Source organism: Diospyros lotus, chromosome 7, assembly GCF_014633365.1.
Source record: "Diospyros lotus cultivar Yz01 chromosome 7, ASM1463336v1, whole genome shotgun sequence".
In the NCBI taxonomy this organism is placed as follows: domain Eukaryota; kingdom Viridiplantae; phylum Streptophyta; class Magnoliopsida; order Ericales; family Ebenaceae; genus Diospyros; species Diospyros lotus.
The window spans coordinates 8,404,871-8,476,959 of record NC_068344.1 but is presented as its reverse complement, the minus strand read 5'-3'; the positions used below and the strand labels follow the sequence as shown (position 1 = coordinate 8,476,959).

Genomic DNA, 72,089 nt, shown 5'->3' with positions numbered 1-72,089 from the left:
AAAAAAATTGAAAAATGAATTCAAAAATTAAAATTAAAAAATAAAGAGAACGCAACCTTGATAATTAACCCAAACCATTCCATTTAGAGTATTTATATAAAAATTTCCTTTTTTTGCCTGGAATATAAAAGTTACTTAAGAATATCAGTTTTTGGTAATAAATATATTGATGAAGTGGGTAATAAAAGCATAAATATTTTAATTTATATTGGAAAATTTTCACTTATTTTTCTTATAAATCTGGTCATGTGTGCAATTGTTTTTTGGTTTATTGTTAAAAACAGAGCACACTTTTCTTTATTTTTTAATTATAGTTCAAATATTATTTAATTTTAATTATGGATTTTCATCTACCTTCGGGCTCCACTTTTTGCCGAAGTCCCCTTCAAGCCACATACCATCCGAAGACTCTCTAGCCCATCTCCTTTCGGTGACCTCCTTGGGGAACCTTCCAAGGCACCACTCTTGCTTTTTCGGACAACAAATTGATTCTCACTCCATACTTATCACCATTTTCTCGAACACTAGATCGAGTCATGCCCAAAACAATTTCAAATGCTCATCGGCATTGTTTATCGTGTTATTTTGATGATGAAAAATAATATTATTTTTTCAATAAAAATTTTATCAAAATATTTATATACTTGGTGCACTTAAATCATTTTATGAGTTCTTTAAGCACCAAAATGAAAATCAATTTCACATCATGAAAATCAATCTCAACCAATGTCAACAATTTCATTCTCAAATCTCTTGACAGCATTTGAAGAACAAGTTTTTATGTCAAAAGAATCATTTAAATTTGATTCATCAAAATTGATTTTGAAACACTCGAAAAATGAAGCAAAATTTTTAAAATATAAAGGCCAAATTATTGACCGTTCATGAGGAATGGTCAACCACTTGAGACCTTGTTATTGATCGACTGCCCAAGCCTATCAACTAGTTAAATGATAGCTCCCGGCTAAGTACGATCGACAACTACTACATAAAAATTAATCGATTGTTTTTATCCTTGTTGTTGACCTATGAATTGACAATCTCATGCCCATCTCACCAACAATTGGTGCCAAATGTATATAGCTTTTGTGTTCTTGAAGAGAAGTATTATGAGTTGTCAATGGCCATTACTTAATTAGGATGAGGATGAAGATGAAAGGATAATGATACGGAAATATAATGGATTTTATTTATTTATTTGATAGTTTAATATCACATTTTGAATTAATTTAATAAATATTAAATATTAACACCTAAGTTGTCTTAACCTTTTTTCCATTTCCTTTTCTTTTTTTTCCTTCAAATTATAACACAATATCTTTGACTAAATAAATTAGGTAAACAATTAAATCAAACTGTAGATTTTATCCATCTGTCACTCAGTTTCATTCCCTATTAAAAGTCCACAAACTAAATATTCTAGAGCAATCCACACCTACCTAATTCAAGCCAGTCTTACTCTCTCTGTAATCATAATAGGAAAAGGAAGGAAAAAGTTGGGAGCGAAAATCTTGAAATAAATAATATATCATATATATACATATAAATAATAAAAATAATCAAAGTGATAGTCCAATGATTCAAAGTACATTTGGTAAAGGGGAAGTCTCATGTTTGATCCTTTTAATCCAATAAATCCGTAATATTGTCTCTTGTTAGAGGTTGCCTAAATTTTTTATTTATTATTTATTAAAATTTAAGAATTACAAGAGCCAGAGCAAGAGCAAATCACAAATGTTTAAGAAGGATATAACTTAAATTTTCAAATGTCATATAATTATGTGGATTACATAAATTTCAAAAATAATTTACAAACCACAATATCTAATTAAAAAAAATAAGATGCAAGTTGAAGTAAAGTTACCCTAAAATTAAAAAAAAAAAAAAAAAAAAAAAAACTGATCTATGCATGCTTTAGCAGTTAAAGGTTTCCAGTGGATGCAAACTCTTAAATTAGGTTTTACTCCAGAAAGACTGATCGGTGCATCCTTTAGCAGCACTCAGGCAGAATATGTAATTTTCTGGGTAAAAAATTAAGTTAATTAAACATCTTCAATTGATATTTTTTTTAGAATTTAATTCTAGACAATTCAATTGGCTAGAAAATATTTTCTTTCCACTCAAATTCCATGCTTGCAATCAAACGCACTTTTATATAAATACTACTTTTGGCATGTAAATATTAATGGATAATGATACTTTTTATTTTGGTAGAACATATATTACTTTGAAGTTAGTTGAATGATAGGTTTAATTTTATGAATTTTATTCTAATTTAATATAGATAATGATATATAGGTTTGGTGGTTTACATCAAAACAGGATGTCGTCGTCGTCGTTGCTGACTAATTGTCATTTTTACACTATTAACGACAAGAAATAATGTCGTTATTGATTTATATTTTGGTAGCTAAATAACATTTTTTTAACAACAAGAATCATACAGTCGCTAATTGTTCACACTATTAACGATAGAAAATATTGTCGTTATTATTAAATGGTTTGATAGTTAAAAATTATTTTTAACAACGAGAATCATATGGTCGTTAATTATTCACACTATTAATGACGAAAAATATTATCGTTATTGGGTTATAATTCGGTTGTTGATAATTATTTTTAATGATGAGAACATATGGTTGTTAATTATTCACACTATTAACAACGAGAAATATTATCGTTATTGGATTATAATTTGATCGTTGATAATTATTTTTAACGACAAGAATTATACAGTCGTTAATACAATTAACGACGGGTTTATCATTCCCATCGTTAAATGCTTTTATCCGCGGAGGCAATAACGAAGAGTGACGACAGGAAAATTCCTGTCATTAAAATGTTTTAACGACGGGAAATCAACTTTCAACGATAGATTTTCCCATTTTTCTTGTTGTGCAATACAAGAATCACCAAAAACAAGACAAAGAAATAGACAAAAGAAGAAAACAAAAGAAATCACACCTTTTTAAGTTGAATTGACGACAACACCAAGCAATCAGAGTTGTGAATCGACTCCTATTGCACGAAAATGGTGACACCGAGCGCTGAGAAAACTGGAGGCAAAGGGGAATGATGATAAAAGGATGGTTAGAGAGATAGAGATTAACTACAAGCTATGACGAAGACCAAGCAATTGGAGTTGGGAATCAATGGCGACACCGAGCACCGAGTACCTGGGTGTCAAAGGGGAACTTCTGTGATAAAGGTAAACCTAAGAGAGATAAGGGTTTGCATAGGCCAACCCTCAAATTAGAAGAAATATCATGCTTGTCAACGACGAAATATTTTTCTTCTCTATTCAAATTAGAGACGGAAAATTATGTCTCTGATTTTTGTCTTTCTAATGGAAATTGACATTAGAGATAGAAATCTTTTCATTTTTGAATCTTAGAGACATATTTTTCTATCTCTGATTTCGTCTCTGGCAAAAAAAAAAAAAAAGAAGAAAGTTTTAGAGACGAAAATGTTTCACCTCTGAAATTAGAGATATAAAATTTTTCGTCTCTGATTCCGTCTCTAATTTACATATAGAAAAATTATGTCTCTAAAGGCTTTTTTGGTGATTTTGGTTTTTCGTCTCAAAATCCATCTCTATTAGAGATGAAAATAAATTATGTCTCAAAATCCCATCTCTAAAAACTATTTTTTTCTAGTGAGGTCTAATCTGCTCTCTTTTTGGGCACTATGCCACCTATAAAGTTAGAACATGAGCGGTTATTATGGCTTTTCCATTAGCTAGTCCCCCTCTCTTCTCATAGTTAGGGACCAATTTCTTTCCCTAAAGTAGCTTCGTCCTCTTCAAGGGCAATCACATTCCCTAGCAATGAAATCCACAAGGAAGCCCTGGTTGATCAGCTCTTAAATCTCTTCCTTGAGCCATTGACAATTCTTTAGGTCATGTCCATGGTCCAGATGGAAGCAGCAATACTCATCCGAGTTTCTTTTATGGTTTGACGATGTCCTTATGGGAGGGGAGTTCTCACGTACTCCTTGTCTTCAATAGCTATCAATATCTCAACTCAGCTACTATTTAAAGAAGTTAAATGAATTGGACTTGTCTAAGAATTGGTTGGACCTAAATGGTCTTGAGATCTTACCATGGGATCACCATCTAACACAGAATGTTACTTATTCTTCTCGTTTTTGTTTGGTAGTTTGACCCACTTTGCCTTCAACTCCTATAACATGACTTGATGTACTTATTCACTTGGTTGAGGATTTTAGTGAGCATCTTCAATGGTGTCTTTGCAAAGGATTGGGCAAAGGGGCTTTCCCTAAAACCATTTTGGAATGCTACGATGGCAATCCTTTAATCAAATGGCTTAGCTCAGGGTTAGCGGCTTAGCTCAGGGTTAGCTTGGTCTCATGGCTTGGTGTTCCCCTTCTATATTCTTCATCTCAGCGATCTCTTTTTCTAAGAGTTGGAACTGCTTCTCTTACGAAGTCTCGCCTTCTCAAGAAGGGAAAGAACTAAGGCTTCCCTTTTTGAGTGGTGTTTCTCTTGCTAGAAATGATGAGAGCTCAAATTCATCTGTATTTTCTTATCTTATTGGCATTACTCATTTTGTTAGCACTGCTTGTCTTGCAAGCATTGTTGCTCATTCTAGCAAAAATACCCTACGTACAAGAAACCAACCAACTATTGGACTTGGCCTCCATCCAAGCTAAACAAGCAAGTGGTGGAGGTAGGTTCTTTAATGATGACTGGTTCTCCAAGTTGTTTCCATCTATCTTGCTATGAGAAGATTAGGCCATGACAGTTAACCAATTAAAGGCTGGAAGGCTCAGTAGTGTTGAGAGGCAAAGATAATTTGACTCGACCCCACAATGAGCACCAAATGATGATGGTATTTGGGATTAATTACTTCAGCTCTACCTCAATGTGAGCACCTACAAGAACGGGCAAGACTTGTTCTCTCATTATAGTCTTCGATGCTTAAGTTAATATAATAAATTAGTAATAGAACATATTGAATGCTCAGAATTACTTGGTTTACCTATAGTGATTTTTATACCTTAGGACCAAAGTAGTTGGAATTATCATATCTGAAATTCTTGAACTATACTACGCTAAGCTTGAAGAAAATTACTCGTATCAAATAAAGATAGATATAAAATGGTTATCCTAGATTTCCCAGTATGAGATGAGCTAATAGAGATCATGCTTATCCTTAATCATTCGAATAAGAGATAATAAGTTAGATAAAATTATGGCCTCTGAATTACTTAAAGATGTGATGAACCAATGATCGCCTATTAGTAATTATCTTTCAAACTGAACTAGGAGTAACTACAGCATCTTTTTATTATTTAACCATAAAAATATGTGACAAAATTAGATTTGTTGTTCTTTCATGGACAATTTAATAATTTTTGCATTTTAAATACTCCAACGTCATTAGTCCTAAGAGCGTGTTAACCCCACGGGAGTGGGAGAAACTTGCCTATAGATAAGTTAGCCCGGGCATTTATATTGAGAAGAAATGATATATTTGCACAAAAATACCCTTGTATTATATGAATTGAGATTTTTTACGTATTTCCACTGTATTAAGCTAATGTGTCAGTTGACCCGATCCATGGGTTTTGAGGGCATAAGTCAGTTTTTTAAATTTGGACGTAGGTGATGACATTTTTGTAAAACGAAAAATTAAGCTAAGGTATTTTAATATCAAATCCCTTTTTTAAAACAAATAAGGAATAGTTTTACCTTCAGAAATATTTCTCTACAAACTATTAAGCAATATTATTTAATCATATTATTATTTTATTTTATTATTAATTTTATCTCATCACAATTTAATATTTATACCAAATGACCATAACTATCATTCTTCTTTAAAACTTTACAAATTCTCGGGATTTTCCCACCATGGTATCTAAAATTCTAGGATGGCCCCACTTTACAAATTTCAGTATATATGTAACATTTAATTTCAACTTTGACTATTTCAATATTTAAAGACAATACAATACAATAAAATCCCACCAACTTTTCTTAGTTTTCACTTTTAACATATTCTTATTAGTTTTGCACACATATTCAATTATCAAATGGCAATGCTTAATCTGAAATTAATTATCAATACAATGTGAACGGTGTTTAATATTAACCAACTTTTGTATTTTACAGAGCACCACCAATACTCTTCAAGTATGGTAGCATTTTCAATGAAATTGACACCGCTTTGGAAGATTGTGAGAAAGCTTGCCGTCTAGTGTGGGATGGGATGGGAAAGAGAAGTAAGAGATGATGACTAATGAGCGAGTCTGAGCCCCCTACCCCGTGGACGAAGAAGAGTCAGAAGTCTTCGCAAGTTGGAGGGGCGGGCCGATGAGGAAGCAGCTAGGCAATGGGATGCTTTATGGTGATTGGGACGAAGTCTTCGGGGTCAATTCACTGCCGTGCTTGAGCTGCAAATTCCTTCATTATTTCATCATCTCAAACATGCATATTTAGCGATTCTTGTATTGTAATTCTCATCCCCTTTTGCCCAATTAAATAGCAGTGAACAGTTGGCGTTTAAATAACCTGAAATTATATCTCTTAACATAGTATTAGAGTTTAGCCTTTAAATAACCTGAAATTAGAAAGGCAACAAATAATTTCCTCTTTACTTTGTTTGAATTTTCTATTAATTATTTCTCTTTTCTCCTCTGCCTCCAATAATAAGGGAAGTGAAATAAAATTGAAACAAAAAAACATGTTTTTCTTGTTTTTATTTTTTCCAAAAAATTTAATTTATTATAAATTAAAACAAACAATTAAACCCATTCTGGTTACGTTTTGAGATCAATGAGTATAAAAAATAAAAACCAGCAAGCTACAAAACGTATAAAAACTAGAAATAATGTATTTAGATGTCAAATATTCTTATACTCATTTAAATTTATTATAACCATTTGGCTATGTTGCAAGAAGTAGAAGGATATTTTTTTATATGAAACATAATTATAAATGTCTACAGAAAAGGGGTTTGGAAAGATGAATTTAAACCTACAACCTCGTTTATACTTGTCATGAAGTTTTGGTCACAGCCATATATAGCCACTCTTGGGTTGCTTAACTAACTTGATGAAAGTAATTTTTATGAAACTAATTAACCCACAAAACTGATCTTTTCAAGTCAATTTAAATATTATTTGTATATGTTGACGTAAGTGGATATATGTTTTACTTTTAAGTAGCATATATAACCTATATAAATTTGAAATTTTATATGTCTAATACTTTGTGCATGCTATTTCATATTGAATGCTTGATTACAGGTATTGGAACTGTTGTATTAGTGGCCTTGATAATAATGTTCTACTATTTTGCATGGAAAGACATGTCAAAAAAATTTCTTTGTTTTGTAAATCTCAAGAAAATGGATGATCAAAATGTTAAGGCTTTTCTAAGGAGGTTTGGTTCTCTTACCCCTAAAAGATATAGCTATTTGAATATTAAGAAAATTACCAACTCTTTCAAAAATAAACTCGGCGAAGGAGGGTTTGGTACTGTTTATAAAGAAAAGTTACATGATTGGCTCTTCGTGGTAGTGAAACTTTTGAAGGAATCAAAAGGCGATGAGAACGATTTGTAAATGAAGTTGCGAGTATAAGTCGGACATCTCATGTTAATATTGTAAATCTATTGGGTTTTTGTTATGAGAATGGAAAAAGAGCTCTAATTTATGAGTTCATGGCTAATGTATCTCTCGAAAAATTTATACATGATAGAAATATGCCAAAAGAACATGAATTGGGATTGGAAGAATTATATAAGATTGTTGTTGGTGTTGCTAAAGGATTAGAGTATCTCCATTTGGGTTGCAAAACAAGGATTTTGCACTTTGATATAAAGCCTCATAACATTCTTCTAGATGAAAATTTTTGTCCCAAAATATCAGATTTTGGACTTGCAAAACAATGTCTTCACAAGCAAAGTATCATATCATTGTTTGGAACAAGAGGGACGATTGGATATATTGCCTCTGAGCTATTTTCAAGAAACTATGGAGGGGTCTCTTATAAAGTAGATGTTTATAGCTATGGGATGATGATTTTGGACATGATTGTGGGGAGAGAAAATTGGAATGATTCAGCTGTTGATTGTAGTAGTGATATGTATTTTCCAAACTGGATTTACAAACATCTTGAAAAGGAACAAGAAATTGGGCCTCATTGTATTACAAGCGAAGAAGAAAATGAAAAAGCAAGAAAGATGATAATAGTTAGCTTGTGGTGCATACAAACCGATCCCTCAAACCGTCCGTCAATGACTAAAGTGTTGGAAATGTTGGAAGGAAGCCTACATTCATTACATGTCCCACCCAAACCTGTCTTGTTTTCTATAAATGGCCCAATAATTACGCATTGTCTAGGCACAGATGGCATCACATTATGTTCATCCAATGTGAGTTGAGGATGCAGAATTCCTTGGAAAGCAAGGTACGAAAATATTTACCCATGTAAATTGTATAAGTTTTTATTAATTACTAGGTTAGCTACAAAACCTCAATTATGATAATGATTTGTAACTCGAAAAAAAGAACTTAGCAACTGCTTATTCTTATAAAGATGAGACATTGTGGTAGTTGTTTTCTTATAAATATTTTTAATAGATATTGTGGTAGATCACATATTATGCTAGCTTTTTAATGCAGTGCAATATTAAGTCCAAAACTAAATGGTGTGGTCCATGTATATAAAACTCTACTTAAATGATTTATTTTATAATTCTCTTAGGGAAGGAGTTGGGTTTTACTCCCCAACTTTAATACCCCAACACCCACCTTGTACCCGCTTCGTGCTCAAATTTGAGTTATACTTCCACTGTCTTCGAATTTTTTTAAAAATTACACTTAAGACCCTTTATCTATATTTCTTCTTTCATCTAGGTCCTTGTTGGTCAGTTGTTGAGGTTCAAAAAGTGTCACTAAGCCCCTTTTCAAGTTTAGTTCTCAATTTCATCCCAGAGTTCTGAGTACACTCGCACCTCAAGGATCTTTAAAATATCACACTACAACCTTATTTTCTTAAAATTCTTACATTTATACCCTTAAATTTTTTTCCAAAATGTCCTTATTTAGGTTTCAATTTTAGGGAAATTGTCAAAATTCCCTTAAAAGGTTATAGTCTTTGACAAGATTATTAATAAACCCTTTGACTTTATTTCTTTGACTTTTGTATTTCTTTAGAATATTTTTAAAAAATTTCTAGATATTACAATTTTGTTATGGAGACCTTGAAATGATTATAGGGTGACAAATTACACATTTTTCACAAAATTCATTGAATTTTTTTTAATTTGCATTCGTCTTATCTATCAAACCTCAAAGATTTAACTACATGGGCCCTTTTCCTTTTCACTAAGAGCCTCGGAATTCTTAAAGACTATAAATGCATTGGACTCTCTTTCTTTGAAAAATAAATCCAAGTCTTTAACTATAATAATCTTCTTCTATTTTCCTCAAACTCACAATCACATTATGTGTGATTGTGTTGAGTCCGAATGTTGATAGTTGAAATAAAACAATAATATTATCATCAAGACTACTACTAAAGACTTATGAGGACAACACTGGGAGAATATATATTTCATTGCAAACTTTGTTTTACTAAACATGACAACTTAGCTAGGTACTTATGGACTCTCACATACACAAACTTTGGTATGAAGCAAACACAATTAGATATAATGAAACACTATTCACAAATATCTAAGAACTTTCCAAGATCACATATGACTCCTTACTTTACATTCAATGTATTTAAAGTCACACGTGTCTAACCTTTTCAATTTATAGTTAAATTTAATTTTCCAACATTTTCCCTTAAACTTAACCCTAATTATGACCCTAAAGAAATCAATGATCACCTATGCTCCCTTTATTCCTTTGTCTTGAAATGGTGACATTGTAAGAGCTCGATCCTTCAATATTGTTAATCTTTACCATTTCCTTTAACACATTTAGCTCTTGAGATAATTGATCACTTTCATACTCATGTGTTTGGTGTAATTTGCATCTCTTCCCACTCATACTTTTGTTTAACAAACACTTGTTAGTTGATAACTTCAATCTCCATTTTATAATATTGTCTTAGCTTTTGAATGACACAGAGTTGTACTCTGTTTTGCACTTGTCTTTGTATGTGCTTTGAAGCTACCCTGCACTGCCTTTTTGAATCCATTATGACAATGGATATATGCAACAAATTTAGTTTCATGATCCAGACCAAGCTTTTCACAGGTATAGACAATAATGAGTAGCAAAAACTTTTCAAGCAAGCCCTTGAATATCAACTTGAATCAGATTGTAATGTGTTTCACTTTCCATTTTCACCAGCATAAATACTTGGCTGTTTTGATTAATTTTTGAGATTAAAAACACTTGAAAAAATGACCAAGTCAATAATGTACTTAAGATTCTAATCAACTTTCATTGACTAAAGTGGTGACTTTGATCGATTAAACTTAGTTTGAAAATAGACATGGTGCATTATAGAAGGTTTCGCGTTGACTAGGAGATGAACTTCAGTCGGCCAAACTTAAAAATTGAAAATGACGAGAGCATTTTGACTCACTTTGGTTAACCTCAAGGCAAACTTTGGTTAACTAAACTTCGTAGTTAATTTTGGTTAAACATTTTAGGATACTATCTATGGTGAACCAAACTTCACATAAGATATACATGATAACACCATATTTGTGATGTTATTTATGCTTTATTTCCTTTATTTTATGCTACATTTTTTTATGAAATTGGTTGTTTGATGCGTTTGGTGAGTGTATTTTGCAGGAAAAATGATTTTAGGATAAATTTTATAGTTTATGGTGTAAAGTACAGTAACCCTGCAGTATTTTGAGCATAACTTTCTGTATATATGTCGGATTAACGCTATTCTTGATGCTACAGAAAGCCAAGAGACATGGCTACAATTTTCAAGTTTATGACGTTAGCAAGTTCTGTTATTTTGAGGGTGAAAATTGCATCTCAAGTGAAGCCCGCTGCTGTAATGCGAAAATTAATAAATCAAGTGTTCTTTTAGACATTTCAGCAGCTAATTTTCAAAATAAACTTCAGACATCAAAAGGTATTAAAAAGGAAGAGGGACGCAAGCCGTGGCTGAGCAGTGAAGGAGGGCACGCAAGGCTGTGGCAGCATTTGAAGGAGGCAGTGGAGTGCTGAAGCAGGCAGCTGTTGGCCGCACGCAAGGCACGCTTGGTCACGCATAAGGCGAGCCGCATTTGGATGAAGCTTTCCATTCCATTAGATTTGGTTGGCAAACCAGATCTGATACAGATCTGGACAGGGAAGCTTTAATTTTTATTTATTTTATGGATTATATTAATTAAGCTATGAACTAATTTAATTTACATGAATATTTTACATCGTTTGGAACTATTGTTGAATCAATTCTTAATTTTTAGTTTCATTCATTGTGATTAATTTAATCTTTTTATTTATATTATTTTTTGGTCATCTTTAATATAAATAAATTGATTGCATGAGATATATTAGTGGTGAACACCATATGATGAGCTATAAATAGCTCTCTCGAATGAATGAATAGATATTTGATGCAGATACCAAGGTAAATATTTATTTGATTCTTGATGTATGTTTTTTTGATTTTAATGGTCACAGATTATACTAAATATCACGGTTAATTTGATGATTAAAAATATTTGATTACACCTGGACACCTAACGAAATAATCATAAATTAGGAAGAACGAGCCCTAGAATTGAATTGTGATTTATAGGTGATGCAAGTCACATAGCTAAAACCCCACAAGACCCGTTAAGCATCCATGGAGGTCCAATGACAAGGGCACGAACCAAGAAAATTACAGGAGCATTAAATTGGCTAATTGAACACATCTCAAATTCAAGCATTGTTCAAAATTCTAATATGCTCGAATTAAGTATTCAAGATAGTCAATGCTTTGTCAATGTTATCCAAGTCTCTGAAAGTAATCTGGATTGATTGACAAGATTGCAAGATTTGGGAATGATTGATTGATTGAGAAGATTTGCAAGATTGCAAGATTTGGGGTTGATTGATTGACAAGATTGCAAGATTTGGGATTGATTGATTGATTGGTTGATTGATTGACAAGATTTGAGGATGAAGTTTTGATTGATTGATTGATTGATTGATAAGATCCAAGCTTCGCTTATTTCCTCCTTTGTTTTAAATCTTTTCTATTTTAGATAATTCTTGTTTCTTTATCAAATTATGCTATTTTCTTCTTGTAATCAATTCCTACTATGCCTAGGATTTGGTTTATTTCCTTCTGATTTAGAATTTGAGTTCGGCTATATAAGCCAATGTAACCCAAGAGGAATGTAGTTTTTGACAATATTATTAGTGAGAGTTTTCTCTTTGGTTCTTCAACGAACTACTTTGAACTTATCAAGATTTCATCTTGTGGCGTTCATTCTTGACTTATCACTCACAACCCTTCTCATCTATCTTGAGTGTGGCGCCAACCCTACCTTCTTATACCTTTGGTTCTTATCTCTTTATAGATAACGGGTCAAGGTCTTTTATTTTCTTTATTACGAATCTGTTTTAAAACGATCCTTGGCAAATGAACCATTTTTGATCGTCGGGTCTCACCTTCCTTCGTGGGGTTCACATCATTTGGTATTAGAGCCAGGTTCTAAATCAGGTTTGAACTTTCCTTGTTTTTTCTTTCATTGTTTATTATTTCTCTTTATTTCCGCACCATTGTTTGTTCTTCAAGTCTGCAACTTTGCCTATATTCTTCATCTTGATTTGTTCAAGTTTAAAAAGTTGGAAGTTGGGAATCCAAAGAAAAAGAAAAAAAAAAGGGAAAGTTGGAAATTCAAAAAAGAAAAAAAAAAAAAAAGAGTGGAAAGTTGGAAGTTTGAAAAGAAAAAGAAAGTGCAAAATTGAAAATTCAAAAAAAAAAAAAGTATAGAAAATTCAGAAATCAATTGAATCTGAATTAGTTGAAGTGTTGCTTATCATCCAAGTTTTGATTGCATAAAGTGTGTATTCTGTTTATTCAGAGCAGTCGACCCTAGTTGCATCAAAATTCATATCTCATTTTCCTTTGCCTTTCTTATTCATTGTTTCATTATAACTTTATTCTTTTGGCTTCTTAAATTCTGCCTATTTTTTTCATCCTTTGCGAATTAACCCATTCTCATACTTAGTGATCTAATTTGTTGAGTTTGGATTGTTGTAAGGAAAATTTTGATTGAGTTTATTTGAGTTCAATAAAGAACTAAAAGATGAGGCTAAAGAGTGGAAAAAGGCAAGAGAGTGTGAACTCATAAGAGGGTAAAAGCCAAGTTTGAAAATACACGAGTGTGAGTGCTATCAATCTTGAGAGGAAACACGTGAGGGAGTGTTTGTGAGGTTTCCTAACTTTGTTTTGCAGGGTATTAAACATGTCTCAAGAGAATGAAGCTCAAGAAAAGATAGATTTCAAACTCTTCTTTCAGTCCTTAGAGCAAAAATTTGAACGAATGGAGATGAGGTTTGATGAGATAAATAAGAGAATAGATAAAGTTGAATCTAGTTCACAAAGGGGGCAACCACCTAGAGCTCCTACTGTACAACGAAGAGAAAGGCATCCACCTAGGTATGATTATGAAGATGACTATGGGGATGATCTAGATGATGATGATCGTGCCTCTAATGTCAGTATAGGCAGATTTAGGCGTGGGAATAGAGATAGAGGAGTTAGACATAGAGAAAGGATTGATAACAACTTGGACAACATTAAGATGCAGATTCCATCTTTCCAAGGCAAAAATGATCCAGAAGTTTATTTGGAGTGGGAAACAAAGGTGGAAATGGTGTTTGCATGTCACAACTACTTCGAATTGAAAACGGTAAAATTGGCCACCGTAGAATTTACTGATTATGCTATTATTTGGTGGGATCAACTTATTTTGAGCAAGAGATGAAATCGTGAAAGGCCCATTGAGACATGGGAAGAAATGAAGGCTATTATGAGGAGGCAATTCATTCCAAGTCACTACTATAGGGACTTATTTCAGAAGTTGCAACGCCTTACTCAAGGTTCCAAAAGTGTTGAGGACTACCACAAGGAGATGGAAATAGCCATGATTCGAGCCAATGTGGAAGAGGACCGAGAAACTACCATGGCCAGGTTCCTAGTTGGATTGAATCGTGATATTGCAGATGTGGTAGAATTACAACATTACATTGAGTTAGATGACATGGTGCACATGGCCATTAAAGTGGAGCGACAATTGAAGAGAAAGGGGTCCACACGAATTGGGCAAAATTCAGGCTCTTCAACATGGAAATCGAATTGGAGCAGAAAGGATGAAAAGCCTAATTTCAAGCCCAAAGTCGAAACCTCCAACACCAACAAAGATGGAGGAGCACCACATAAGGTAAAATCTGATACTCTACCTCCTAGAACTAGAGATATCAAATGCTTTAAGTATTTGGGGACAGGCCATATTGCATCTCAATGCCCAAACAAGAGAGTAATGATTCTGAAAGATGATGGTGATATTGAGATCGAAGATGAGTTTGATAATAATTCTGATAATGAGTCCATGCCACCTTTAGAGGATGCAAGTGGTATTGAGTACCCGGTTGATGGGGAGCTCTTGGTGGCCAGGAGAGCTCTTAGTGTGCAAGTCAAAACTGATGCGAAAGAGCAACGAGAGAACATTTTTCATACTAGATGCCATGTCAACGATAAGGTATGTGGCATGATTATTGATGGGGGCAGCTGTACTAATGTGGCTAGCACTAGCTTGGTTGAAAAATTGAATTTGATGACTTTGAAGCATCCTAGGCCGTATAAGCTACAATGGCTGAATGATTGTGGAGAATTTAAAGTAACCAAACAAGTGTTTGTTTCATTCTCAATTGGGAAGTATATAGATAAAGTTTTGTGTGATGTGGTGCCAATGCATGCCGGCCATATCCTTTTGGGGCGACCATGGCAGTTTGATAGGTGTGTAATTCATGATGGTTATACCAATAGATTCTCCTTTGTACTTAATGAAAAACCAATTACTCTTGTACCCCTATCCCCAAGACAAGTGTATGAAGATCAAGTAAGGTTAAAAAAGAGAGTGATAAGAAAAATGAGAGTGAGAGTTCAAAAGTAAGAGAAACTGAGATGATGAAAAAAGAGAGTGAGAGTTCAAAAGTAAGAGAAACTGAGATCAAACAGAGAGAAAAAGAGAGCAAGAAAGGAAAATGAATTTCAGGTAGTGAGGAAAGAAAAGAGAGAAAACAAGTGAACTTCTATGTAACAGAGAGTGAGATCAAAAAGTCTTTGTTTCTAAATCAGCTTATGATTGTACTTTTGTACAAAGAGGCTTGTTTTAGTTCTAATGAGCTTAACCTCCCTCTACCTAGCGTTGTTGTTTTTCTTTTGCAGTAATTCAATGATGTATTCCCTGAAAAGCTACCTATTGGCTTACCACCAATAAGGGGAATCGAGCATCACATTGATTTCATACCCAGAGCATCAATTCCAAATAGACTAGCCTATAGAAGCAATCCCGAGAAGACCAAGGAACTTCAAAGGCAGGTTAGTGAGCTCATGGAAAAGGGGTATGTGCGTGAGAGCATGAGTCCTTGTGTAGTTCCAGTATTGCTTGTGCCCAAGAAAGATGGTTCATGGAGGATGTGTGTTGATTGTCGTGCCATCAACAATATCACTGTAAAGTATCGACATCCCATTCCTAGATTAGATGATATGCTTGATGAATTGCATGGTTCTTGTGTCTTTACCAAAATTGATCTTAAGAGTGGATATCATCAGATTAGGATGAGAGAAGGTGATGAATGGAAAACTGCATTTAAAACAAAATATGGATTATATGAGTGGTTAGTTATGCCATTTGGATTAACTAATGCACCTAGTACTTTCATGAGGCTAATGAACCATGTTTTGCGTGCTTTTATTGGCAAATTTGTGGTTGTCTACTTTGATGATATTCTGATTTATAGCAAAAACTTAGATGAGCATGTTGAACATTTAAAACTTGTTTTAGATGTTTTAAGGAAAGAAAACTTGTTTGCTAACCTCAAAAAGTGCACCTTTTGCACAGATAGGCTTGTATTCCTTGGTTTTGTTGTTAGTGCTAGAGGAATTGAGGTAGATGAAGAAAATGTTAAGGCAATCCAAGATTGGCCGACACCTACAAGTGTGGGGAATGTGAGAAGTTTCCATGGTTTGGTTAGCTTTTATAGGAGATTTGTGAAAGATTTTAGTAGCCTAACTGCACCTTTGACTGAAGTTATTAAAAAGCATGTAGGTTTTAAGTGGGGTAATGAACAAGAAAAGGCATTTAGTTTGCTTAAGAAAAAACTAACTAATGCTCCTTTGCTTGCTTTACCTAACTTTGCTAAAACCTTTGAAATTGAATGTGATGCTTCAGGAATAGGTATTGGAGCTGTTCTAATGCAGGAAGGACGTCCCATTGCTTATTTTAGTGAGAAGCTAAGTGGGGCAGCCTTAAATTACCCTACATATGATAAAGAGATGTATGCATTAATTAGGGCATTGGAAACTTGGCAGCACTATCTTTGGCCGAAGGAGTTTGTGATTCATACGGATCATGAATCTCTAAAGCATATAAAGGGACAACACAAGCTAAACTAGCAACATGACAAGTGGGTGGAGTTCATTGAAACATTTCCTTATGTGATCAAATACAAGCAAGGTAAGGAAAATATTGTAGCTGATGCTTTGTCTCGAAGGTACGCCTTACTCTCTATCTTAGATGCAAAAATATTAGGTTTTGAGTACATTAAAAACTTGTATGTTGATGACTCTGATTTTGGTAATGTATTCAATGCATGTGAGAAAGTGGCATTTGATAAGTTCTTTAGGCATAATGGTTTTTTATTTAGAGAAAATAAGTTATGTGTGCCTAAATGTTCTTTGCGTGAATTGCTTATTCGAGAAGCTCATGGTGGTGGCTTGATGGGGCAATTTGGTATAACTAAGACTTTGGATGTTTTTCATGAACACTTCTTTTGGCCACATATGAAACGTGATGTCGAAAGAATTTGTGAGAAGTGTGTCACTTATAGACAAGCTAAGTCTAAGGTTAAGCCTCATGGTTTATATACTTTTTTGCCTATTCCTAGTGAACCCTGGATTGATATCTCTATGGATTTTGTGTTGGGTTTATCTAGGTCAAAAAGGGGTCGGGATTCCATATATGTGGTTGTTGATAGGTTTTCTAAAATGGCACATTTCATTCCATGTCACAAAACAGATGATGCCTCACATATTGCTGACTTGTTTTTCAGGGAGGTTATACGATTGCATGGCATGCCAAAGAGTATTGTCTCAGATAGGGATGCAAAGTTCTTAAGCTATTTTTGGAAGACTTTATTGGGTAAGTTAGGAACTAAACTTTTATTTTCTACTACTTGTCATCCACAGACTGATGGTCAAACTGAAGTAGTTAATAGAACTTTATCTACTTTGTTGCGTGCTATAATACAAAAGAATTTGAAAACATGGGAGGAATGTTTGCCGCATATAGAGTTTGCATATAATAGGAGTGTGCATTCAGCAACTAAGTTTTCACCTTTTGAAGTGGTTTATGGTTTTAATCCATTAACTCCTTTGGATTTAACTCATTTACCTATGGCTGAGCATGTTAATTTTGATGGAAAGGAGAAAGCTGACTTTGTTAGGCACATCCATGAAAAGGCTCGCCAAAACATTGAAAGGAGGACTGAACAATATGCTAACCATGCTAATAAGGGGCGCAAGAAAGTTTTATTTGAGCCGGGTGATTGGGTTTGGTTGCATATAAGGAAAGAACGTTTTCCCGTTCAAAGGCGTTCAAAACTGCTTCCACGAGGAGATGGACCATTTCAAGTACTTGAAAGGATCAATGATAATGCTTACAAGTTAGACCTCCCAGGTGAGTATAATGTCAGTGTCAGCTTTAATGTTGCTGATTTGTCTCCATTTGATGTAGGTGATGATTTGAGGACAAATTCTTTTCAAGAGAGGGTGAATGATGCAAGTCACATAGCTAAAACCCCACAAGACCCGTTAAGCATCCATGGAGGTCTAATGACAAGGGCACGAACCAAGAAAATTACAGGAGCATTAAATGGGCTAATTGAACACGTCTCAAATTCAAGCATCGTTCAAAATTCTAATATGCCCGAATTAAGTATTCAAGATAGTCAATGCTTTGTCAATGTTATCCAAGTCTCTGAAAGTAATCTGGGTTGATTGATTAATTGAGAAGATTTGGGGTTGATTGATTGACAAGATTGCAAGATTTGGGAATGATTGATTGATTGAGAAGATTTGCAAGATTGTAAGATTTGGGGTTGATTGATTGATTGGTTGATTGATTGACAAGATTGCAAGATTTGGGATTGATTGATTGATTGGTTGATTGATTGACAAGATTTGCAAGATTTGGGGATGATTGATTGATTGATTAATAAGATTCAAGCTTCCCTTATTTCCTCATTTGTTTTAAATCTTTTCTATTTTAGATAATTCTTGTTTCTTTATCAGATTATGCTATTTCTTTTTTGTAATCAATTCCTACTATGCCTAGGATTTGGTTTATTTCCTTCTAATTTAGAATTTGAGTTCGGCTATATAAGCCAATGTAACCCAAGAGGAATGTAGTTTTTGACAATATTATTAATGAGAGTTTTCTCTTTGGTTCTTCAACGAAATACTTTGTACTTATCAAGATTTCATCTTGTGGCGTTCATTCTTGACTTGTCACTCACAACCCTTCTAATCTATCTTGAGTGTGGCGTCAACCCTACCTTCTTATACCTTTGGTTCTTATGTCTTTATAGATAACGGGTCAAGGTCCTTTATTTTCTTTATTACGAATCTGTTTTAGAACGATCCTTGGCAAAGGAACTATTTTTGATCGTTGGGTCTCACCTTCCTTCGTGGGGTTCACATCAATAGGATTAAAGACAAAAAATTGCAAAGTATTAATGAAATCGGATTAGTATTTAGTAATTAAAAAAAATTATTTATAAAGTTTTAGTTAATTTTTGCATTGATTTAATTGTTCTAATTAATTAATCTCTTTAATTGATTAGATATTTTAGGACAATTCTTATTACCCAATTTTTATTATTTTTAGGACATAATATAATTAAATTTAATTACATAAATTTGACAAATCTATGTGGAATCAACTCTTATACTTGCACATTATACGATCAATTGATTCCTGCACTTGCGAGAATTAAATTTATTCTCATCAAGACACATGATATTTTGTCAAACATCTATCGACCATAAGTCTTTCACTTGTTGCTAAACTTTCTTAAAATATGTCCAATTTTATGATTTTTCAATGAATAAGTTATAAGTATGTTTAATCAAAAGATATTGACTCATAAAAAATTTGCTTTTACCCAAGGCAAAAAATCATTTATTATTATTAGAAAAAAATGTTGTTTTTGCTACATCAAAACAATGATTGTAGCATTGAGAATAGCAAAAGGCGATATTATTATTATTATTATTATTTTTTAGCCTATTAGAGGCATACTATTTGCATCTAAAACATAGTTACTTGTGGCACTTAAATATTTTTTCCTTTATAACAAAATTTTTAGAGAATTTTCTAGAGGCACATGTCAATTTGCATTATACAGTATGTTTTTAAATTATTAATTTTTTTTTGTATATATTCATGACTTTGTATAGATTTATGTTATATTAAATGCATAATATTTTATAAACAAGATATCAAACTTAGTCCCACTAGGTGGGGAGGTATATACATACATATATGTATAAATAAACCTCATAAAAATATAGAACTAGTAATATTTGCCACAGAAAAGCTGATGCTTTATTAATCTTCATGCTCATTTGCATCGGGAAGTTCCGTGAGCTCAAGTTATTAGCATTAGAGATAATATTGCAAGGCAAATAGCATTGCATCCACTCAGATAATTGGTTGGATATTGCAAGGCAAAATTGCAATAGCTAACCAATGTCCCATTGGCATTCGCTATCATAACTACCTTTTCTATCTTGACCTTTTGACGGCGAGTGTTCCACTAGTAGCAGCAACCTGCATCATTCCAATCATTAGATATTCGAGTATTAAATGAGCTCCTCATTTATTTGAAATTTGCCCAACTGAACAGATGGAAAGCATTTATGATTAGATTAAATAATCTAATTGCAGGCTATACCAGGCTGTGTTTCTAGATATGAATAAACCATACTCCACGATTTTACCCGCTAAAGCATATCCATGGACTCGCGTTACCACTTCATTAGCAATCAAATTTAAGGAAACTACCTATGTTGGGTTCAAAATACCCAATCCCTAACTTGTGAAAAATTGTGAGAAACCAAAGTTGTTAGCACGGTTGCAACAATAAATTTGTAGATGGGAAACTGCCGATGGACAATCCACGTATGGCTGATTTAAGCGATTGATAACTTTCGTGTGGTGTATCTAAGCGATGGATGACTCACTCAGGGGATCGATGACTCCTTCAGGCAATGGGTGACGTGTGGATTATCCAAACGATGAGTAATTATCGGGAGAGATAGGTGAGTCTCCTGGGGGTAACAATAACGAAAGATGAGTCTCCCATGGGTCACAACAACGATGGATGAGTCTCTTGGCTGGGTTGAGAGCGATGGATGACCTATTCAAAAAATAAGATCGGTTAGGGGTGAGGGTGAGGATCCCCACGCAAACCTTCCGATGTTTAAGTTAGTCTCTTGAAAATGTAAAATAGTCAAATGCAAGAAAGAGATGTGAGTGTGAGATTGCATACTGAATGAGGGGAAGAGACCCCCCATTTATAGCGATGGGAGGGGCAACTGTGTGTCAAGTGGCCCGATTTGCACGACAAGAATCTCGGAGGGGCTTTGATCGATTCTCTCTAAGGTGTTGGCGCGAGAGTGTGAATATGTGGGCACACGGGTGCAATCGTGGTGTAACACCCCGTCCTCCCGGAGGGCGTCACTATGCTGGGGCCCATCGTATACATACATAATCTTTTTCTTAAATACATTCCTTATACCTCAAATACGATATTTCAAAGAGAAACCCCCCTAACATATCCTTACAAATGCGGAAGCGATAATCGAAACTTAATATGGTACATAATCAATTCACTGCAAATACAATACAGAATCCATACCATAGTTAACATCATACCTTTAACAACCTTAATACATGGACATCCTTAATACATAAATACATGGAGACACATTTCTCGAGATAACATCTAAACACCCTAGGTGCAATCAAATGACACCTCAATATACATTGCCACTTCTCATCTCATCTGATACATATCCGGATGTTCCTGAACAAACAGAATACCTGAACAACTTGCTGAATCATCGGACATGTCACCCTATGCTATCATATCTCAATCATCTCCTTACCTAAGTTGCAAGTCTCAACTGGAACGTTGAATGTTCTAGGTTCATAAACCATTAAAAAATGAAACTTCTAGTGAAGGTCCAAAAACATATATATGAATGCATCATACAATAACATGAACAAACATTTTTGGTAGTGTAACTTCCCTAGCCCACAAGCCTAGCACGAAATCCTAGACAGAATCTTGGCACCTTCGGCAAGATAATCTTAACGTTATTCCATCAATTGCCCTTGGAGAATTACGGCTACACTATCGGGCCGACTCCCAATCCCATGCATAAATATTAAAATGCCAATAATATCGTGCCATGAAAATCACGACTTTCCATGCAATATGACAAAAAGAATCATATATTTCATAAATATCATGCATATATAAGCAATCATATCTTTCATAAATATCATGCATTATAAACAATCATATCATATAGGATAGGACAACTCACATTTTGCACGAATTTTAGAATGTCTCGAAAAGCCCGCATCATCTCGATATGTGTGCCCAACCTCGATTTTTTTGCCAACCCTCAAAAATTGCACCAATTACTTTATCTCGAGCACAACAATCCTATAAATGATATTTAATCATTAAATATCTCAAAACTCTAATTTCTAGATATTTTCCTTCATTTTCTTCCATTTTCCTTTCTAAAAATCCGAATAAATACCTTCAGGACTATTTTCTCAAATCTCTTTCCACAATAATTCATAATATCCTATGAACTTCAAAGAAAAAATACTAAACTTACTTGGATGATGCATTTTCATGAAAAACAAGGCTGATCGGTGCGAAAACCAAGACATCAGCAAGGCAAAATCCAAATCTTTTTGCACAGGCCTCTAGAGCTTGATTTTAGAGGAATTTAGCAAATTTTTTTTAGAATTTTTGGAGTCTAGGCGCCCCTTCACGCGCCCACTCGCAAGGCCCAACTGGCGAGGTGCACTGAACACGCCAGTCGTCTTCTTTCTTCAGCTCCGCCCGTAGCAGCACCGTGCTCTAGTTTTTTTTTTGCCATAACTTCTTCATCCGAGCTCTGTTTTACCTCCTGTTTGAACCTACATCTTCCTCTCTTCATCCTCTACAAGATTATAGCTTCAAATCAGTCAATTGGAGCCATTTTTTGACTGCTCAACTCAATTTTCTGGCGAAACTTGATTTTCCATCGAAGCTTCATATGTCTTTCATCTCTAAATGAAAATTGCTCAAATTTCACAAGAATGATCCTATGGACTTGAGGAACAAAAGATCCTTAACCACCTGCCCTCAATTTTTGCCTGAACTCTCAGATCTGAGAGTTTAATTTTCCAAAAAGCATTCGATAATCTCTATATATATAGGCAACCCGAGCTTCAAAACGCTCAAGGCTTGCTCAAACTGACCCTCTGAGGCTTCTATCTCCCTTGGATTGACCCAATCGCGTCTGAAACCGACCACAAAACAAGATTTCATAGCTTCCCAAATTCGGCCGAAAGCTTTGGTCGAAAATCTTCAAATTCTGGCCAACCCGTGCTTCCTTGTTGACCTAGGCCCGACCCAGAAGCCTACTTGACCCATTTGCTCGAACCCCCCATGGTTAGATGTGTCTGGTCAGTGACCAGAACTGGCTGGTCAGCCATGGCTGCTTGTTCCCTCCACCAAGTTTGAAATATTACATTTTTACCCCACCTATTTTGTCTCTTATGCTTTGACCCATTTTCACAAAGCCCCTGAAATTTCCATAATTTCCATCATGACCCTCAAGTCCTAAAAAATTTCATTCCTTCTTAGAAGATTCTGAAAAAACATCGTTTCAACCTCTCTCTGGCAATTTTGAAAAACTACACTTAGGCCTGAATCTTTGTTTCGACCGTAAACCCTTTCGTTTCTTCCCGAAATCGATGAAGGGTTGTTTTTCATAAAAACCCAAAGCCCCCTCAAGCTTTCGTTGACTTCCCGAAAGTCGCCTATAACAATTCGATTTTGTAGCCTACATGGCAAATGCATTTTAGCTATACCGAAAATCTTTCCTGATTCGATTTCTTTCGATACCATAAATCCTATCCCATGATTGTTGTTAATGTCACATCATTTTCCTTGGGTATCTCTGCTTCAGGGTACTCCCTACATTTGATTCAGTCATTCATACGGTAATAAATTACCCTTATACCCTCAATTTATCTACAAATTCTCTTTTTGCCGCAAGATAATTTACTCTTGAGTCCTTTAGAATTTATCAGGTATTACATGTGGTGCCTTGGATGACTCTCACTTGGGGGTGTGAGCGAGCGCGGGTAATGGCGCGGTTGCGGGCGGAGGCATGCGTGGGCGAACGACTGTGTGGGCGCATTTGTGGGGCGCACGGGGCCGCGCGCTAGCATGAGGGCAACCTAGAAAATGCGCACGGGCATGCCTGCATGCATTCGTGAGGCCACACGCGGCAAAGTCCAACACCCCCGAAGGACCCCACTTGGGGGTGGCAAAGATAGGGGCAGTCCCCCGTTCATGGCGTTGTGTGGCGTATCCCAAAGAGGGGCCGCACATGGCTGGGCGGAGTGCCTTCCCCCCCAGCCGAATTACGGGTGGCGCACGGCCCCCTTGGGGCCATGTGCGACCAAACCCCTGAGTAAGTCACTCGGGGTTATGGCCTTCGCCACCCTTGAGTGACCCTCACTAGGGGGTGGCGGCTCCTATGGGTGCCCTTTACATGGGGCACCGCAATTGGTGTCCTGCGACTGCCATGTGGCGAGTCCTTATATTGCCACGTGGCTTCTTTTTTTTTTTTTTTCTTTCTTATTACCAATCACAATTGCTCCCTACTCTTTCTGTTGGGTGTCTAGAAAGGAAGAGTATTCAGTCTACAACACTGCCTTATTTTTAAGAGACTATTTTTCCTTTTTTATTTTGTAGCAATCTCCTCCTTCACATCTTTTATAGTTGTCTTTGGCATTCTACTCCCTATGTGCCTTTATAAAAGGAGGCTTGAGCTTTTCATTTAGCCATTATTTCAATGAGTTTTTGGCATTATTTGTAGCTCTGGCATTTTCATATTTCGACTTCTCATAAGCACCAATGGTTTCAAGAGGATGTGATCAGAGTCTTCGCATAATGTGTTGAAGCTCCTGCCGTTGTAGCAGAGGTCGTGCATTCAGTTCTTCATTTTCTAGGAGTATAAACACGATGTCTTCATACGCTCCTAGATCTTGAGGTGATGAGGGCTTGGAAAGATATTCAAATCAAGTCAAGAGTGATCATGACGTTATTTGGCTCATATATTTATCTACATTTTGTCGAGAGACAAATTGGCATATATTGGGGAATTTTCTCTGAATCCAATGGTGTTCATAATGATTGGTGTTCCATTTTCTGGTTTATCGGATTACTTGCAAAATGATGAATATGACATCTCTTCTTGTAGGGCAATGGCTATTGCACCATTCAGACGCTAGGCGAGGCGGCGTAAGTTGCTTGCGAGGCCGCTGAAATTATGCTCCCTCGATCTATCGTAGGACAACGGTCTTATGCCTTCTTGTTGTCAGGCTTCTTGTGAGGTAATGGGATGTTTTTTCCTCCTCATTGCCGAGTTGTGAGCGGGGTAATGGGCCTTTTGTTACAATGTTGTGGCTCCCTAGTTTCACGTGTACATACTTGCTGGTATTGTAAGCGTAATGTCTATGTTTGCAATATTTTATTCTCATGGTTCGACATGACACCTATCTCCGTAATTAAATATTATAAATATTTTATTTTTTCGGTTCGGCATAATGCATACGTTTACGATTTGGAAGAATATACGTATTTTGTTTTTGCGATTCAGCGTAGCGCCTACGTTAGAGATTAGTTTTGATTTTCCCTTATTTTTGGGGTATGAGCAGGGTAACAAACCTGTTGTTTTCACCTTGTGGTCTGGCTATTAGCAAGACAACGAGTCTTTTTGTGTTTACCTCGTTGCCGGGCTAGTAGTAGGGTGACGAGCCTTAGGTCACCAAGCGAAGCGGTGTAGGTTGCTCGCGGGGCAACAGATATTATGGCTCCTTTCTCTCGGGCTTTGTGCGGGACAACAATTTTATTTTCACCCTATTGTCAAGTTATATGTGGGATAACATCTTATTTTCCCCCTATTGTCGGATTACACATGGGACAATGAGCTTGTTATCTCCCTTATTACTAGGCCATGAGCAGGACAACGGACTTTTAGCTTTCACTTCATTACTGAGCTATGCGCGGGGCAATAGGTTTTTCGCTTTCACCTCGTTACCGGGCTATGAACAGGGCAACGAACTTTTAGCTTTCACCTCATTGCCGGGCTATGCGCGAGACAACAAACCCTTAGCTTTCACCTCGTTGTCCGGCTATGAGCAGGGCAACGAGCTTTTAGCTTTCACCTCGTTGCCGGGATATGTGTGGGGCAACGGACCTTTAGCTTTCACCTCGTTGCCGGGCTATGAGCAGGGCAACAAGTTTTTATTTTTCACCCTATTGTCAGGTTATACGTGAGGCAACGGGCCTTTCGTTTGAAAATGACCCTTGATGGAATATGGTAAATAATAATAGATGCAATAACGATAATTTATTTTCAGGAGAAAGTACAAGCATTTTGATGTGGTTTAGCTAATATGCCTACGTCCACAATCCTGTTCTAAACTCACATTATTACAATACAAATAATTGAAATGAAGGAAATAATACAACTTAGTCTTGCATAGTTTGTTTGGCAATTGATAAAGTCTCTTCACTTTTTTTTTTCCTTTTGTAGATGCAACATAGCACGCGCGAGATTTCTTTTGATCATCTCAGACTTTTTTCACTCCTTGAGGTGTCAGAAATTTCATCAACAGATAACATGAAGAGACTATGACCCTCTTGTCATTGAGCAGGGGACGACCAAAAATTACATTGTAGGCAGTTGATGAGGCTTTAACCATGATAAAGCAAGTCTGGCATGTTATGCTATGAGGATCACAGCCTAATGTGACTGGTAATTGAATTGAACCAGCCATCGGAATAGCCTCCCTGGTGAAACTATATAAAGGGGAAAAGACATTTTTCAATTAATCTTGGGAAATGTGCATTTGCTCGAAGCAATTCCAATAAATGAGATTAACTGAGCTGCCACTGTCTACCAAAATTCTCCCAATCAGGTGCTTTGCAATGACAGTTGAGATTACCATCGAGTCATCATGAGGAATGATTACATCTCATTTGTCGTCAGATGTGAATATAATGGGATCTTCATTTTGTCTAACCTCCATTACTGAATTAACTTGGTAGGCCAAACAAGCATAGGCATTTCGAGAAGAGGAGCTGGCTCCAGCTAAGGTTTCATCTCACGAAATAATGCGTATAGCCTGATGTGTTGGTTTATTATCTAGAAGGAGGTTCTGTCTGTGGTCACTTCCTCTCTCTTGTTGTCTAGGATTATGTCTTTCATGCGCTTCAGGCCTCATTTCCCTTCTTTGCAGTTCCCTGTTGTTTCCCTCATCTTCTTGTACATATCTTTGTAAGTGCCCTTCCCAGAAAAGCATCTCATTGTGATTTTTCAATTCTCGACATTAATCAGTGGAATGGCCACGAGTCCTATGGTATCGATAGTACTCATCCTGATTCTTCCCTATAGTTCGATCCAACTTTTTTGGAAATCTAATTAGGCCTGATCCTTCTATGGCTACCAATATGGCAGACCGAGGTTGGGTAAGCCAGGTATAGTGATTGAACTGGGGGTTGACATCATCCAGTCTTCGAGCTCTCTCTTGTCGCCGATTAAGGTATTCTTCAATATCTCGTTCCTTTTTTTTTCGCTCCCTGTCTTCATCCATTGCCACAATTCTCATTAATTACTTTTGTATGGTGTATATGTTTATTGGCCCTGACGAACAAATCTGCCAAGCATTTTAGCGGGTCTTGAGATAGGGATTCTTGGAAAGAAGTTAGTCACACCCCTTGGAACATGGCAGACACCGCCATATCAATCAGTAGGTTGTGAATCTCAAGCGTAGCGTTCCGAAATTTGTCCACATAATGGCGTAGGGTCTCTTTGCTCTCCTGTCGAATGCTAAGGAGGTATGTCGCGTATTTCTTCCTTTGGCTGTTAATAATGAATGCTTTGATAAATTCCACCTTTAGCTGCCCAAATGAGAAAATGGATGCTTCGGGCAAACCATTAAACCAAGCCCGAGCATGTTCAACTAGGGTAAACGGGAAGGCCCTACACATTATCACGTCGTCCCATCCATGGAGCATCATCAAAGACTTATAGTTTTGCATGTGATCATAAGGATCATCCTTGCCAGAGTAAAGGGTTAAATTTTCTGGGTTTAAGATGACTGATCAGGTTCGAAATGACTGAGTGGGTTCAAATGATTGACTATGTTCAAAAAAACCAAATGGGTTCCAAATGACTGAGAGACCTATTAAGACAGAAGCCAGTTAGGGAAGCGGGTAAGTATCCCCGTGTAACGCCCCCTCCCCCATGCTTAAGTTAGTCTCTTGAGAATGCTGGAGCGTAATTAGAGAGTTCAGTAACATAGTGAGCATACCTGAGTGAGGATATAACCCCTCTATTTATAGCCGAGAAGGAGGTTGACATGTGGCATTCTGTCTATGTTTTTATGCAAGAATATCGAAGGCATCTTTGAGGAATCTTTAGGGATTCTTTGACCAGGTTTTCACACTGTCGATGAGAGGGTCTTGGAGAGAGGCTCCCAGACCTAGGTGGTTAACGAGATGGTCTTGTACTGGTAGGCAACCTGCGAGTCACCCTGGAAAGGTCTCTTGATCATGTTGAGATAGGCTTCAGAGAGTGGCAAGTTGTTGAGTCTCGTGCTCGAGAGGGAATATATCAGGCTTGAGGTAGACCAAGCTATCATGACTGAGTAGGGAAAAGAGACCGCTTGGTTATGACCGAGTGGCTACCAAGCCAGTCGGCTATTGATCTCATTCTTTCTCTATTCATCAAACTCCTTGTCCTGAGTCCCTTTTGTAGCCTCTAGTGCTTTATGGCTTGATATAGGTCGACTTGTTCCAGGCTTCCCTTTTCTTGTGGATTGGTGAGAGGAAGGCCACTCATGATTGAGACGCCTTGTACCTCCTCAGTCATGGCCAAGTTTCTTGGTCTTCATGTTTTGTTTTGCCATCTTTTGGCTTTTTTAGCCTATTTAGGCCACTTGGTTTTGGTTTTGATGGTTTTGCCTTGTAAGTTATTAATAAGTGTCTTTTATACACTTATTTTGGTCTATAAACTTAGTATTTATACATTCAATGAGCATGATTTCTACTTGATTTGGTTCTATATATGGTTATGTAGATGTGGAGCATGTGTTAAAGCGGACATGGAGCAAAAATAGTGATTTTTGGTGCATGATGGGAGTGAAATGAAGCTTGGAGGCATGGTCGGGTTTCGAATTAAAAAAAGAAGCAAAAGAGTATCGAAAACAAGAAGTTGAAGATGATAAAGCAAGAGGCCAAAGAAGAAGGCTAGCGGGCTTATAGCGATATGCATACCGCTGTAGCACCGCTATAAGACTTATTTTTTGGAGCTCACGGTCTTACAGCGGTATGCATACCGCTGTAGGACCGCTTTAGGAATTATTTTCTGGAGCTCACAGGTCTGCAGCAACAAGCATACCGCGGTAGGACCGCGATAGGGTTCAAAGCTTCGTGACAAGGCCGTTTTAAGCCCGTTTTAATCCAAATAAAAGGGAAATAGACTCCTTCAAGGTGAAGGACTTTGATAACCTAAAGAGGTCTATATAAAGGCTTATTTTTGGGAGATTAAGAGTTTTTGGAAGGAGGAGAAGACGGCAAGTTGAGGCAAAAAGAGGAGATTTTCTTGAAGAGCTTCGGTTTTGATTTTATTTTCTGTTATTTATTCTTTGCAACATCATGAACTCCGTTTTTATTACTTTTTCGTTGGTTGAAACTATGTTAGGCTAAGTACTTTGTGGCTAGGGTGATTGATGAAACCTAGTTCAATGATGGTTTAATTAAAAGTATTTGGGTTTTATTTTATTCTTGTCTTTTGAGTTGATCGTTTGTTATGCACTAATTCCGTTTTGATACTTGGCCGCCATTAAAACGTGTTTGTGATTTATATTGCTTTCGAGAGATTCAATATAGATTAGCACTTGATAATAAATGACATAAGATTCGATAATAGGTAGAGATACCGTTATGCCTTGTGAAATCTTATTTTGATGATCATTGTGGATAAATGCATGTTTTTATATTTGCAGATTAATTAGAGATAATTAATCTCATATGTGAGCATAGATTCAATCGACCATCGAGAGAGGCTTTTGATTAACTTAGGATCATCGATTTTCAGCTCAAAGCAAGAATTATAAAACTCAATTACTGAAAGATTAAACCATTTATAGAACTACGGTGGATTCATGAACCCTAGTGCATTAGATTTTTATATTTAAAACCTAAAGAGTTATCTTGTGTTTTCCTTTTGGTGAGCTAGTTTTAACTTATATAAAACTTCTATTGAGTATTCTTTTAATTGTGTGTGACTTATTTAAGTTAATAGTGGTTAAAGTAGGGACAAAAAAAAATCAATCCTCGTGGGAACAATACTTGATTCATCATTATATTACTTATTACGATTCCGTACACTTGCGGGAAGAAAAAGTCTAACAGTTATATGATCATTTGTAGGCCATCGGATCATTTGTAGGTATGCCACTTGAATTTTCATAGACCTATATTGATTATTGGGCATAAAAAATTTTAATTTTATCTTGTCAAAATTTAATATTTTGTACCAAACAATGACCATAACTATAAGATTGAGCTTTTTTTTTTTTATAAAGTAGTAGGATACATTTAATTTAATACAAATTAAAAGGATTTAATACTTCTACTTTTATGAAGTAGAAGGTAGAAGGTGTCACAAGATTTTTTTACTGAAGTGCAAGGATGCATTTAAGCCTTCATCCAAATCTTCACAAATTGTCGGAATTTGTCCATCATGGTATCTAAAATTCTAGGATGGCCCCACTTTACAAATTTCAGTATATATGTAACATTTAATTTCCCGGCCAACCCCAACTTTGACTATTTCAATATTTAAAGACAATACAATACAATACAATGAAATCCCACCAACTATTACCTTTACACATGCATTCCAATTTCTAGAGTACCGATTAACATATTCTCAAAAGTTTTGCACACATATTCAATTATCAAATGGCAATGCTTAATCTGAAATTAATTATCAATACAATGTGAAGGGTGTGGAATATTAACTAACTTTTGTATTTTACAGAACACCACCAATACTCTTCCAAGTACGGTAGCATTTTCCATGAAATTGACACCACTTTGGAAGATTGTGAGAGAGCTTGCCGTCTAGCGTGGGATGGGAAAGAGAAGTAAGAGATGATGACTAATGAACGAGGCTGAGCCCCCTACCCCATGGACGAAGAAAAGTCAAAAGTCTTCGCAAGTTGGAGGGGCGGGTCGACGAGGAAGCAGCTGTGTGTGAAACTCAAAACTCCTCCTCCCCCACTGGATTGGATTTTCTAGCGTAGCTAGGCTGTGGGATGCTTTCTGGTGATTGGGACGAAGTCTTCGGGGTCAATTCACTGCCGTGCTTGAGCTGCAAATTCCTTCATTAATTCATCATCTCAAACATGCATATTTAGCGATTCTTGTATTGTAATTCCCATCCTCTTTTGCCCAATTAAATTGCTGTGAACAGTGGACGTTTGGCTGCCTAGAAAGTTCAGATCGATGGCGGCTGTTTCTTTCATTCCGTTTGTGGCCTTGTATTTCCTGTCTCATCCCGCTGTTTCTGCTAATGATAACAGCAAGATCAGCTGTCCCCCGTCGTTTCCCTGCAGAAATTCCGGACCACTGCTTTATTTTCCTTTCTACAATGCCAACAATCCCCAGTGCGGGCTGTGTTCTGTGGTTTGCCCTGATCGCGAAAATCATGTAGGAGAAATCACTTGCGGAAATGAAAACTTTCTGGTAACTGAAATCTCATCCACGCCCAGCGGTAACGGCAGTGTTGAAGTCTATGAGCCAGAGTTCACAAAACGTTCACTTGCCGGCGATTGCAGTGGCTTCAGGAATTTCAGCTTACCCAATTCTCCTTCTATTTCCTTCACTATCCCTCACAATCTCACCCTCTTCAAGTGCTCGAAAAGCTATCGACATAGCCCTCCAGCACTTGATGAGTATTTAAACTACACAGGCTGTGATGATTTCAATTTGTACTACAAGCAGCACAACGTTTCTGCTTCTGCCCATTCTTTTCATGACTGCGAAACCATTCTTCGGCCTTTGACTTCGACGCCATCTAAAAAGAAAACTGAACCTGGTGAGAACGATGACGATCTATTAAAACTATTGAATGGTACCTATCATGTCGAATTTCAAGTGACCAAGGTTTGTCTCAAATGTCACGGGAGAGGAGACCAATGCGACACCACCATCGACCAAAAATTTCACTGCAAAGCAAAAAAAAAGGGTACTTCTCCGCTATGCCTGCTGTTACTTCTCTATCATGGTGCCTCTTTCTCCCAAAAAGATTGAGCTAATCAGGGAGAGTCCGTAATAATATGTATCAGACTATTACCTAATAATGTTTCAATTTTTAAGGTTTTAGAATGTCAATTACATTCGTTTAACCTGCTGCTGTTTATTTCAGGGCCAAACCTCAAACTGATCCTTCCCTTAGGTAAAGAAAACCTTCTAAACTAACTTCTCTATTTGTTCTTTCATTGTTCTGTTTCTGCCCTGCTTCTTTCTTGTCGCTGATGACCACCACATGAATTTTAAATTTTGTTGTAAATTAAAACAAACAATTAAACCCATTCTGTTTACGTTTTGAGATCGATGAGAATAAAAAATAAAAAAATCAAAACCAGCAAGCTACAAACCCTGATTTTAGTTTTCCATTTCATTTCCGTTATTTTTTTAAACAAGATCAGGAAATGTCATTTAAAGTTGTCAACCAAAACAAAACATATAAAGTTATTGCAACCATTTGGCTATGTTGCAAGAAGCAAAAGGATTTTTTTTACATGAAAAATAATTATAAATAATTATTTGTCATGAAGTGTTGGTCACGGCCATATAGCCACTCTTGAGGACAAGAAAAAGGAATTTTGCTTTGAAAGTAATTTTGTGAAACTAATTAACCAACATGATTGACCATTTTGAGTCAATTTAAATATTACTTTTATGCATTGGTATAAGTGGATATATGTTTTACTCAAAAGTAGCATGTATAACTTATATAAATTTGAAATTTTATATATTTGATACTTTTTGCTTACTATTTCATCTTGAACGCATGATTACAGGAAGTATTGCATTAGTAGCCATGATATTCTTGTTCTACTATATTGAATGGAAACACTTGTCAAAAAGAATTCTTTGTTTGGAAAATCTTGGAAAAATAGATGATCAAAATGTTGAGGCATTTCTAAAGAGCTTTGGTTCTCTTGTCTCTAAAAGATATAGCTACTTGGAGATTAAGAAAATCACCAACTCTTTCAAAAATAAACTCGGTGAAGGAGGCTTTGGTGGTGTTTATAAAGGAAAGTTACATGATGGGCAGTTCGTGGCAGTGAAACTTTTGAAGGAATCAAAGGGTGATGGAGAACAATTTATTAATGAGGTTGCAAGTATAAGTCGGACATCTCATGTTAATATTGTAAGTCTGTTGGGTTTCTGTTATGAGAATGGGAAAAAGGCTCTAATTTTTGAGTTCATGGCTAATGGATCTCTCGACAAATTTATATATGATAGAAATATGCCAAATGAACATGAATTGGGATTGGAAGAATTGTATAAGATTGTTGTTGGTGTTGCTAAAGGGTTAGAGTACCTCCATTTGGGTTGCAAGACAAGGATTTTGCATTTTGATATAAAGCCTCATAACATTCTTCTAGATGAAAATTTTTGTCCCAAAATATCTGATTTTGGACTTGCTAAACAATGTCTTCACAAGCAGAGTATCATATCATTGTTTGGAACAAGAGGGACGATTGGATATATTGCCCCTGAGCTATTTTCAAGAAACTATGGAGGGGTCTCTTATAAAGTAGATGTTTATAGTTATGGGATGATGATTTTGGACATGATTGTGGGAAGAAAAAATTGGAATGATTCAGCCGTTGATTGTAGTAGTGATATGTATTTTCCGGATTGGAAATACAAACATCTTGAAAAGGAACAAGAAATTGGGCATCATTGTATTACAAGCGAAGAAGAAGATGAAAAAGCAAGAAAGATGATAATAGTTGGCTTGTGGTGCATACAAACCGATCCCTTAAACCGTCCATCAATGACTAAAGTGTTGGAAATGTTGGAAGGAAGCCTACATTCATTACATGTCCCACCTAAACCTGTCTTGTTTTCTATTAATGGACCAGTAATTACACATTGTTCAGGCACATATGACATCACATTATGTTCATCCAATGTGAGTTGAGGATGCAGAATTCTTTGGAAAGCAAGGTACGAAAATATTTACCCATGTAAATTGTAAATTTTTTTATTGATTACTAGGTTAGCAACAAAGACCTCAATTATCATAATGATTTGTAACTTAGGAAAAAGAACTTAGCAATTGCTTATTCTTATAAAGATGAGATATTGTGGTAGTTGTTTTCTTATAAATATTTTTGATAGATATTGTGGTAGATCACATATTATGCTAGCTTTTTAACACAGTGCAATATTAAGTCCAAGACTAAATGACGTGTTCCATGTATATAAGACTCTACTTAAATGATTTATTTTATAATTCTCTTAAGGAAGAAATTGGGTTTGACTCCCCAACTTTAATACCCCAAACACCCACCTTGTACCTTTCTCCGTGCTCAGATTTGGGTTAACTTCCATTGTCTTAGAAATATTTTGAAAATTACACTCAGACCCCTTATGTTTATTTCTTCTTTCATCTAGGTCCTTGTTAGTCAGTTGTTAAGGTTCAAAGAGTGTCACTGGCCCCTTTCAAGTTTGGTTCTCAATTTCATCCCGGAGTTCTAAGTAGACTCGCACCTTAAAGATCTTTGAAATATCACACTGCAACCCTATTTTCTTAAAATTCTTGCATTGTATACCCTTAAATTTTTTCCCCAAATGTCCTTATTTAGGCTACATTCTCTTTATTGTTTTCAGGCAATTTTTAGTTTTTAATTTTCTAAAATGCATTAACTTTGTCATTTTCAAAAATAAGAAAAAAAATTGTAAAGTAAATCCAAAATTTTTGGTTATTTTCAGTCAAAACAATCTCTAAGTCCAAAATATGGAAAACAAAATCAATTTTTCATGTTTTGACTCTAAAAAAAAGGGAAAAAAAAGAAAAGAAAAAAAATTTATTCTTAAATTTTAAAAATAAAATTATATATTTATTTAAAATTTAAAAAATATAGTATATCTATATTATAATTAAAGATGTAGAATAATATATAGTATATTATTAAGTATATTACACATATTATGTATAATAATATTGAATATATATTATCACTAGATGTTAGCAATTTATTAATTTATTTTAATAGTAAAATTTTATTAAAAAGAGTTAATTTTATCATTTAATAATCAAATTCATTGAATAAAATATCATAAAATGTTTTTTATTTCAAAATTTTAAAGTAAACATATTTTTTAATTTTTTATTTTGAAAAATAATTTTTAAAATGATAAAAGAACACGTTTTTATTTTTTTTAAAATAGATTATTAAAATAGAAAACTGAAAATGAATTTAAAAATCAAAATTAAAAATTAAAAATGCAAAGAGAATGCAGTCCTAGGTTTCAATTTTTCAAAAATTATCAAAATACCCTTAAAGGGTTAAGAGCTTGATCTTTTAATATTGTTAATCTTTACCATTTCCTTGATCACTTTCGTACTAGTGTTTGGTGTAGTTGCATCTCTTCCACTCATACTTTTGTTTAACAAACACTTGTTAGTTGAGAACTTCAATCTCCATTTTATAATATTGGCTTAGCTTTTGAATGACAGAGAGTTGTACTCTGTTTTGTACTTGTCTTTGTGTGTGCTTTGAAGCTACCCTGCACTTGCCTTTTTGAATCCATTATGACAATGGAAATATGCAACAAATTTAGTTTCATGATCCAGACCAAGCTTTTCACAGGTATAGACACTAATGAGTAGCAAAAACTTTTCGAGCAAGTCCTTGAATATCAACTTGAATCAGATTGTAAGCTACCCTGCATTGCCTTTTCACTTTCCATTTTCACCAGCATAAATACTTGGCTGTTTTGATTAATTTTTGAGATTAAAAACACTTGAAAAAGTGACCAAGTCAATAATGTACTTAAGATTCTAATAGACTTTGATTGACTAAAGTGGTGACTTTGATCGATTAAACTTAGTTTGAAAATAGACATGGTGCATTATAGAAGGTTTCATGTTGATTAGGAGATGAACTTCAGTCGGCCAAACTTAAAAATTGAAAATGATGAGAGCAATTTGACCCACTTTGGTTAACCTCAAGGTAAAATTTGGTTAACTAAACTTCGTAGTTAATTTTGGTTAAACATTTTAGGATACTATCTATGGTGAACCAAACTTGACATAAGATATACATGATAACACCATATTTGAGATGTTATTTATGCTTTATTTCCTTTATTTTATGCTACCTTTTTTTATGAAATTGGTTGTTTGATGCGTTTGGTGAGTGTATTTTGCAGGAAAAATGATCTTAGGATAAATTTTAGAGTTTATGGTGTAAATTACAGTAACCCTGCAGTATTTTGGGCATAACTTTCTGTATATATGTCGGATTAACGCTATTCTTGATGCTGCAGAAAGCCAAGAGACATGGCTACAACTTTCATGTTTATGACGTGAGCAAGTTCTGTTAGTTTGAGGGTGAAAATTGCATCTCAAGTGAAGCCCGCTGCTGTAATGGAACATGAATAAATCAAGGGCCAAAAATTAATCCAATAAATCAAGTGTTCTTTTAGACATTTCAGCAGCTAATTTTCAAAAAAAGACCCTAGACATCAAAAAGGTATAAAAAAGGAAGAGGGACGCAAGCCGTGGCTGAGCAGTGAAGGAGAGCACGCAAGGCTGTGGCAGCATTTGAAGGAGGCAGTGGAGTGCTGAAGCAGGCAGCTGTTGGCCGTACGCAAGGCACGGCCTCGGTCACGCATAAGGCGAGCCGCATGGGGATGAAGCTTCCATTCCATTGGATCTGGTTGTAGATCTGGACAGTCAAGCTTTAATTTTTATTTATTTTTTAAGGATTATATTAATTTAGCTATGAACGAATTTGATTTACTGGGGATTCGATGTAGCCTTACATGAATATTTTACATCGTTTGGAACTATTGTTTAATCAATTCTTAATTCTCCTTTCATTCATTGTGATTAATTTAATCTTTTTATTTATGTATCCAATAGTCATCTTTAATATAAATAAATTGATTGTACGAGATATATTAGTGGTAAACACCATATACTGAGCCATAAATAGCTCTCTTGAATGAATGAATAGATATTTATTTGAATCTTGATGTATGTTTTTCTGATCTTAATGGTCAAAGATTATACTAAATATCATGGTTAATTTGATGATTAAAAATATTTAATTACAACTGGACGCCTAACGGAATAATCATAAATTAGGAAAAATGAACCCTACAACTGAATTGAGATTTATAGGATTAAAGATACAGAATTGCAAAGTATTAATGAAATTGGATTCCTAGGCTTTTATTTAGTGATTAAAAAAAATACTTATAAAATTTTAGTTAATTTTTGCATTGATTTAATTGTTCTAATTAATTAATCTCTTTAATTGATTAGATATTTTAGGACAGTTCTTATTACCTATTTTTTTATTACTTTTAGGACATAATATAATTAAATTTAATTACATAAATTTGACAAATCTCTCTCTTGTACTTGTACATTATACTATCAATTGATTTGTGTACTTGCGAGAATTAAATTTATTCATCAACACATGATATTTTGCCAAACTTCCATCCACCATAAGTTTTTCATTTGTTGCTGAACTTTTTTAGAATGTGTTTTCTTGAAATGTGTCCAATTTTAAGATTTTCTAATGAATAAGTTATAAGTATGTTTAATCAAAAGATATTCAGTGTTTAATTTTTTTTTTTTTTTTGTATATATTCATGACTTTGTATAGATATATACTATATTAAATACATAATATTTTATAAAAAGGCAACTAATTGCTTGTAGCCTAAGTGTTAAGTGGAATACTTGGTGATCCTGAGGTCTCAGAGTTCTCATGAGCCTCAATTTTCTCCCCCACTAAATGATGTAATCTTAACATTAATTATTTTAGAGGTAAATTATAAAGTGTCTTTGATTATTTTTAAGGGTAAATCACTTTTCCATCTAAACATTTGATGTTAGGGTGCGTTTGATAGGGATGGAAAATGAGGATAGAATTCGAATTCCATCTAAATTCTAGAAAATTCTATCAAACAACTTTTCAATTCCATGAATTTCGAATTCTATCTTAGTTCAAAAAGTGAAGATTTTCCTTGAAATCAAGGAATTGAAATTCCACCCTCATTTTTCACTTTTATCAAACGCACTCTTAGAGGCACATTTATAAATTGCCTATAATACTTTTAGAGATACGTGCTATTAGAGGTAGTTTTTTCTTTCACCTCAAAAAAGGTTTAAAAGCAAAAAAGATATCCTTTTAGAGGAAAAATTAAAATGTCTTTAAGAATCAAACTTAATGTAGCACGATAAGTAATTGATATCAAAGTGTTTGCCTCAACATTGTGGACACAAAAACCTCAATGTGCCAAGAATGGAGTCACAATATGTTTACACTAAATGGAGGATAACTTCGAGCCTTGTTGCACATTCATCCTCGTTAATTCATAATCCTCATCAAATTCAAGATTTTGGAGGATGATTCCTATCACTACTATACATCTCGGCCCTTTATCTTCTTGCGACGGCTGGTGACACGCAAGATACCTTCATCTCTATATAAACTAGCTTGATCACAGGCCAATATATGTTCTTTCCAAATCTTACATACACTCTGACATTCTGAATCTTTACTGGCTTGAGCGTCAAAGTGCTTGTAGGTATTAGCCACCCCACTGCACAGATCGTCGGATCGTGACTCTCCCCTACCATTGCAACCATTCTAATCAACCCCGTTGGGCCAGAAGGAACATTTAGCGCCCACTGTGGAACTCGATAAAACTTACCTTGTAACGACCCGTTAGTGGGTCTAGAAGTTTATTAATATTTTAATTATAAAGATTTGGAGATTTGCCCTAATAAATTGAATGTTGGAAAATATTTTTAAGTGTCAAAATTTATGTATTTAAATTCATAAATTGGGTTACCCATTTGGGCCAAATGTTTAAGGTTTATGAATGTGATGGGTTTAGAGAAATCCCATGGGGCTAAAATGAATTGGGGGCAATTAGTAAAATGGGCATGGGCATTATATATATATATGTGCATATCTTGATGTGGCAAAATTTATATAAATAAATGATGTATTAAATTAATGAATTGGTCTTTGGAAACTTGGGTTGAGCCCAAGGGAAGATTTTGTATATTGCAAGTAGTATGGTTGTGAAGCCCATTGGGCTTAATGTTATGTTGAGGCCTTTTGGTGGGCTAATGAAAATGGGTCATTATAATTAATGGAGCCAAAGAATTGGGCTTAGGCCCATGTGTAAAGTATGAGAGATGGAATTTAATAAATGAAATTATATATATATATATAATTGTATTTTGTGGATTAAAAGAAAAGAAGAAAAGAATTGTAAAATGCAAAGTGACCAAATGGTCCTTGCTTTATTGAAAAAGGTAAGGGCAATTAGGGAATTTCATAAATAGGTTTTATTATAAATGAATTTATGAGTATAATGGAGTAGAAAGGAAAATGAAAAAGAAAAGAAAAAGAGGTAAATGACCAAAAGGGATTTAATGAGTTGTGGATTGTGTTTAAAAGAGATGGGCAAAATGGTAAATTGCCAAGGGAGTGGTTGGAAGGTTGGTGGGCGGCCATCCCTCCTCCATGCCTTCTTTTTTTCCTTGTCTTTTCTTTCCTTCCTTCTCTATCCTCCCGATCGGCCATCTTCTTCACCATCTTCTTCATTTTCTTCTTCTTCTTCTTCTTCTTCTTCTTCTTCTTCTTCTTCTTCTTCTCCATTTTGATGTCTATGGAAGCTTGAAGCAAAGTTGCAGCTGGGTGCGTTCTTCTCCATTGGGTTTTTCTTCATTAAAGGCAAGTTCTTCTTGCATCTCTTTTTGGTTATGCAAGTTTATCTTCTATTTCTTTTTACATTGCAAGTTCCCATTGATTCTCCTTGATAATGCAAACTTTGGTTCTTTTACTCATGGGTCAAGTTGGTTTCCTTCTTGGTTCCCTTGTCTTCAAATCTCCTATTTTATTAGAAGATCAAATCATGAGTTTATATTGATCGGTGAATTATTTTCTCATTTCTTTAACTCTTGTGTTTTATCATTGATGGGTCTTTTTGTGAGTTTTCATTAGGGTTTAGTTCACCCTAAATTCTCAAAGGAATGACACTTGATTGATTAGGAATGTTAGAGGAGCAAGATTTGGTGTATCTTGCTTGGGATGTCGATTTTTGTGGGTTGTCGTAGTGATTTTTAAGTTTCAGACCTCTGTTGGTCGACCAAGTTTTTCTGTCGGTCGACCAAGTATGTGTTTTGTTCTTCAGTTGGTCGACTAAGCATTTCTATCGGTCGACCAAGTAAGTGTTTTGTTCTCTGATTGGTCGACCCAGTGTTTTAGTCGGTCGACCAAGTAATAATTTAAGCTTCTGTTAGTCGACCAAGTATTTCAGTCGGTTGACCAAGTGTTTTAGTCGGTCGACCAAGTAATAATTTAAGCTTCTGTTAATCGACCAAGTATTTCAGTCGGTCGACCAAGTGTTTTAGTCGGTTGACCAAGTAGGCTGTTAGTCGACCAAGTGATTTCAGTCGGTCGACCAAGTGATAATATAAGCCTCTGTTAGTCGACCAAGTATTTCAGTCGGTCGACCAAGTGATAATTTAAGCTTCTGTTAGTCGACCAAGTGTTTTTACTCGGTCGACCAAGTCCCTATTTAGTCGACCTCGGTTGACTAACTCTTTTATTCGGTCAACCAACATAATGCATTGATTCTTTCTTTTTGGTCCGATTCTTTTCTAGTGCTTGAAATTCTTCCCCAAAGCTCTTGTGATATTTTAGTAAAAATCATCTCGTGAATATGTAAGTGTTCCAAAAATGGGGAAGTTATTTAATGGTGGGAATTAAAAAATGAAAATCGTGAGTTTTAATGGTGAATTCATGTAATCAATTTATTTGACCTTAGAAAATAGGTATGAAAAAGAATTCCAATGAATAATGCCAGATCATATGATAAAAATATCATTAGCTCATGTGAAGATATAACCTTCATGAGCACTTCATGACGTTATCATTTATGGTATGGAAATGAATCTCAATGAATGATGCCAAATCATGTGATGAAAATACCATTGGCTCATGTGAGGAGATAATCTTGAAAAGGCTAAATGTGCATGATGATTATGAGGAAAACATTGCTAATAATGTAGCATGTTTGATATGCTTACTTATAACCTACATGAGTATTGCATGGTATTATTATTTGCGCACTTATTATTTTGCGCGGCGGTTACGTACCGCGGGTTGAGAAAAATGATATCCTAAAGAGCGCTTGACGAGGGAAAGGTGGCCATAGACCCGGTCGGCGATGCTCAAGCCAAATGAATGGTTAAATGATTTTTCTATGTATATGTATGCATGCATGTGAATGAAAGGCCTTGAGGGCAGATATGCTGCATGAAATGATGTATAAAATGCATAATGCCAATAGCATAAAAATGATCATAATGATTGAGAAATGAAATGATGCATGAAATGCATAATGACAACGGCATGGAAATGATCATAATGATTAAGAAATGAAATGATGCATAAAATGCATAATGGCAATGGCATGGGAATGAGAAAAATAATGGGATCTAATGGGAAACGTTACTCGTACTTGGGGAGTCGGGTCTATTCCATTTTGGTTTATCCATGCCTTGACTCTATTGTTTATATGTTGAAATATATACTTGCTGAGCCTTGTGGCTCACCTTGCTTATTCTTGTCATTCCAGGTAGGGATAAGCTATTGCTAAGGGCGAGTCTAATGAGGCTAGAGCCCGGGTTTAGTTGTGTACAGGGATGTCCCAGCCTCAAGATCTATGGGTGTAATGTTGAGGCCAGGAAATAGAGGGTTCAAATTGTTGTTAAAACCTTAGTGTCCTTTTATTTGAAAAATGTATGGGCGGTAAGCCCTAGATGATAATGTAAAGAGTGTGTAATATTTATTTTGAGCTCCTATTGATAGTGAGCAAATGTGAAGATGTTTTATTTTGGCTCTTGATGATTAGTGAGCAAATAAATAAAAGAAAAAAAAATTTAGATGCTGTTATTTTGAGTTTATTGTTCTTGTATCTATTTTGTGACGATCTCCTTTCAGATTTCCTTTACTAGTGGGATTATCTGGGAGAGGGCCGCTACATACCTACCTTGCAAGTCGAGTCCCTACAGTATCTTCTATAAACCATCCATAGCCAGAACTAGAAACCATAACAACATGGCTCTTAACCAAGAAAACCCAAACACCACCATCAACCATCAACTAAAGAATCCGACAACTATGCAGGCCTTCCTTCGAACCATTCGACAGCTCTAGAACCAAGTTGGCGAGTTAACCCACAACCAATAACGTGACTAGCACAATGAGTGGATTGACGACAATGTAGAGGTCAACCATCATCAACAGCTCCAGGCCACCCACACCCCTACTCATCCACCATCAGTATCCTTGTACATTCCAAACCATCATTTCTTGAAGTTCATCATGTCCATACCCCTTCCAGAGGGATTCCGCCTTCCTCAAACATTGGAGGTGTATGATGGAACCACTGACCCCCATGAGCACTTAACGATGTTCAATAAGTGCAAGAACCAACTTGACCATGTGTTGTGCTTTTCTTAGCACTTTGAAGAAGTCCACCCTACTGTGGTTCTCTACCCTTGAACCAAGCACCATTCACGACTTTTTTGAGCTCCCTACTCGCTTCCTCACCCACTTCTCCACTAGTCGAGCTCATCATAAAACCTCAGCTAGCCTGATCAACCTAAAGCAAAGAGAGATTGAGTTGCTCTGAGCTTTCATGAATCGGTTTAACCAAGAGGCAATTCAAATTAGGGACCTCAACCTGACTGTCTCCCTTCACACCATCATGGCAAGACTTTTTTTTACTAAAGTACAAGGATGCATTTATGCCATCTCCCAAAACTTTACAAATTTCCGGGATTTGTCCATCATGGTATCTAAAATTCTAGGGCGGCCCCACTTTACAAATTTCAGTATATATGTAACATTTAATTTCCCGGCCAACCCCAACTTTGACTATTTCAATATTTAAAGACAATACAATACAATACAATGAAATCCCACCAACTATTACCTTTACACATGCATTCCAATTTCTAGAGTACCGATTAACATATTCTCAAAAGTTTTGCACACATATTCAATTATCAAATGGCAATGCTTAATCTGAAATTAATTATCAATACAATGTGAAGGGTGTGTAATATTAACTAACTTATGTATTTTACAGAACACCACCAATACTCATCCAAGTACGGTAGCATTTTCCATTAAATTGACACCACTTTGGAAGATTGTGAGAGAGCTTGCCGTCTAGCGTGGGATGGGAAAGAGAAGTAAGAGATGATGACTAATAAACGAGGCCGAGCCCCTTACCCCATGGACGAAGAAAAGTCAAAAGTCTTCGCAAGTTGGAGGGGCGGGTCGACGAGGAAGCAGCTGTGTGTGAAACTCAAAACTCCTCCTCCCCCACTGGATTGGATTTTCTAGCGTAGCTAGGCTGTGGGATGCTTTCTGGTGATTGGGACGAAGTCTTCGGGGTCAATTCACTGCCTTGCTTGAGCTGCAAATTCCTTCATTAATTCATCATCTCAAACATGCATATTTAGCGATTCTTGTATTGTAATTCCCATCCCCTTTTGCCCAATTAAATTGCTGTGAACAGTGGACGTTTGGCTGCCTAGAAAGTTCAGATCGATGGCGGCTGTTTCTTTCATTCCGTTTGTGGCCTTGTATTTCCTGTCTCATCCCGCTGTTTCTGCTCATGATAACAGCAACATCAGCTGTCCCCCGTCGTTTCCCTGCAGAAATTCCGGACCACTGCTTTATTTTCCTTTCTACAATGCCAACAATCCCCAGTGCGGGCTGTGTTCTGTGGTTTGCCCTGATCGCGAAAATCATGTAGGAGAAATCACTTGCGGAAATGAAAACTTTCTGGTAACTGAAATCTCATCCACGCCCAGCGGTAACGGCAGTGTTGAAGTCTATGAGCCAGAGTTCACAAAACGTTCACTTGCCGGCGATTGCAGTGGCTTCAGGAATTTCAGCTTACCCAATTCTCCTTCTATTTCCTTCACTATCCCTCACAATCTCACCCTCTTCAAGTGCTCGAAAAGCTATCGACATAGCCCTCCAGCACTTGATGAGTATTTAAACTACACAGGCTGTGATGATTTCAATTTGTACTACAAGCAGCACAACGTTTCTGCTTCTGCCCATTCTTTTCATGACTGCGAAACCATTCTTCGGCCTTTGACTTCGACGCCATCTAAAAAGAAAACTGAACCTGATGAGAACGATGACGATCTATTAAAACTATTGAATGGTACTTATCATGTCGAATTTCAAGTGACCAAGGTTTGTCTCAAATGTCACGGGAGAGGAGGCCAATGCGACACCACCTTCGACCAAAAATTTCACTGCAAAGCAAAAAAAAAAGGTACTTCTCCGCTATGCCTGCTGTTACTTCTCTATCATGGTGCCTCTTTCTCCCAAAAAGATTGAGCTAATCAGGGAGAGTCCGTAATAATATGTATCAGACTATTACCTAATAATGTTTCAATTTTTAAGGTTTTAGAATGTCAATTACATTCGTTTAACCTGCTGCTGTTTATTGCAGGGCCAAACCTCAAACTGATCCTTCCCTTAGGTAAAGAAAACCTTCTAAACTAACTTCTCTATTTGTTCTTTCATTGTTCTGTTTCTGCCCTGCTTCTTTCTTGTTGGTGATGACCACCACCTGTTTGTTTTTTAGTCACTGGCGGAGTCCTTGCCACTTGCTTGACTATTGTATTGATTATCCGTCGATGCAAAAGACGGAAGTATTTCTCTTCACATCTGTTGTCAAGGAACATTTCCGCCGATGCTTCAGCTGAGATTGAATTTAGCGGTATCTTCTTCGGAGTTCCTGTCTTCAAATATGCTGAGCTTGAACAAGCGACAGACCATTTCCGTCCTTCCAATGAGCTCGGAGATGGAGGTTTTGGCACTGTCTACCATGGTAAGTTGGTTTAAAGTTGATCATATTTGTCACCGCATCACCAAACTTACAATATCAAATCTGTGAATCTGCATATGAATTATGTCTAATCACAATTGTTGATCTCTTCTCAACCAGGGATACTTCAGGATGGAAGGGAAGTGGCAGTTAAACGCCTATACGAACACAACTCGAGGCGCGTGATGCAATTCCTGAATGAAGTCGAAATCCTAACCTGCCTGCGCCATCCCAATCTTGTTTCCCTTTACGGCTGCACTTCACGCCACAGCCGGGAACTGTTGCTTGTTTATGAGTACATTCCTAATGGCACTCTGGCCGATCACATCCATGGCGACCGAGCCAAGGATGGCTTGCTCACATGGCCTATTCGGATGAGCATAGCCGTGGAAACTGCCAGTGCATTGGCTTACCTCCACGCTAAAGATATCATCCACCGCGATGTCAAGACTGACAACATACTACTGGACAACAATTTTTCTGTCAAAGTTGCTGATTTCGGGCTTTCAAGACTCCTCCCAACCGATGTGACACACGTCTCTACAGCTCCACAGGGGACTCCCGGCTATGTTGATCCGGACTATTACCAATCTTACCAACTTACTGATAGGAGTGACGTTTATAGCTTTGGAGTTGTGCTCGTTGAGCTCATATCATCCATGCCTGCCGTTGACATTAGCAGACATAGGCATGAGATTAATTTGGCTAACTTAGCAATAAACCGAATCCAGAACCGTGCATTTAATGAGCTAATTGATCCTTCTCTTGGGTTTGAGTCAAACACTGCAGTCGAAAGGATGACTACCTCAGTGGCTGAGGTGGCTCTTCGATGCCTACAACTCGAAAAGGAAATGAGGCCAAGCATGAATGAAGTTCTGGAGGCTTTGAAGGAAATTCAAGATTACAAAGACGAGGAGAACAATGGGGAACTAATTGACAATTCAGAGCCCTTAAATCATAGATGGCCTCATCCTTCCCCTGAGGGTGATGATGCTGTGTTGTTGAAGAGTGGCAAGGTGCCACCTTCACCTGATTCTGTAACCAATGCTCACAGATGGGTTAGTGGCTCTACCACATCCATTTCCAGTGGATAAGGCTTCGTTTTCAACCACCGAAAAAAGATGTCTCCAGTGCACAAGGATCGGGCTTGTGGTTCACCGGTGAGTTGTTTGATTTTGTTTTCTTCTCATCTGCTTGGTTTGATATTGACACATATGATATCAAGAAATTATACTGGCTGATGTATATAGTATGTAGCTCCCATTTGTACATGCAGAGTTTTGTTTGAAGATTACGGAAGTTTTTTCTCATCTTTGATTGCGTTTCCTATTCCTGCTGGCGAAGGGAAATAGATGAGAATGAAGGGGGAAAATACTGAAATTGGATTTATTTTTTAAATACTGATATGAATGTTGCAGTGAATAATTGATTCCCAAGGCGAAACCAGAAAATTGCGAAGGTTTTGGGTCTTGCGTTCAAGGAATTGGCACCTGTAAGGTTACTGTTCAAATAAGTACTATAAGAGCTTGGAAGAAGATTAACAGAAAATGAGGCCTTAGAATTTATGAAGAATGGTGTTGGTGGCACCTGGAGCTTACGGTTGAGGGTAAACCGAAGCTGCTGTGCTAAATTTTGGTTTGGACGAGTTGAATTGGAGAAACAAAGAGGAGAACAATAAGGTTAAATGATAAAATCTAAATTGTAGTAGAATCGGAGTAAATTCCAATTCAACTCGATAAAATCGGTAGAATCTCGAGTAAGACAATGATTTTATCGATTTCAACTTTCATGCATAGAAATGTTAGAGATTATTTTCATCTCTAACCAACATGGTATTAATTATGATTCAAGAGATGTCTTCTGCTTCTACGAACCCTTAGCTCTCTCAAACACCTTCATCACAACCTTCCATCATTCCTCCTTATTGCATGGTTGCTCGATGCTCAGTGTCACCATCGATTCACAACTTCAATTGCTCAATGTCGTTGTCGATTCACAAACACAAATTGTCGGTTGAACCGTTATTGATTGACAAACACAAATTGATGTTTTCATGCCCACTTGCTTAGTGACGCCATTTTCATACAACACGAATCAATTCCAACTCTAATTGCTTGGTGTCGTTGTCGATTCAACTTAAAGGGGTATACAACTTCATTTGTTTCTTCTTTTACTATTTCTTGGTTTGATTCGGTGATTCTTGTCCACCATAGCTTCATTTGTTTCTTCTTCATTTGCCTTCATTAATTTGATTATATTTGGTTTTCTTAATTTGAAAGTGAATTATTGTTGGTTTTCTTAAAAAATTGAATATTTATTGGAGCTTTTATTATAGTTATTGATTGTAATGTACAAGTTTATCAATGTGTATTATTTTTATTTATATTAGATTATGACTCATATGACTTATAACAATTTACATTATATGAATTAATATTTAAAATTTTTATTATGGATTGATGAATGATGAAAAGTGGACTTAATATTTAGAAATTTTATATTATTTAGTATTTTTGAAATTGATAGATAAAATTATTTTGAAATAGATAACATGTATTTCATTTATAATATGGAATATGGTTGAATTAATCATGTTATTAAGTAATATTAATTTATTTTTATAAAATCATGTCCTTATAAACTTATATTTACATAGATTAAAGAATATTTTTAATTGTCTCTAAAATTTTACAATTTTACGATCCAAGTTTACAATTCAATTTTATGGTCCCTTCTTTGATCCCACTTAAAATCTCAATTTTAACAATCTTGATTATAATATAAAGTTATATTATGTTATACCACAAAATTTTTTATGTTATATTATAGATACATTAACGTTGTACCCTGACAATGACTATGCTATACCATAAATACTCATAATACTAAAAATACACGTATATTATTGTCACGACCTGATCTAAATAGTCATGACTGGCACTAATCCCTAGGCCCAGCGGCCCCACCGTGGACTAGTAAGCCTCTTCCCTAGCTCGATTTGTTAAAAATATTAATACTACTAACAGAATATAGAAATATGGAGTAAAATACCATATCAACTTTCCACCAAAAATATTTCAATATCTCATATATAACAATTGTATAAAAAAAATGAATATCCATCATCCTGTTGTTATAAACACATATACAGTCTCATATCTCGGTCCTTCGGTACAATTATATACCACAAAAATAAAAGACAAAAGAACAGACTCAATAGTACGTGTACGTCTCTATAGAGTATCTTATATCACATCAGGAATCAAAAAGAGGTCTGACATCATATAAGAAGATCTACTGGACTAATATTCAAAAGAAGAATCCCCTGAAAATATTTCAATAAAAAGATGGTGAGTTTTGTGGACTCGCGAGTATAAGGTATGTCATGCCCACTAGGAGAATATGCAATAAAAATGCTAAGATGAACATCATGGGTACAATAATGTTACAATAATATGGACAACGAGAATATGTATCATAAGTTTAAATAATATGAGGTTCAAAGAAAAACATAGTGTAGGAAAAATAGGTGCCTAAAGACAACTCCCATAAGTTGCTCACCTAACCACCTGAGTCTCCTATATTTTTTTATTTTTTTATATGCAATGCATGCACTAAATCTGAGGATACACTAGTAGAAATTGGCTTAACGACTATACACACATGCACACGAGTATATATACTGACACATACATCATCATCACACTATAATACCATCATAGCCCACGTAATAGCAGTGCCGAAACATACTATTGGTGTCTCTCATGGCCTTGGCATTCCAAGCCTCACAATACCATGATCTTTTCCTGCTGTGAGTTACTAGGGAATCTACTGGATAGTCTTCTAATAATAATGAAAATGATACCCTATTTAATGCACAAATCATAACCATTTATCATTTCATGCAGTGCCTAAAATACACCACATCCTTCAATATTTCATGTACTCAAGATAAGAAATCAGTTAGGGTATCTTTCTACTTATGTCTCTCTCAATAGGATGAAAATATTTCATGCAATTTAGAAACATTTAAAAGTGTTTTTCTGTGATTCGCATATAAAAATCATGTACAAGTTATGCATGGAACAATATATATGTGCACAAATTAAGGTAAATATAACATACCCTGTCTACTCGTCTGGGAAATGATAACTTAAGTCTGAGTCTGGGGAGAAGATCGAGCAAAATCTTGAAAATCCAAGTCTACAATAAATAGAATGGGGTGGTCACATTTGAGTAATAAAAGTAATGACGTAATAAAAATTACCTAAAATCCTAACCATTGCCTAACACCTTGTATCGGTTATTTTATATTTTGGCCCGCACAATATTCGAATTTAGCTCCATGGAATTCATTGAGTTTAGCCATCGATTACATCATCATGCTTTGCCTTGCATGCTACATGTAAGTGTATAGTGGAACTACACACTCACTTATAGGCTATAATAAAAATAATATATATATATATTTCTATATTCATCCATAAACTAGTTTTCTTTTAATATAAATAACATTTTTTTAAAATTTCTCTTTTTCAAAATAAATATATATTTATATTTAAACTAAATTGGTAAATTTTTAAAAATATAATTAATTAATTAATGACCTAATAAATGGCTTAAAAGAATGATTTGCAATGTACTAACCTCATAATAAAATGAATCCATCATAAATCAGGATTCGGGATAAACCCAACTCATCATCATAAGCTAGCCTAGAACGCACTCGGGGTCAGTCTTGCTCGGCCTCAAATCATCTAATAGGGTTTCGTCCTTAGAACTCCAATCAACAAAGTGACTCGCTAGTCACATTGCCAATTCCAAGAGACTTAGCAAGAACCCAAATTAGACTGAAGACGATATCCTAAATAGGACCAACCTAACCAAGTCATCCTAGGTCCACGGACAAGCGACAAGAAGGGAAAACAAGTCGAGTGGGCCTAACCATGTCTAACACATTGGATCATTCTATAACCCAATCAAACCCTGCCATCCTAGGCCAAAACCCTACTCAACCTACTTAACCCCAAAAGCCTTATTTTCCTATTTATTATTATTTTTTATCTTTTTCTTTTCTTTTTTTTTCTACCGACATTCTGTCGCCATCGACAACCGCCGCTGGCTCGCGGAACACGGCTGACCAGCATATCGAATCGAAGCCCTTGCCACAAACATCGTCATATCTCAAAATGAGAGCCATTAGATGGTTAGATCTTAGCAAATCTAGAATTTAATTTTCGGCCAACATAGAGACGAAATCTAGCCATCGCCGACCACTGACCGACGGCCATTTTTTCGATGATCAGAGGCTACCATGAGGTGCACAACACCTAGGCGACCAACATACCCAAAAATAATAAAGATTAGACGGCTAGATTTTTATAGATCTAAGGTTTGATTTTCGGCCAAAAAGAACACAACCCACTGCCAACGCTGCTGCCACCGTGGCCGACAATTTTTGGCCATCCTGGATCGCCATCCAACACCCTTGAGTAATCCAACCAACATACCCCAAAATCAACAAAATCCAACGGTTAGATCTCTGTAGATTTAACTTTAAACAACCGGCCAAAACCCACATCGTGCCTATACATACATCTTGCAAAACAACGGCCAATCCAACAAAAATCAAAGCAAAACACTTACCTCCTTGCAGATCAGGGATGCTTAAATGATGAAAACGAAGTCGAATCGAAGATCGGTTGGCTAGATCGCGAGAAATCAATAGAAATCTGAGAGAGAGAAGATTTTTCTAGAGGGGGGCTGCCCCCGCGCCTCCTCCTTTCCTTTTATATTTTCTGTTTTGCTTTTATATATATATATCTATTTTTTATTATTATTTTATATATATATATATTTCTTTTAAAATTGGATTACTATTATTATTATTATTATTATTATTATTATTATTATTATTATTATTATTATTATTATTATTAATTTTTTTTTTCCAGATCTTTACAATTATATGATGAATACCCCTACGTTATAGCAAAATATACCTATATTAATTATACCTTAGATATTCATGTATTATATAATAAATACCCCTATGCTATACCATTGATATTCCTACATAATACCGTAAATACTCATATATTATACTGCATATATTCTTATGTTACACTATAGATACTATTTATATCATGAACACCCTATATTATAACACAAAAAACTCTATGTTATAACAAAAATACCCTTATATTATACTACAAATATCCCTATGTTATATTATGGATATTCCTACCTTATATCGTAAATACCACTAGGATATATTAAGGATATCTGTAACGACCCGTTAATGGGTCTAGGATTTTATGAGAAATGTGATTTTATTATGTGTAATATGTTTTGGGCATTGTCCACATTAAATGGGACAAAATATTTTATGCATTTATAAAAATGCAAATTTATGAAATGTTAATTCTTGAAAATTATGTGAAATGATTAAAGAAGAATAAAGTTGAAAAGTCAATGGGAGATTAAGTGTAATAGAGAAGTGAAGGGTCTAGAAATGTTGAGAAGTCAAGGTGTGTGGGCCTAATTGGGTTTGGGTTGCTTATTTAGGCCTAAGCCCTGTAGTAATGTGTTGTGTGTTTAGATTAATGGATAGGGCTTTGGAAACTTGGGTTGAGCTCAAGAGAAGATTTTGTATATTTTAATGGTTGTAATGTGTGAAGCCCATTGGGCTTAAGGATATGTTAAGGCCCTTTGAGTTGGGCTAATGAAATGGGACTTGGGCCCATGTATATAAAATTGTGTATGTATTTAATAAAAGTTGAAATGGTATATGAAAAGTCTAAAGAGGGTTTATGTTTATGTTGTATGTGAAAAAGAGGTAAGGATAATGTGGGGATTTCACAAATGAATGGGATAAAGAAAATGTGAAAGAAATGAAAAAGAAGGAAAATGACCATTTTGGGTTTCATGAATATATTGAAAGAGAGAAAAAGCTAAGGGTAATGGTGAAAATTAATAAATTATGATATAAAGAAAATAAGAAGGAAATAAGAAAAATGGCAAAAGACAAAAATGGGTTTAGATATTGTGGGTTGTGTGTGTTGTAAGTGAGGGTAAAGTGGGAAAAAGAGAGAGGGGGGGGATGGGTTGTTGGGGGCAGGTGGGGGGTGGACGGCAAGGGCATTTCCTGTGCTTTTCCTTACCCTTGATTTTTCTTATCATTTCTCTCTCTTCTTGCATTCCCATGCAGCTTCTTCTTCTTCATATTTTCTTCATTTTTCTTCTTCTTCTTCCATTATTCTTAGTGGAGTTGAGGATTGAAGTGAAAGGTTGCAGCTGGATGTTTCCTTCTTTGGGTGCAAGCATCTCTAAGGCAAGTTTTACTTACACTTTAAATCTTATTTTGCGCAAGTTTCTCTTCTCTATTTCTTTTTCATTTGATGCAAGAAGTTGTTTCTTTCCATTGTGTTGAAATCATTTTCGATTTAATGGTTTCTCTCATTTGGTTGTAAGTGTTGTATTTATTTCTTAGTTTGAGATGGTTTCGGGTCTCTTTGGAAGTCTCCATAGGGTATATTTCATCCCATATTCCATTCATGGAATGGCATTTGTGGGTTAGGAAGCTAGAATGGGAGTTTTGGAGGTTTGGTGGGCATTTTGAGTGTTTTTGGTGGTTTTTTGGCCTTTTTTGTTCGTTCTCGACCAAGTCGACTCAGTTTCGAGCGAGTCAACTCGTCTCGAGTCGACTCGGCCGCAACTTGACTACTCTGTGCATGTCTTGCTGTTTCGACCATAACGTTTGATGTAGAACTTGGAATTGCAATCCGTTTGAAGCGTCATAAACTAGACTTCGAGAGATTCGATTTGATATATAATATCATATATTTTTGATATTATTTGAGTTGATTAAAGCTTTTCTTAATTCAAATCAAGTAAGAGTGTTAAAGTAAATTATTTTTAAATGCTTCCTTTAATATCCCTCAATTCTCTAAAATGATAAGATGTGTTTGAAGATATATATATATATATATGTAAATATATGGGATTTATAAGATAAAAATATAATTGACTTGCATGAGGAGGTATAATAATAATCAATTGGGAGATTGTTAAGAAATATCCTCGGTTGGTATGTCCATGGCATCTCATGGGGGATGCATTGATAACTCTAGATGAATAATTGCCCTTAAAAAAAATGGAATGGCCATAAAATGATGTGATTGAAGATATGCTTATGTGCATAAATGGGCTCATGAGTGATTATGTTATTGAAATGTTTAAATGTGCATGATGTTCATGATGTGTACATTTCTATAATGGAGCATATGTTTTATATTTATGTGAGATCTCATGAGCACTGCATGGCATTATTATTTGTGCACCTATTATTTTTCATGGTGGCTAAGTACCGCGGGATGAGAAATGGATATCCTAAAGAGTGCTTGACGCGGGTGAGGTGGTCATATAGCCCGGTAGGTAATACTCAAGCCACTGAGTGGCAAATTGATTATATATATATATGTATGCATTCATGCGTGTACAGGGGCGGATGCAGGCATGAAGCCCAGGGCAGCTCACAATTAAAAGTATTTTTTAATATTAAAAATTAATTTTTTAATGTAAAAAATAATAAATTTTACTAATAATTTAGTCAAAAAAAATTTCAGCTCACCCCAAAATTTGTGATGTGTAATTTTATACCATAAAAAAAAAAAAATTTAGCCTCCCCCTATATAAATTTCTAGATCCGCCCCTATGCGTGTGCATAAAGGGATTTGAGAGCCAATGTGATCCATGTATATGGAAGGCTGTGTGAGCCAATGCAAGGTATGGAGATCTATGTATTTATGAGAAATGAAACGATGCATAAAATGCATAATGGCGATGGCATGGGAATGATTTAAATGATGAAAATTAATGGGAAATGCTACTCGTACTTGAGAAGTCAGGTCTATTCCACTTTGATTTATCCTTGCCTTAACCTTATTGCTCCATTGGTTGTAATATATGCTTGTTTATGGAATGGTATTATTAATGAGAATTGAAGGATGGGTTTAAATTGTGTTGTATTGAGGAGACGAGCGTACTCTATTTTTGCTATCCATCCCTTCATTCTTGTGTCCATTGTTATATATGTATACCTGCCGAGCCTTATGGCTCACCTTGAATTATGGGTTTTGATAAAGTATAAGAAAGTGTGTTCTTTGAGGATGTTGTTGTCTAGTTTAGAAGGCATGAACCCAATGGGTGTTTAGATGTCAGGTAATGCTTTTCTCTGGATTTGAGTTATTCATGCCTTCGTGTATTGCTCTGTGGATACTTCCATTTGTTATATACTTGCTGAGCCTTGTGGCTCACTCTATTTCTTTTGTCATTCCAGGGAAGTGGAAGATAGATGTTGGGGGCGAATTTTGGTTAGATGTGTACAGAGATGTCCTGACCTCAAAGATCCATGGGTGCAGTTTGATGGCCTGATTAGAGTTTGATGCCTTTCATTTTGAAAATGTATGGGCTGTAAGCCCTAGATAATGATGTAATGAAGGTATAATTTATTTTGACTTCTATTATTAGTGAGCAAATTCAGAAAAGCAATTTCATTGGCAATTTTGAGTATTTGTATCCATCTTGAATGGACCTTTTCTTGGACTTCCTGTGCTAGCGGGAAAAAATTCGGGAGCGGGCCCTGACAATATCATTATATTATACCATGGATAACATTATGTTATATCATGAATACATTTATATTATATAACAAATACACCTAAGTTATACTATTAATACACTAATGTGATTCACATTATGTCTTGAATACTCCAGTGCTATATCATGAGTATCTTTATGGTAAACCATAAATATCCTTATGCTATAACACAAATACTTCTATGTTATACTACAAATGCTCCTATATTATACAACGAATATCACAAAATTATACCATAAATACACTTATTTTATATTATATCACAAATACCTCTACATTATGTCACGGATATACCAATGTTACACAATGAAAACTCTTGTGTTATACCATAGATCACCAAAATTATACAATAAATATCTTTAGGTTATAGCATGTAAACACTGGTGTTATACTATAGTTAAACTTATTTTACATTATGAATACCCATATATTACATAGTAGATGCCTTTATATTATATCACAAATACAGTAACATTTGGAAATTTTATAAAATTTTGGATTGTTAATTTATGCGAAAAATCACCAAAATAGATGTGATTAATGAATAAATCAAAACTTTAGATACTAGTCGGACTATCCAAAACTTCTTAAAATTTTTTAGTATCAAATTTTGAAATTGTGGAGTGGTATATAGTTTAATTATTGAGTTTCTTTATAACATTTGGAATATTGATTTTTGAAGAAAAATTGTTAAAAAAAAATAGTTTAATGGACAATTATTTAATATTTTAAAGTATTAGTGTAATTATTCAAAATTTTGATGCTTGAGTTATTTGAAAAATAATTCTTCTGATCAATAATTTTTAAAATTATTTTCTAAATTAAGGTTGCAAAAATTGGAGTTGAGATAAATCTAAATAAAAATCAAATACTACACTACAAAATAAAAAGGTTTTAACAAGGGGAAAACTGGTCATTAAAAGTTGATTTCCCATCATTAAAGTGTTTTAATTAATGATAAGAAAAATCTTATCGTCGCTCGTCATTAAAGCTTCTACAGTTAAAAGTATTAATGATGGGAAGAAAAATATCGTTGTTAATATAAGCAGTAAGGGTCATAAGTCCCATCATTAAAAATAATAATAACGACAAATATTTCTTTCACTATAACAATGTGCATGGTCATTGAAAATAATATCAATGATAGATATTCTCATTATTGCAATATTTACCTATTACTAAACATAATATCAACTATAGATCTTGTAATACCCTGGGAGCCCAGATGAGAATAGTATATATCGAAGATAAGTAAGGAAGGAAATAACACCAGCTGGATACTTTTTGGACTGAATGTTGGCAAAGAACTCGCGAGTTAAGCGTGCTTGACCTAGGGTAATCCAAGGATAGGTGACCACCTGGGAAGTTCGTGTAGGCCCATCAGGGTAACTTGTTTCGGTTCTTCTTATCGCTTGATGCGGGATGTTATAGGTGATATTAGAGCTGACCCTTGGAGAAGGTGGTCCAATGAGGGCGGGGAGTGGCGCCGGGGTGCGAGGCCTGATCAAGGAGCGGTTCCTAGCAGACTTCTAGGATGACAGCTTCTAAAGGGGAGAAGGTTTGGGACTAGTTGTAAGGTCGCATGACGAGGACGTCATGTGCTCAAGGGGGGAGAATGTAATACCCCGGGAGCCCAGATGAAAATAGTATATATCGAGAATAAGGAAGGAAACAACACCAGCTGCATACCTTTTGAGCTGAATGTTGGCAAAGAATTCCCAAGTTAAGCGTGCTTGACCTGGGGTAATCCAAGGATGGGTGACCCTCATGGGAAGTTCCCGTAGGCCCATCAGGGTAAGTTGTTCCGGTCTTTCTTATCGCTTGATGCGGGATGTTACAGATCCCGCCGTTATTATAATATTTATCGGTCACTAAATATAAATTGACGATAAATATTCCCGTCGTTATTGCAATATTTACTGATCACTAAACATAATATCAATGATGAATATTTTCGTTGTTATTGCAATATTTTCCGGTCACTAAACATAATCTGAATGATGAATAGTCACGTCTTTATAGCTATATTTACTGGTCACTAAACATAATATCAATGATGAATGTTTTTATCGTTATATCTATATTTCTCTGTTATTATTACTATTATTACAAATCTAATGACTATTTTTACTATTATATAAGAATTTATTTTGTACCTATTAATTTTGGCAATAGAGATACTAATAATAAAAATGTGGTTCTCAATTAATTTAGTAAAAACAATATATTTATAAAATACGATGATCAACATTGATTATGCACTAATTACAATCATCTTAAGGGCTTTCATATGATTTACAACCATAAAAAATGAAAAACAAAAATATGGGTTTCATATTATCCTAATATCTCCCTATAATCAAAATAAAAAAATTGTTACAAGTGTCACTAGAATCCATATATTAGTCACAACCAATACCAATTAAGTGTTCCCAGCTTGATTTGTATCTTTAATTACTTACAAATTGCATAACACACACACACACACATATAAATATAATTACTTATTATATTAAAATGTGCATAACACAGACACACACATATAAATATATATATTCAAACATGTTTTTTTTTCTCTCTCTTAAACTAACTATGAAACAAAGTAAAACAAGGAAAAATAGATAAAATCAACCATAATGTCAATTGAACAACTAAACAAAAATAACCATTCACAAAAAAGATTTAGAATTTGTTGTTCTTAAGACCAAACATCAATGCTGGCTCAAAGATTTAGAATTTTTTTTTATTTTATATCTCATTTTACATCAACTTGTTAAAAGAATTGTGTGCAAAATTTCATTTCAAACTCATTCACAATAAAGACTCAATCACTAACTAAGCATTCGAATCCTCTAATTCTTTCATTTATTCAATCTTGGTAACCACTCCAAAAGTGACAAAAGAATTATGAAAAAATATATCAACAAACAAAAATATAAAAAGAAACCAAATAAACTCTATAAAAACATGAATACATTAATCCCATGATTAAACACTATCTCTAATCAATAATCAATATTATTAGCAATTAATTAGGTTCATCACCATGAATCTCATGTAGGAGGTTTAAGAATGTAATACCTATTTAATAAAAGTTGCCAAAAAACTTTCATACAGTCTAACTTTGAGTATTGTATTGCAAAAATTTAAAGCATTCAGTAAAAGAAAAAAAATTTAGGATCAAAAGTAATCATGTATTTAAAAATAGTCTTACATCAAAGTCATGAAAAAATAAATAAATTCCTACAAAACTATGAAGTGAATAGAACTTCATGAACATCTTTGTCAAGAGTAGATGGGAGAAATTTAGTTAAAGCATTTGGGTTTTGTTGCATGAAATATTCAACCCTTCATAATCTCTCTCCAAACTCTACAATGCACCTCTTTAGGATGCGATTTTCTTCATCTTTATCATTAAGTTTAATTTGAAGCTCTTCTATCCTTTTTTTACTAGGATCTTTAAAGTTTTTTCATTTGATTCAACCCCTATAGCCAAACACATGGCTATGACATTGCGTTTCAAAACATTTTTCAATTACTTCAATATTAGAAAGTGTTGGCTCATCTTGAATGGTCTCTACAATTTGATCCTGCAAAATTGAAAGGAAGAATACTACTCAAAGAAACTTTAATAAAAGTTAAAGTAATAGAACATACATATTTTTATTCAATTTCAGGTTGAACCAACTTTTCATTCTTCTTTTGAGTCTCAAAAAAATCTTTCCCCATATCAGGTAGATTACCTTATTTTCCTCCCTTTTGGCAATTATATATAAAATCATCAAAAATATTATATTGGATATAAACGTCATAAATAAATAAATTAGTACTTATTACAATTTCATAAATAATCTTTATATGAGGCTTACTACTCGTGTGATGAGGCATTGAAGATTTAGCTCTATTTTGAGAGCCTCGAGAGATTATTTTTTGTATCAGAATCAAAAAATAATTATCATTTGAGACATGTAATAGTAAAGAATCACAACATTAAAACTATTTTTCACTTGTATTTTAAAATTAGATCATACTTGAAAATCTTCAGTTAAAAAGTGTTTAGCCAGAAGTCATTCCAAGTCCTCCTTATCCATACTTTCTAGCTTATTTTTCAAAGCCTTAGCTACATTTTTGCAAAGTTTAACATATATAGTATTTAAACTTGATCTCGAATTCGACCACAAGACATTGATATGTTTCAAGGTGTGGTCCTGATACAACTCTATGTCGGGATTTTCAAATTTATTGTAACAACCCGTTAAATGGATCTTGGATGATAATTATATTTTTGGTGTAGTGCATTTTATGTGAGCCTTAAATGTTAGATGCAATTAAATAAAAAAAATTAACTAATGTTTTTGGTTAAGATTTTTTGCTTGAAAATAAATTATTGTGTGTGATATTTAAGGCATAAAATGTGTTATGAAGTGGGTTTGGATCAAGGGTTTGTAGCCCAAAATAAAAGTGGGCCTTGGCATAAATTATATATACATATATATGTGTGTGTGTGTGTATTGTGTGTGTAAATGGGTGATTAAAGAAAAGGGATAAGAAAATGTAAATAGAGCCAAAAGTCCAAAAGGGGCTTGTTAAAGTAGTGTTGTGTGTGTGTGGTGTAAGGGGTAAATGTGAAAAAATGGGAGTGTAGTTGGTGGGTTGGTGGTTGGCAAGAAGGCAGACTATAATAACCCATTGGGGGTCTAGACGTTTTCGAGTATTTTATTTCGGGTTCAAAAATTTTGGCTTTAATTAATTAAGGGTTGAAAATATTTTTCTTTGCTTATGGAACGAAGAGTAAGTGGAAATGAGAATTTGGTAGCCTAGTTAAATGGGATCCAAAAATGTGGAGAAAGTCCAAATAAATTAAACCATTGAGATGTGTTCAGAATTTTTAATTATATTATGAATGGGCTTGGATGATGAAAATTTATTTGGGTTAGTGAGGCATGGGCTGAGCCTAATTGAGAAATAAAATTTGAAACTTTTAAAGGAAAATCATAATAAATTAAATGGGCCAGCAAATGTCAATACTGCCATTGGTCTTCTTTTTAACCATTGTAAAGGTAAAGGGTAATCAGGTCATTTCGACCAAGTTGCAGGTGCAGGCTGTGCATTTCCCTCTTCGTGCTGCGTCTGTAACAGTGACCTTTCTCTTGTGCGTACTCTCATTTCCTATCTAAGACTTCTTCTTCTTATTTATTCTCTTCCCTTCTGGCTACTTGTATTTTCATCTGGGATGATAATAGCTTCAACAGGGAGGATTTTTCTGCATAACGAAGTCATCAAGCAAGTTCTTCTTGCACTCCCTCTTTATTTTCAGTGTAAGCTCGTTTATACATTATGTATTTCACTTCCTTGATTTCCTGCTTTCTCCTTTATTGTTCTGCAAGTTCTTTTTGCACTTCCCTTTGATTTGCAGTGCAAGCTCTCTTATACATCCTCTTATATCCTTGTGTGAGCTAACTGATGTGATTTTTATATTCATTTTGTCTTACTGTGATGACTATGAATGTATATATTTATATCTCTATTTTTGCGTATAATTTCTTCTTCTCCGATTACAGCATCCTTTTCTTTTGAATCTCCTTACTAAGTACATTAAGGTCCCTTTGATGTTTCAAATGGGGATTGCTTTACCCCAAATTTATTTTCTGCGAATGGCATATGTTTGGTTTCAATTTAGATATAGAGGTTTTGTTCGCCTCTATATCTAGCTATCAGTTGTATGCATATGTACAAATAAAAAAGCCACTCAAATAGCCCTTATAAGAGGTAGACAAATCGTGGGTATACTCCCTGGTCTTGAATAAACCCTCACATGTATATATTATGTATGCAACGAACAGCTTGGTATAGATACCCTATGTTTTAAATAGACGACATATATCTGGCCATTAGCCTTAACCGCAAGCTCTTTACTACGAGCTCATGTCTATGCCCTCTGATCATGTAACACCCCCTCCCCCAAGCTATCTCATTCCAAGGCAACCTGGAAGAGCGAGTGTTAGGGAACATAGACAAAACAACACTTAGCCACAAGCACGCATACATCTGACATCCATCAAACTCAAACCCAAAATAAATACTTCCAAGGGTTACAGGCACAACTTTTCTTTAAGTTACATTACACACAAAATAAACTCTACAATCTACCAACACAGCTTCCTAAGACCATTTAGATCAAGAAGGGACCCGCACACGCACATGTCTACCCATCCTTCTTGCTCGACTCCCCACCTGCCATCTCTTTACCTTTACATGGAATGGAGGAAAGTACAACATGAGTTACAAAGCTCAACAAGCATAAGAAATAAGAAGGAAGAGCATGACAGATAATAATAGGATACAGGTGTGGTGAACATGCCTATAGACGAAAATGATAGGTTATAACTTAGGAGTTACACATACACTCATAATGATAATGTCATGCGTAACACACATAAAAGTCGATCAGCACATAACTGGCTAGTGGCCTCACATAACAATATAAAATGCGTCATAATATATATCAACTTGTAGCGGAGTCTGGCAACTAGAGAAACTGTGATATCATGTGGACCATAGGTCCTATCTCATATACTATGCTATAGCCACAAATATATATATATATATAATCTCACCCATGGTTGTCACCACTGGGTGCCCCTCAGTCGTCACCATAGGAGCGTAACCCCAGTCAGGCTAATGCCTACTAGTTTTGGGGGATATATCCCAGCGGTACATACTCGCAGCACGCATAATCATCTATGTCTATGCCTTTTCCAATGCACATGCGACACATAAAGTGACCACATACAAATTGCACACTCATGAGATGTTATGTAGGAGGTCAAGCCAAGACATGCTCATGATGCACAATTACCACTCATTCAGGACATGCCATGACAGTACATATATGAGCAATCTAAAGTTATTCTCTGTTTATAAACATGTTTAACACAGTTAGCTAATAACATTGAATTATGGATTTCTTGCTTAAGCTCAAGTTCACAGTGAGATATATTAAGTAGGGCATGGAGAAGAAACAAACCTCCCATGTAAGATTCCACTTAAAACTCCATTCCTTAGGAATAGTGGGAAAGAACAAACCCCACATGGTTAGTAAAAACATCCCAAGAGACATAACCAACAAACCTCAACCAAACCCTCAACCCTGTATGCAAATCCGAGAACAAAGAAATATTCCAGGAAGAGAGAAGAGTAAAAGAGAACTTGCCTTCTATTTCACCTATCAACCACTAGGAACTCCTTGGTTGAAAGAATCTAGATTCCCGTGAGAAGAAGAATGAGAGTTTGAAGAAGAACAGACAGCTTATAAGAAAGAGAAAAAGAGTGCTCTATTCCAATGAGATTTTTCTCACAAATTTCTCTTTTATATTTTCTTCCTAAGTCATCTTTATCCATTTAATTATTTCCCAAATTCTCTATATATTTATTATATTTTTTTATATTCCAGTTATAGAATTTTCTATGCGTTTCTAGAACTAATCAGGGTATCGGGCGATCTATATATATATATATTGAATCACTGAGGGAGGCATTCGAATATAATTTAAGACATTCGGATGATATATACATATATAGGCTGTTGTGTTAAAGTCATTCGAATGATCTGGGCACATTCGAATGAGTTTTGAGGCTTTTGATAGAAGAATTGATAAAATGGAGAAGGTATTCAAATGCTACAATAAAGCATTCAAATGAATTTTGAATAGTTGGATGAAAAGCTGAAGAAAAAAAAAGGATATTCGAATGCTACAATGCCCTCATTCGGATGAATTTTGCAATTTTTCACATAACTCATTCGAATGTGAAGGCTCAAATGGATTATGGATGGCTTTGACACCCTTTCAAATTTTGGGTATAACTCTTTCATCCTAACTCCGATTGAGGTGATTCAAGATTTTATAGACAGATAAGAGAAAGATCTACAACTTTCATGTTTTACATTTTGAAAGATTTGGGCTGAAACATAGTCGAAATTGGGTTACAATGAAAAAGCACCACCCAGCAAAGTAGGCCATTCTAATGGATCACCCCCCATTCGAATGACTCACACCCCATTCGAATGGGGTTGCTCTCATTCAAATGATGCTTCCTCCATTCAAATATCTAGCCTCTCAAAGCCCCCACACATTCGGATACCTCCACATAAACCCTTTTAACTCTTAACCACTCATCCTAAATCTTCCAAAACACTTACATACACACTCTCACCGCACCAAAACCAAATTTAATGAATAATTCTACCCACACGTTATAAAATAATACCATGTTATTCATTAATATCAACACCCCATCTTCGGGTCGTTACAGACCATAAGCTTAATCGCGAGCTCTTTGCAACGAGCTCATGCCTATATGTCCTTTTACCATGAACCTTAGTTGCGAGCTCTTTGCTGTGAGTTCATTCCTTAAGCTCTTGCTCAACCCCTTGGTCGCGAGTTCGTTCGGCAAACTCTTGTTCACCTCATGACCTCAAGCTTTCTCCATAAGCCACGAACGCATCACCTCGAGCTCGTCCCATACGCCTTTGACCGCAAGCTCTCCTAAGCTCTTTTCGTAAGCCTTGGCAGCGAGCTCGTCCCGAGCTCTTCCTATAAGCCTTTGATTGCGAACTCTCTGCTCACACCCCATCCATTTACATTCGTTTAACTTAAGTAAATGTTTTCATTTTCTTTAATTTATAATTTACCTTTCATTTACTTTAATACATAAATATAAATAAGAAAGTACCCCTTATTTAGTTTCAATAAAAATATAAAAAAAAATTAAAATTCATAACAATAAAAAAATAAAATTTTGATTTTAGTACAAATGCAAGAACTTTTGATTTTACCACCCTCGAAATACATAGCTTCTGTTTCTTGAAAAATTCACTAAAAATCATTCTTACAATAATAAATGTTAGTTATCAAAATACCAAGAGTTAGTTTTTCAAAATAAAGCCATTTACAAAAATATGTTATATTTGGTCCTTTGCCTTAGAAAAAAAATTTAGATATATTTTGACCAACAATTTCAAAGCAAATTTTGAAATTTACTTTAGGAGATTCTTTTAAATGTTTTTGAAACTCATATGTATAAGAATGAAAATAAATTGGTTTTCATTTGAACAAAATAACACTTGATATGAGTGAAAAATTATCCAGTATTGTGAGATGGGCATAAAATATGTATAAGTATGGCCACAGTTTATGAGATGAAATTGATGATGTTTATATATATATATGTGGAAGTGAATGCATGTCACATTTCACATACATTCAGTATGATCATATTAGGAGGCATAGTATTATATATAAATTTTCGTGGAGGGAGAAAGGGTGCCCTAGAGCACCTGGTGCAGGACGAGGTGGCCATAGCCTGGCAGGTTGGCTCCATGTTTATTTGTGAGGTTTTATTGAAATTATGCACTTTTGCAAGCATTGATTTAGGGCTTGAGAGCCGGGGAGATCGATATTGATAATGAGATGATGCACTCTAGCATGTATTGATTGATGGCTTGCGAGCCTGTGAGAATTGATAATGGCATTGAAATTTTATGCACATTTGCATAGTAATACATGGTGACATGATATATTAAGTTGAATTGATAAATTCATAAATTATGAATCTTGTATATAATTGTGGAGTCCTTGATTACTTTTCTTGGTGTCATCATGTTCTTGGATCCTATATATTGTTCCTTATTTCTCGAACTTGCTAACCCTTGTGGCTTACTTGATCTTCTTTGCTGTTCCAAGTGAAGGAAAGAATGTTATTGGGGGCGAGTCTAGTAGGACTACAGCCCAGGGATAGTGGTGTACATAGACGTGTCCTAACTTCAAATATTCTAGTTAGTGATTTGGTGAGGTTTATAGTGATGAGGATTTGTTATCTTTATTGGAATTTGAGCCTCTTATTATTTTGTTTGGCCATCGAGCCTAGAGTCATGAGATTTTGAAAATGTAATTAAATATTATTTAAATTTTTGCTCCTAGAAATGAAATGAGTTGTTATTTGAGTTCAGTTTTGTTCTGTATCATCTCTGTAATGACTTTCTTTTGAGTATCCTATGTTAAGCGGGAATATTCAGAAGCTGGCCTTACATAGACCATGCCTTCTTGCTCCTTCTCCATTTTTCTTTTCCTTCTCTCTCTCTTTCTCTCTGCCTCTCGGCAGCTTCTCCTTCATCTTCTTCTTCTTCTCTTTTTCTTCCTTTGAGCGTTGTAGGATCAAGCTTTTGAAGTGGGGAAATTTGCAACTCTTGGAGTGTCCTCTTTCTCTTGAAGTTTTTTCATCAAAAAGGCAAGCATCCCTATTCATTTCTCCTATCTTTTGATGCAAGATTATATCTTTATGTTTAATCAAGTTGATATATTCATATCTCCAAATGGTGTTTTGAAAACTTGAGTTAAATGGCTTGTCTCCATCCTTTTCTAAAAGTGTGGGTTTCCTTCAAGAGGTCATGGAATCTTGTTTTTGGTCTCCATGGGGCTTGGTCACCCCATTTTTCATTCAAGGAATGGAATTTGTGGGTTAAAAAGCTAGTGGTGATTGTTTTGGGGTGTTTTGGGGTAATTTCGTGTGTTTGTGTGCGTTGAGTTGACTATTTTTGGGGTTTAGTTGACTCAACGAATGCCTATTTTCTCATTTTGGTGTCAGCCTCAGCCCAGTTTACTAATGGGGGTTTATTAGTCGACTAAGCTTTAGTCGATTATTCCTTCCCTAAAAGTCGACTAATCAATTTTTTTTTCAACACTGCGCATATTACGCTATTTTGACCATAACGTTTGATGTAGAATTCAGAATTGCAATCCGTTTGAAGAATCATAAACTAGACTTCGAGGGATTTAATTTGATATATAATATTATATACTTTGGATATATTTTGAGTCAGTTAAGGCTTTCCTAATTCTATACTAACCATAATGAGCTTGTTTGGGGAAGTTGTTAAGTAACGTTTTTGGGTGGCATGTCCACGGAAATATCTTATCTTGTGTGATACATTGCTATCATTACTTTTATGCCTGTTATTATTATTTTATCGTGGTGGCTAAGTTCTGCAAGTGGGAGACGGGATATCCCATTTAGCACCTAGCGTGGGTGAGGTGGCCATAAACCCAGCAGGTGATGCTCCTGCCACTGTGGTGGCTAATGGATTTTGATATATATATATATATATATGTATGCATTCTAGTCATGGATGTGGAGGTCTAGAGGGCTAATGTGGCACATGTATTTCTATCATTATATAAAAAATGCATGAGCATGAATTGGTGGCTTCTTATGCTATGAGTCACATATGGAAAAGAATGGGTTTTATGCTAACAATTAAATTATGCAAATATCACTCTATGAGTTGCATGTGTGCCTTGTTTCTAAGTAAATATACCAATTATTGAGGTATTAATAATGTAGAAGTCATAATCTAAAGCTTTGTTCTAAATGTCAAGTAGAAGTCTTCCATTGACTCTTATCTTAAGCATGCCTTCGGGGATCCATCTATCTTATTCCCTTTGCTATATTTATGATTGCTGAGCCTTGTGGCTCACTTGTTTGCTTGTTGTCATTCTAAGTAAGGGAAAATCGATAGCAGAAGGGGAATCTAGTAGGGCTTGAAGTTGAGTTTAGTAGTGTACAGAGATCTCCCCTGACCTAAAGATTTTTGGGACTTGTGAGGAGGGCCAGTGTCGAAGGTTATTTCTTTTGTATGTTTATGAACCCTTTATTTATTTTGTGAATTGTATGACTTGTAAGCCTAAAGAAATTTTGTAAGAAAGATTGTTGCTCCTAGTCGAAATGAGCCCATATATAATATGAAGTCTTTGGTTATGTTTGCTTCTGTATTCCACTTTAGAAGGACTCTCTTCCGGATGTCCTATGCTAGCAGTTATATCCGGGAATGGGCCCTGACAATTTGGTATTAAAGCAAAGGTTGGGATGAGAGTGGAGACTTTGTACACATAGGCAAGTCGGGTAGAGTTAGGACTTCGTTAATAGTCCAAGGGAAATAAATATCTAGATGGTGTTCTAAGATAAAATGATTTATTTGTGCAGGAATGAGTTGACATCGAGGTAGACCACCCATTCGAGCTCGAGGTAATAGGGCTATTCCTATCCCTACTCCTGCTCTGCCACTAGCACATGTTACTCCAGGGGAGCCCACCGCGGAATGGCGTCAGGAGATGATTGAGTTGAGAGGTGTAGTGATAAGCATGATAAGGAAATTTGAGGCCTTTATGGCTAACTAGAAAGGGCAAGGGCAAGCACCACAAGAGGCTGAAGGTGAATCAACCCAAAATGAAGGTAACATGGGGCCCACTTCAAACCCGATGACTCAGGGAGTGGAAGTCGAGGAGGCAGAGGGTGGTGCGGGGAGTCAATTGCTGAAAAATTTTATGGCTCTCCGATCCCCAGAATTCCATGGAGGACCTGATCCATTGGCGACAAAAAATTGGAGAGAGTCTATTGAGAAACACTTAATGGCTATATAATACAGTGATACCCAGAGTGTAATGACCATAAATTTTCACCTCGATATTTATTTACAACAACGGAAGCACACTGACAAAAATTACACATTTCAAGGGCTCTTACATACATCCCATAACATCAGCTAAACAAATCTAACAAAACACCTCATCTGAGCCCCTATTCACCTCTAATGATCTTTTAGGTTGGGAGAGTCCCGTACACGTGGCTATCCGCAAGGATCTGATACCACTAAACTTGACCTCGAACTTTCCCTTCCTTAACCTGGAATGATGTTAAAACAACATGAGCTGTGAGGCTCAACAAGCTTATCTAAAACAAATAGGGCATAATAGGAATTTGTATTCAGAAGGAATCATCGCGACTAGCATTAACAAGGCTTCCCTTATTCAATCTCACGTCATGTCATAAATTATTGCGTACATTCTTTACATTATATACCCATACAAGGTTGCATATCATAATGTTACACATGCACATGCTGCTAATGTAGGTGCTCTAGATCCAATCAGATTGGGCATGTTGTGTACACTGACAATTGTAATCATGTTTATTATTTGAATAAAGAGTTGTTCAAATTCATAAGAAGTCATTCTATTAGTTTCTTATTATTATTGTAATAACCAATTGAAACTAGATAGAAGTCCATATGATGTATACTATGATTAATCTATAAAGATATGAGATGATGCATCACAGTTTCTAGACATCATTAAACGTCCCAAATCGTAACAATGTCAATAATGGACATTGACAATTGCGGTGAGACTTGTATGTGCTGCGATGAGACTTGTATGTGCTATTTTTTTACTATGTGATAGCAATGGGGTCTCACACCCATAAGTATGGGGATGTCTAGACAAGTACATGGTGACTAATGTTGGAGAACATGTCACTGGACATAACTCGCCAGGAGAATCCATTTTGGTTATATGTTGATGGAATTCTCATACGAGGTGGGTGTAACTAAGCCTTGGATCTGAGGTTGTCATGGTCATCTCATAAGAAGACCGGTATGCTTTGACATCATTTCGATGGGCCTAGATAAAGGCTGCACGTGGGCGATCGTTGGGTATATCGTGAGGTTTATGGAGATTGGTGTATAACCAAGATGGGACTCGTTTATCATTTGATAGAGGATGATGTATCTAAGGCGCCTTCGATGAATATTCACTTTAAATCCATGACCATGGTGAAAGAGATCAATAAGGGGTTATTGATTTATTTTCTAATTAAGTGAAGATATCCGGAAGATCGAAGAAAACTCATGTGATCGTTATCAAGCAACACATCACTATACTTGAGATCACATATGATACATTGACGAGAGGATCGAATTACACAGTAACCATGCTCATAAAAGGTTATTTGCGGATTATGAATCCTTCTGAATTACACGGTAACCATGCTAGAGGCCAATTTTGTCTTATGTGTTTGTATCACATTGCCAACATATTCAAAAGTCTAATGAGTCATGCGCAATAGGCACGGTCCCTAGCTTAAACCAGGAGAGTGAACGTATGGTTAAGTGGGATACTTCGGCAAGAAGTTATGTCGTCGTAGGTTCTCACGGAAAAAGAACAAATAGACGTAATAACATCGATGTGACGATGGGTCGTCATAATGAAAAGAGTTTCCTAAAATGGCAATTGATTAAATTAGGAAAGAGTTTCTAATTTAATAATTTTCTATTTGTTAGAGTGGCAAATAAGAAATAAAATATATTTGGGGCTAAGTTAATCTTTGGAGTAAATTGGATTTGGGCCAAATATTAAATTAAATATTATATTTGGACTAAATTAGATTTGGGACATATATTAAATATTATATTTGGGCTAAATTAGATTTGGACCAAATATTAAATAATAAATATTTAGGCTTGAATTAGATTTGGGTCACTTAATTATATTTCTAGTTGGACTAGAATAAACTCATTTAAGATTCTAGTTTAACTAGGATTAATGGGTTAGCCCAATCCATTAGGGTTTAAGAAACCCTAAGATGTTTTCTCTATAAATATTCCTTTATAAGTTGTCCATAAGATAATGGTTGGTTCAATGGTTTTTCAAGAGTTGAAAAACGAATGCCATTCACTCTTCCCCGTTTCTTTTTGGCATCGATTTGAAACGTGGGTGTTCTTTTCCGTCCATACACAAGCCGAAAAAAAAGGAGAAGGAGCTAGCACTCATATTCCGCTCTCCTTGCCAACGAACGCGTGCTGCGTATCACTAGTCAGAGGCCGGACACTTGGACGACTCGAATCCGCCAACGACTCGAAAATCTAAAGGTTAGATTTATTTTATTTGTATGTGAATAATTTAATTTCGACGTTGATCCAATCGCTGGGATTGGGGTAAGATTCAAAATTTTGAACTATGCTGCTTACCCCGTAGCGATCTTGTTTCACTTTCACATGCACATCTAATATCATAGCCCTTAGTACTCATTAATCATATGTCACCCTCTTTGCATTGCAGCACATGCACATCCTGCCTAGACGTTACCGACACAGCGATAGTAGTGCCCTCACTCAGAGGCCAAGGGGACGAATACTTATCATAAACTGCACTTGACAAACATATATAATGTCATGCATATGCAACTCACACCACCATGTATGTGCAAAGGTCTTTACATAGCTATTATGGGAATATTTACTTAAGCAGTTTAAGGGCAAAAGCCCACATGTTCCACGTTATGCAAATCACGTCATTGAGCCCATATTGGTATGTTTTTCCAAACTATTTATGGCATAAGGTATTAGCCCAAATATTTGCAGGTTGACATATGGATATCTCATATGATTCCGGGGTCAAAGTTTGAACCCTTATACGACGTAAGTATTTGTACCATTTTATTTTCGAGATTACGGGTAACGCACTTCGTTACTCAAATTATTGGCTAGTCCCGCATATTTGATAATATTTAATTAGACAGGGGCTGGTTAGTTGACTGCCACCATTACATCGAGTCTCCCTAACTCTCTAAGAACCTAGTCCCAATGGGTTCGGCATCATTCCGAAGAAAAGTAGGGGCGATACAAAACCCCGTGACAATTAGAAATAAATATCTCAAAGAGTCACGTATATAATTTCAACAATAACTTGCATATTATAAAATGGTTACCACGCGTATTTGCATAGCTAATGCATGGAACCGAATCATGGTAAGGGAGGTAATAAATTATGGAAAATAAAGGAGACTTGTGTAGGAATTAAGCTTGCCTTTAAATGACCGATTCTTGACCTCTTTGCCTTCCCGCTACGAATTAAAACGTTTCATTTGAAGATAATAAAATTACAGCTCATAATAATCAAATCTGATTACGTAAAACTCATGATTTAGCTGAAACAATTTATAATTTTAATATACAAAATTCTTAATAATTTTACCCACTTACCTAAAATTTTAAAAACTAAAGACTCCAAAAATACCTTAATTTCTCTATCATTCTTGCTGCTGGCCACTACCCCTTCTTCCTCCTATTTCTTCTCCTACTGATTTATAGCCCATTAGTTCATCTCACAGCTCAAGCTAATCATGATGTCCACTCCACTTTAACAGATTGCAAAATTTGAGGAGTAAAGCTTGGCATTTCTCAAGCCACCAGGAGGTGACGCGTGAATGCTGCATGGCAGCCACTTGGCTTCATTTGGGCGACCCTTGCTGGAAAATTTCAGTAACTGGCTATCTCCACTTGCTTATGTATAATATATTATATATATTATTCCTATATGTTACACCTTACAGCACCTGTAGCCTAGAATTACGGATATACATGCATATTATATATATATCTCTACATATATATATATATAATAAAGTTGACACTCCAAATTCAATATCCATTCCATGTGATTCTCATCCACGCCCACCGCTACATATATATATATATATATTTTATATATAATATATTATATTATATTTATATACTATATTATTATGAAAATTATTCACTATAAATTTCATTTAGGTATTTCTTTAATTGCTACTATACCTTACCTTCAAATTAATAATTATTGAGATACTTAAAACCCAAAATTAATAATTCTACGCTTACTCGATAAGGTTGATTTTGTCCCTGCGCCTTCACGGGACCCTTGTTTCATCCCGAAACCATCTCAGGGTTGATCGTCATGAAAAATCAGAGCCCCCTCTTAGGGTTCCGTGGACTTCCTGAAAGTCTCTTACAATCATTCAATTTTTCAACCTAAATCATAGTTGTATCAAAAATTGTTTTGATTCCAATTTTTTTTAATACCATAAATTCTGACTCAAGACGCTCATCAATATCGTACTATTTTTCTTAGACATATAGGCTCTAGGACACCCCCTACAGTTGATTCGACATTGAAAACTGTAAGGAAATTATATAACCCCAATATTCCAAAGTAAGAGTACATATTTCTCCAAAGCAAAATAACTTATTATTTCTTTTAAATTTCCAAACATTCATTAATTACCTCAAACACCAGAATTAATAATAGCTATTTATCTCCAAAATTCTAAGATCTTACACAGAGAGTCAGATTGGCTACGTTTATTTTGTGAGAAGATGCTAAGAGATGGTGGGCGACTATCCGACAGAGATTTGTTGCTAGACAACCAACATAGGCTGAATTTCAGGAGTTATTCAATGGGAAATTTTTCCTAGTGTGGGTCTGTGAGCAAAAGGCCTACGAATTTATTGAATTAACGCAAGGGGACAAGTCAGTGGCACAGTACGAGGCAGAGTTCCTTTTCTTAGCCAGATTTTCTCCTGATTTAGTGTTTACCGAAGAGAAGAAAGCAGCAAAATTTCATAGAGAATTGAATGTGGAAATTAGATATGCAATGGGCGGCGCCAGATTTTTAGATTATGCCATGGTGGTTCAGAGAGCTTATACCCTTGAAAGGGAAAGAAGTGAGTTAAGAGCAGCACAGTCGGTTTCCCAAGGGGCAGGTTCAGCTCGGGGAAACAACAACAATAAAAAGAAAAAATTGGAGGCAAGTTCTTCAAAAAACACAACAGAAACTCCATCCTGTAAGACTTGTGGGAAGAGACACAAGGAGCCATGTCGCTTCATCAAAGGCGTATGTGATTTTTGTGGACAAGCTGGGCATTTGCAGAAAGATTGCCCTCAAAATTATAGCAC

General features: G+C 35.5%; 1 protein-coding gene and 2 pseudogenes across 4 annotated transcripts; all 3 read left to right on the top strand.

Annotated features, from left to right (window-relative positions):
- The window catches only part of LOC127805534 (PR5-like receptor kinase), a 14,089-nt pseudogene extending 5,679 nt beyond the window's left edge, over positions 1-8,410 (top strand).
- A 5,082-nt stretch (positions 8,411-13,492) lies between these two features.
- LOC127805533 (uncharacterized) lies at positions 13,493-18,231 on the top strand (annotated as a pseudogene).
- A 12,424-nt stretch (positions 18,232-30,655) lies between these two features.
- On the top strand, positions 30,656-46,129 carry LOC127806309 (LEAF RUST 10 DISEASE-RESISTANCE LOCUS RECEPTOR-LIKE PROTEIN KINASE-like 1.1). 4 transcript variants are annotated; one of them, XM_052343519.1, is made up of 5 exons: positions 31,119-31,778; positions 44,180-44,261; positions 44,442-44,471; positions 44,577-44,822; positions 44,940-46,129. In XM_052343519.1, the coding sequence occupies exons 1-5, from the start codon at positions 31,119-31,121 to the stop codon at positions 45,911-45,913; spliced, it is 1,992 nt and encodes a 663-aa protein (XP_052199479.1). In that variant the 3' UTR covers positions 45,914-46,129. The 4 variants fall into 4 exon arrangements, with proteins under 4 accessions (XP_052199477.1, XP_052199479.1, XP_052199478.1 ...); XM_052343517.1 differs by lacking the exon at positions 44,180-44,261 and having other exon boundaries at positions 30,656-31,860; XM_052343518.1 differs by lacking the exons at positions 44,180-44,261; positions 44,442-44,471 and adding an exon at positions 32,041-32,070 and having other exon boundaries at positions 31,119-31,860.
- Positions 46,130-72,089: the final 25,960 nt, after the last annotated feature.

Coding starts and splice junctions, on each gene's coding strand:
- LOC127806309 (XM_052343517.1), top strand. CDS start 31,119: ATGGCGGCTGTTTCTTTCATTCCGTTTGTGGCCTTGTATTTCCTGTCT. Junction 31,861..44,441: donor CTGCAAAGCAAAAAAAAAGG/GTACTTCTCCGC, acceptor TGTTTATTGCAG/GGCCAAACCTCAAACTGATC. Junction 44,823..44,939: donor TTTTGGCACTGTCTACCATG/GTAAGTTGGTTT, acceptor CTTCTCAACCAG/GGATACTTCAGGATGGAAGG.